The sequence below is a fragment of the Protopterus annectens genome, chromosome 1.part1 (genome assembly GCF_019279795.1).
Source record: "Protopterus annectens isolate FY-2018-M chromosome 1.part1, PAN1.0, whole genome shotgun sequence".
In the NCBI taxonomy this organism is placed as follows: Eukaryota; Metazoa; Chordata; order Ceratodontiformes; family Protopteridae; genus Protopterus; species Protopterus annectens.
In genome coordinates, this window is record NC_056726.1 from 822,683,445 (window position 1) to 822,755,533 (window position 72,089).

The following is a 72,089-nucleotide window of genomic DNA, read 5'->3' on the forward strand; positions in this document are numbered from 1 at the left end:
GTGGTTGCATAGAATGCTCTTTGAGCCAATGGGTAGATGTAAGAACAGTGGAGGCATTTGGAATTATAAGCACAGGGAAGCCTTCGTAATACTGGAAATGTGGATTTCAATGACAGGTAAAGATCATACAGTCCATATACACTATATGACATGCGTGAATGGGTGTACCTTCGTTGAAGGTTGTGCGTCAGGGCCGGCAACTCGGCACGTGAAAAATCTACTGCCAATCATTAGTGGACCAGAGTTCCGCTGTGGCGACCCCTAATCGGGTCAAAAAGCCAAAAGACACAACAACAACAACAACTCTTTTAGCATTTCTCATGGTTCCTTGTATTTGCAGGTATCCTTCATTTCCCTGGTTGTTCTCTTTTACCATGCAGCTTGTTATAGAACTCAAGTTCCTTTTTTTGTATTCCCTCTGCTTTGGTATACATTTAAGTATATTGAGTAGATCCACCCTGTGAGGTAACCTGCGATAATTGTCCTTGGTTAGATGCAGAAGTACAGGGAACCAGTGCAGTTATGGCCAAAAGGGAGTCGGCAACAAGATTTTGGGAGTACTCTGTTAAATCTTGAACAAGACTTTCGGAATGAAACAAAGGGGAGGGAATGCATAAAGCAACATCCCCTTCTAACAAAATGAGAGTGCGTCCACCTTCCATGCCAGAAGATCTGGGACTCTGGCACAAAGCAGAGAAAGTTGATTGTTCAAAGGAGGCAAAGAGATCTACTTGAGGAGTACTCCACTGTTCATGGGATTGAATTAAGGACCTGTTCAGACTGTATGCCACAATGTTCTGATCTGAAGGGATATAAACTGCCTGAAAAGTCACTTAATACTTGACAGCAAGATCCCATACCAGAAGTGTCAAGTAGCAAAGAAGGTAAGATCTCATTCCCCTTGTTTGTTGATATACCACATAACTGTGGCATTGTCTGAGAATACTTTGAGAGGCCCAGGAGAGAAAAGAAGATGAAAGGCCTGAAGAGCCAGCTTAAGAGCTCTCATCTCTTTAAAGGTGATGTGCTCCTTCTGATGATGAGGCAGCCACACTCTGTACTTTCAGGGAGCCAAAAGTTGCTCCCTATCCTATATCTGAAAAATCTGTAAACAGATTCTGAGAAGGAAGAGGGGGATGAAAAGGGAGCCCTGGATTCAGAGGCAACTGCTAAATCCACCAAAGAAGTTCCTTCTTGAGACAAGGAAGAAGAGGAACTGTAAAATCTAGAGAATGCGCATGTTGAAGCCACACCAACATCGGAAACCACTGGAACTTCCTCATGTGGAGTTTGGCCAAAGGGAGCATTGAATGATGGAAACCATGAAACCCAGAGCCCTCAGAAACTCCCTAGCTGTAATAGAGGCCAGGGGAAGAAGAGTTTCAGTGGCGGCTGGTGACTTCAAATTAAAGGGGGCTGTAGGAGATAGCTGAATGGGTGGGGCCAATGGGAAGGGGTGTGACCAACTAGAAAGGGGTGGGGCTATGCTCAAAAACACAACAACTGGAACTTTAATTAAATACACTGCTCTTGGAGCCAAACTGTCATTACAAGAGTCCAATCAAGACAAAATAAAGTTCAGAAGAAAAAAATATTTCAATGCATTGGCTACATGACAGCTTACTTAATATCTAGATGGAAACGAAAAGGTTGTGAGGCATGAAAAAATAAATTACTTTTTAAATATATTACTGGAATACTAGTCAAAATCAAGTATAAAAAAATAAGCTTCTCCTTGCACTGCAGTTCTAATTATAACTTATATTCAGCTTTATAAAAGTACCAAGTAACTTGCTGAAAGTAGAAATCACTGTGATAACCTCCACTTGTAAAAATGTTTCTTATCCAGAAACGACCTGCTGTCTGACAACAACTATTTACTTGTTTCATGGGGAAAACATGATCAAAGTAAAAAATGAACAGCAAACAAGAAACAAGCTCAAGATAAACTGGTTAGAGGATTACTGCACAGGTTATGGACTATACATGATAGATTGGCATTTTGTTTAGTTTACAGGTAAAGCCTGCAAAGATGCCTGCACATCTCCAACAAATGTAATGAACTTCTGAAAATACTGTAATCCTGTCCTTTATTACAAATACCGTCATATGCATTTCAATACCTAAGGCTTGTATATTATCTGGTTATGTAAATATTCTCTGCATGGCAACAACAAAAAGGTTTTCAGTGTTGGTAATTATTTAACAGTATGCTTATTAAAGGTTACTTGCCTCTTACAATCTCAGACAAGCTTACTCGATGGTCATTAAAGCATTGCTACTTAAACACAAAGCAACAGGGCACTGCGACAACATGCATTTTCTGAATAATAAGAAGCATAAATCAACAGTATAAAAATATGACAGAAAACCAGAACATTCTGCAAAATCAAGGATAGATGAAAAGCCACTGTCGTACTTGTGTCTACCTTGGATGGGGGAATACTCTGCACACTTACACTGCATAACTGCTCCTTGCCTTGCTTGGACACATCCAGAGTCACTACATGGGGGAGTGGGGTGCAACAGCCCAAAAACCAGAGACACATTTTAAACATTGCTCGTATAATGTTGGACAGTTGTTTCAATAAAATACTGTGTTACCGCCATACATTTTACTGCCAAGTCTTGAACCCAGGGAAACCCTGTGCAAAACAGTTAGAGCAACATACCACTATGCCAAATCAGCTGCTTTGTGAAAGAGAGGAAGACTGAAACTTAAATGACTGCCATTTAGTGAATTCAGTTCTCACCATAGCTGTCAACCTCTTAGCACAAAACACCTGAACAAAGCCAATAATGGGGGAATATGAGCCCTCAAATATATTAATTGAATTCAGTTCTCACCATACCTCTCAACCTCTTAGCAAAAAATACATGGACAAAGCCAGTAATGGGTTGATACAGCCCCCAAACATATTCAGTGAATTCAGTTCTCACCATAGCTCTCAACCTTAGCACAAAAAACCTGGACAAAGCCAATAATGGGGGAATACAGTCCCAAAAATAAGGACACATTTCAAATATCCATGTTATAAACTTAGAAAATTGCTAGAATAAAAGGTCATGTACTTTCTGAAGAATATGAAGTCTGAAATTCAAATGCTTGTTATTTTTATTTAACATTTGTTAACCAGGAAAGTCTGACTTGGAAGAAAAGCCAGTTTTCAGCAGAGCAAGGAGAAACACTCCAGAGACATGTCTTTGTAAGATGGGAAGATATGCAGACTTCACACAGAAAGCACCCCAGCCAAGAATCAAACCAGAGAACCTGTAGCTGTCAGCCAACAATGCTTCCAGTGCAATACTGCACTATTGACTTTGCCATGAACAACAAACATACAGAAACCACAGATGTTATGAGGTACAGAACAAATATGATGCAAAAACCTGCAAATTTTTTTACAAATGGTGGTGGGTAGGGAATTCAGGCCCTTACTACCTGCACCCAAGGTACAAGGTTCAAGCCTGAGTATTCTGTACCCACCACCATGTGTTCTCACTAGTCACCAGTATGTAGCAACTGGGGCATTACCCACACACACACACACACACACACACACACACACACACACACACACACACACACACACACACACACACACACACACACACACACACCTATACCTCCAACAGATCTAAGTCCTCATCCTCTGCAGCAGATTCGATCTTCCATGACAGCTAAGTCCTCATACTCCGTAGCAGCCTGAATCCTTCCTCTGCAGCATCCTGATCAACTGTCCTCCATAGCAGCCCGTGCAGGTTGTACTGTTGGTTTCCCCGCGAGATGTGAGTAAACTGGAGCCTCTAGCCTGCAGGCAATGCAGTCCAGTGTTCTTTGGTCTGTGGGGTCATCACCGCACAGACTTCTGAACTAGCAGGGCGGAGTTCCCTTCCTTCCCTATCCGGACTGCCTAACACAGCAATCTGGAGTTCAGGAACTAAGCACGCATGCGTGGAGTTCCAGACTGCCTAACACAGTAGTATGGAACTAAGCACGCATGCATGGAGTTCGAGGACTCACAAATTTTTTTTTTCTATTAAATTTCTACAGTGGGGGGGGCTCACAATTTATTTTTCTTTTTTCTTTCTACAGGTGGGGGGGCTGCAGTCCTATAGCACAAGCCACCCCTGAAGAGTTTGAAAGTAAGAAATGAGACATTAGGCCTTTGGATGAGGCAGGGATGCCAGCATTGGCACTATCTGAATCCTGCAACCCTTAAAGACATGATCCTGAGAAGGAGTCAGAGAAGACTTAGTTTATCAGGAACCTCAGGCTATGAAGAAGAGAAATTGCAAAATGAAGATTTTGTAAAAGGATCTCTGGAGAGGTTGCCTGAATTAGCAGGTCATCCAAGTAAGGAAATATTTGGATCCCTTGAAGCCTGCAAAAAGCAATTACAGGAGCGAGGCATTTGGTGACCACCCTTGGGGCAGTAGAAAGGCCAAAGGCAAAGCACGGAACTGAAAATGCCAGGAAGCAATAGAGAAATGCAAAAACTTCCTGAAAAGAGGCTAGATCGGAATATGGAAATAAGCATCCTTGAGATCCAGAGACACCAGAAAGGCCTGAGGGAGTAAGAGAGGAAACAAAGTCTGAAGGGACAATGTCCAAAAGGAAGGCACCTTCAGAAAAGTGTTTAGATGAGAGAGGTCTAAAAATGGTCTCCAAGTACCCTCTTTTCTGGGCACTAGAAACATTCTTGAATAAAACCTCTTCCCCCTTTCAGACACAGGCATCTCTTGAATAGTACCCTGAGACCATACCTCCCAACCATACCGAATTACTCGGATTTTCCCGAGTTTTGGGATCCAAATGAAGGGGTGCCACGATTCCCGAGTGGCACCCTTCATTTCCGATTTTTTTGCTTTATAATTTTAACTTTTTCAAAAATCGCGCTGTCGGAGCTGACGTCATCACATGCAAGATAATGTCAGCTCCGTCAGGGCTACCAGCCAGTCGGAATTGATTTCAAGGAGCTCACGTCATCATTTCTGACTGAAAATGCGGGAAAGGCAGCAGTGAGCAGAATGGATTGACGCAATGGGAGGCAGCTCGTTTTGTTCAGGGCAATACAAAAACTGAGCAGAATGGATTAACGGCAATAGGAAGCAGCTCATTTTGTTCGGGGGGACTCAAGTAATGAAGGGAGACAGACAGCTCATTTTGTTTGGGGGAATACAAAGACTCAAGTAAGGAAGTGTGTGTGTGCTTGTAACATGTTGTGTTGTTGTGTCTTTCGGCTTATCCCGGTTAGGGTAACATATTCTGTTATAATACTAAAGTTAAGCTCCACTCATTTTTATGTGCACATAAATTTCACTGACTGAACTAAGATGCATTTACCATAAGAAAATGTTGACTATAGCCTTGCTACTTATTTGCTAAAGCAATGCATAGTTTACTCATAAAAAATATACAAAATAACTTTGAATTACTATCATACTTCATCAGACAGAGCTGCCTTACTTCAAAATAATGTTTTCTGTTATGTACAGTATCGAAGAAAACTGCAGAAAAATGTTTTTAATACTAAACTGAAAGGATGACTCGGCAGACAAGCTACAAAATGAGCACAATTTGCAGTCATGTAAGCTTGGAAGCTGAAATCATTTTACCTTTTAAATATGTTATCGTTTATCTCATTTAGGCAGTACCTCATTCAAACATGTTTCATATTAAATATGCAGAGTAACTGAAAGTACCAGTAAGTAAAGCACCCAACAAATTAAAGTTAATTGTTAAGTTTGACAGACCAATTCTGTGACTTAAAATACATTGTAAATGACAGTACATGATACATAGTGAAGCTGCCTATTGAATAAATTGGAATTATGTATGGCAACAAGTGGGTTTAAAGATAAGCTGTGCAAAATGGAACAAGAAACCACCACGAGCTTTATGCATTCTCATACCATCTTACTAGAGTATGTAGATACAGTTAATTAACTACTGCTAAAGTACAAGATTTTCATGACTAAAAGTTTGGAAGGTGAGATATGATTTAACTGCAGTTTTAAATCAAATTATTCATAGTAATAAAGCTATGTTTCTCACCTAAAACTACCTCTAGCAGATGGTACTGTTTATAAATGTAACAAAAACAAAATCTGTTCCTGAATTTCTAATTTATGTGCAGTGTGACTTTTTTTTTTTTTTTGGATCAATGAAATGTTTCTTTCATGAAATTCTGCAACAGAAAGTACTGCTGTATTTTTGAGTACATTTCATGAAATTTTATTGCATTTTTCTTTTGTAAACAGTAATATATGTACCAGAGATGAGACATAATATGAATCTGCATTTCAAATTAATTAAAGCTGGTTTTCAAGAGAGGGCTTTAATTAGCAGGTATTGATACCATTGTAACGTCTTATGTCTGAACATTCCCTTTCTTGATCCATCTTATACTTCTTCTGAATCACTGTCAAAGGGATTGAAGTGGACTATAACAATATCCTCATGAAGGTGCGAGTTTCAAGGGGAGAGGTTTTAATGCCAAGTAGTCCATTTTCATTGTGAGACAGTATTGCTTTGTTTATCAGATGTCTGTTAGTTTGTGTATTGATGTGCTGCAAAATGTAAAAATAAAATCCAAATAATCATTGTAGACTGTAGAAGTAAAGCAGTATCCACACATTAGTGTTTATGGTAAATGGGGTGAAATAGCCAGGTAATGGGACATTGGAATGGCTGCAGGGGGGCTCTGGTGCCATATTTTGGTTGTCTGTCCTTCAGTTTGCGTTTGAAAGTTGGTATCCCACAATTCTATTGAAGTGGGTGGGGTTACGTAATTATGCATGCAAATTAGATGTTAATCAGCGTACAGATTTGTACCTATTTTTCATGGGCCTTGTCCAGATTTTTGATGTTTCCAGGTTGAGAGGTATGCCTGAGACAAGAATGTTGAAGAACCTCTGGGGAAAAAAGAAAGTTGTTCCAAGGAGGGTGAAGAATGTCCATAAAAGGAGGATGCGATATCCACACCATGAAGTACCCCTGAGAAATGACTGACAGAACCTAAGAATCCTGAGTGATTCAAAGCCAAATAGGAAGACAAAGAGAAAGATGAAGAGAAAGAGGAATATGGTTGGAAACAGGCAGATAGTCAGACAGCAGGAGGGCGAGATTGTCTACGAACAAAGGCTGGCTTAGAAGGGTAGTTTCTCTGAAATTTAGGCACAGGAGAAACAAACACATGTTTAAGCTCCTGTAAGGCCTTTCCCTTGTCCTGAAGAGACTTAATCAAACCAACAGCTGCTTCCTCAAAACAAAAGTTTATTATCCAGAGGAGCATCCATCAACTTAGTCTTAATATCATCAGGAAAAGGCTGAAGCCTAAGCCAAGAATACCTCCTCATTACTGAACCAAAAGCAGCAGCCCAATAAGAGGCATCTGCTGCATCATAACTTCATTTGATAGAATGGCGAATGACTTGAGACGAAGTCCCTAGCAAGGAAAGAGCAGAAGATTTACTCTCAGAGTCTGGAAGATCAGAAAAAAGCTGACCCTGGGAAAAATGAGCCAACACATACCTAGATATATGGGTCTGATAATTAATTGCCCTAAAAGCTAGAGTAGCAGAAGTATAAACCTTCTTACCCAGCCTGTCCATGATTCTGCTGTCCTTGTCAGAAGACAGTAACTTGGATGAAGGAAGCAACTGAGATGGCTTATCAGAGGATACAGACACCACAAAGGGATCGGCAGCAGGACATTTAAACAAAAAGGAACAATCCTCAGACACCCTATAAAATCTCTCAGCCTTCTTGGGAGCAGGGGGCAGAGAATCCGGCGCTTTAGAGGCTTTGGAAAAAAACATCCAGTAAAGCATCCAAAACAGGAGGAATAACCACAGGTTTCGGAGATTCCATGTGCAGTAACTCATGTTACCTCTTATGGATATCAGAGACTCAAACACAATCTCACTTAAGAAATTCCATCATCCTAGAGATTGTGCCCCCAAAGGAAATTTCATCAGAAGAAGTATCAGGACTATTAGATTTCTCCTCCTCTGACCCATAATCCAAAGGAGAATGAATCTGAGTAGCACTGTGGTGCAGCAGTAGTGTTGTCACCTCACAGCAAGAGGTTCTCCTGTTTGATTCTTGGCTGGAGTGCCTTCTGTGCGGAGTCTGCATGGCCTCCCTGCATTTGTGTGGGTTTCCTCCAAGTACTCTGGTTTTCTCCCACGTTTCAAAGACATGCATCTGGAGTGTTTCTCCCAGGGTCTCCACTGAAAATTGGCTTTGTTCTAAGTCAGACTTTCCCAGTAATCAAATGTTAAATAAAAATAAATAGATAAAAATAAAATAAGTAAGGGATTCTTCATCAGAATCCAACTCATCCTCAGAAGAATTCAGTTCTCTGGGCCTTTTAAGTGGAGAAGAGGACCAAGAAGAAGCAGGAACCAAAACCCCTTGAGGAGGCCTTAATGACAGTAAAGCATTAAATAGCCCCTGACTAAAGGCCTACATCCCCAGGAGCAGAAGAAACATGTTTATTTTTTTTTCTTTTTAAGGAAATGTCCACCCTAGAAAACTGAGAAGGCTCTGACTCAGGATGGCATTTGACAACTATAGTAGGAGCTTCTTCCCTAAGAAGAATCTGTGGAACCCACCTTGACCCCTCAGAAACAATCAACTGTGGTTCCCCCTGAATGCTCAAAATGGATTCCTACAAAGCATCATTTAATGAGTTGCCCGCTGGATCCTCGCCAGCCTCCAACACGGTTGTGGCAGAGGAATCTGACAACACAGCCAGGTGAGCCTCCCGGTTTGTAACAACCTCAGGAGAAACACTCGGCAGAGGCTGAACAATGGAAGATTCCAGTTTTACCTTCTTCACCTTCTTCTTCCCTGATGGCTGACCCTCAGGGCAGGAAGTTCCTTCCATTGTATCTTTAGCAAGAACCTTAAGACACTGGTTCTCAACATGCAATGAAAGGGAAGAAAGCCTACAATGAAGTGTTTTCAGAATGAATGCCTGAGAAATTGAATAAGACCTATGGTCGTGAGATGCTCCTAGGCAAAAAAGGCACTTATTCATAGGAACAAAGGATCATATGAGGTTACTAGGCTAATGGTCCTGGGGCCCTTACAAGCCTAGCCAAAAGTTTATCCTTAAAAAAGAAACCTCAGTCACCCCTGACAATGAGGGGCACAGGAGGAACCCCTGGGACAAATTTGTGGTTTCCCATCCACTCATCAAGGTTGCCCTTGAAGAGGGTCAGCAAGATACTCTGTTGGATATATATGGGAAGTCTATTCCAGAGATGGGGCAGCCTCTGGGAAACAAATCTGTCTCTCCAGTAGGTTTAATCGCATACTTGCATATTAGATTTAGGTCTTTCAAATGGGTAATGCATGAGGAGTTAGACTTATGGATATGGAGCATATATACTAGGGCAGGGACCAATATTGCCTTGTTGGTGAGACACAGATCACCTCTGAGAGATCTGTATGGTACCGAGTAGAGTGACAGTGATTTGAGCCTGTCCACATAGGACAGGTGTTGGAGGCCATGGATTCTCTTTGTGAGGTATTTCTGTAGTCTTTCCAGTTGGTGCAGGTGTTTGGAGAGGTACATATCAAATGGGGCATTATACTCAACTATTGGCCTAATGAGGGAGGAGTACAGAGAGATAATGATCTTCTTTTTTTTTGGATGCAATCCCTTCACTTATGAGATGAACCAAGTAAAAGGCTTTTCTGACCACTGCTGCTACATGATGGTCGAATGTGAGATTGATGTCAACCTGAATACCCAGGTTTCTCAACACAGGTTGCGTGCTTAGGGGGTTGTCATTGATGTGGTAATCAGTAGGGGCTATGTTTTTGCTGAGTGGTATGGTAATACATTTTTTTGCATTTAACTTAAGGCCATGACTTTGGCACCAGTCATTTGTTGCTGTGAGACCCTCTTGCAGTATTTGGGGAGTCAGTGACAGCACCCAACTTACAGTCATCTGCAAACTTGATCAGCTGCAGGCCTTTTGTCTTTGCCTGGACTTCTGAAAAATAGATGCCAAATAGTAGGGGTCCTTGGACAGATCCCTGGGAACACCACTAGTTTCAGGTCTGCTGTCAAAGGTACCTATTTTGACCATGTGGGTCCTATCAGTGAGCCAGTTGGCCACCCACCTGATGAGATGGGGATTTACACCAGGTTGTATTAAATTTTCGATGATGCCTGAGTAGGGGATTGTGTCAAAGGCCTTGGCCAAGTCAAGGTAAGTTGCATGCACTGACTTTCCCTCATCCAGGGCCTTGGTGACAGCCTCAAAGAAGTCAACCAGGTTCGATAGACAAGATCTGCCCTTGACGAATCCAAACTGGGTGGGGTCAAGTGTTTGGAGATTGCCTATGTCCTTATTTATGAGATCCATAATAATACACTCCATGGCTTTACAGATCAGACTTGTCAAACTAATGGGGGGATAGTTTCCAGGGTCAGTAGTGGCACTACCTTTGTGCAAGGGGATGACAATGGCAGTTCTCCACTCTACTGGAATGAAGCCTGTACTTAGGCTGTAGTTGAATAGGGTGTTCAATGACAAAGCTAGTTCTAGTTGGAAATGATATAGAATACAGCCTGGGATACCATCAGGTCCCATGGAAGCTGTGTTCTTTGACTTGGATAGGGCCTTTAACACTTGATCTATGGAGATGTGAGGTGCAGGACAAGTATTGGAGATGTCAAATGGGCCTTTGGGGGGGATAGGGGGTGCAGTTGCATTGAACCTATCTGCTAGCAGGTTGGCTAAGTCAACAGAATCAGTGTAAGTGGTACCATTAAGTATTAATTTGGAACAAACCTGGGCTTTGCCATGTAGATTCCGGACGTAACTGAAGAAGGCTTTGCAGATTCCCTTTGTTTCAGAGGCTAATTTCAATTCATAATTGGCTAAGGAGGTTTTCACTAGTGATCTAATATGCTTGTTGAGGCTGAGGAGGGAGTTTTTGCAGTTTGGAATTGTTCCTTTTTATGCTTGGACAACAGTTTCTTCCTTTTCTTGTAAAGCCCGTTAATAGAGGATGGCCACCAGACAGTGGTGGCCCTTATGGGAAATCTGTCTCCCACACTGGCATTTATCCTTTCTGGATGACATTAACCTCAAACCACAAAAAAATTCAAGGAAAAGAACAACCCCCCAACTGGGTACTTATCTGCAACAGTGAGGACTTCAGCAAACAGGACAAATCAGCAGAATACAAAAATGCAGTAAAAATGGCAGAAAACAGATGTAGGCAAAATGATCAGTGGTTAGGAACAGAGTTAGTACTGGCGACAAAGAAGTTCTGAGGATGATACGCCTGAATGTCACCTTTATGGCCTACACTATGCAAGGAGGATTTGGGTGATGTTCAGCATACCTTAAAGCAATGGGAGGCTTTGGTAGACTGGCCAAATGTCGGGCTTCCATGGCAGGGAATCCCATACGTGAGGAATACTGCAGAGGTGAATGTAAGGACATTGAGTGATCAGTATAGTGCAATATGGATTAGGGAGTCTGGAGTGAGAGAGTCTATTGGGAGAAATTGCAAAGGTTATAGTAGGTAATTTTATTATGGAATTTGGCAGCAAGAGGCAGGAAGGCACCTAGATGAAGTAGTCTGAAAAGAAGAGACCCTAGGAGTAGCTCAACACTCCAGGTGATTAGAAGCCATCTGGCTCTGGAGAAGGTGGAAAAGTGGTTTTCTTGACGGGGGAGTTGGAAATAACTTAATCAATTTTGTTTTCAATGGACTGTAGAGTGGATGGGTTTCTGTAGAGGCTGTGGTGAGCCCATATTCAAGTTAAGCAAGGAGGACTCCTTTGCAATTCCAGATTGTCTGGATAGAAAGAGAAATATTTTCCAGGACCACAATAAAAGAGAGTCAATCATTTTCCTAGTGTTTTCAACTAGGGGTGACTAGTCCAGCCACAGACCTAAGTATTTAAAAGAAGTTATTTCTATTAGGGTACTACTGAGATATGCAATGTTGAGATATTTAGGAGTATTTTTCAGCTTCTGTGAGGTCTAAATAGCATACCATTTGCTTGAGAGTATTTAAGAGTACCAAATCAAACACCAAAAACAAAAAAACTGAAGGGTAAACCACACTGGTTGTCAAGTAAAAACACTGCTTTAATACCCCAATGGTAGACTAAGCGCTTTCACCTGTCAATCTCAGGCTTCATCAGAGTCACCATAGTAAAACATCACTTCCTTTATATAGTAAAAATCCAATGACATCACAAATATTTGACTGCTGCCTGAAGTTAAAACTGATTAATAGACAAACATAATAAATGTATTTAAGAGTAGCTTATTTAGCCAAGAGTTAAGGGAGTGGACTGGATCAAAGGACAATTATATTATCAGTTTAAAGAGTAATAGGAAGGTTAGGGAGCTCAGAGGGTAGTTTTTCAATAAAAAGTGAAAACAGTGCAACAAGTATGGAGCTCTGGGATGCTCATTTGGTGTGGATGAGCTGATCTTAATGCTGAAATACTTATTTCTTAAGAAATCTTGGAAGCAGGTGACAATGTTGGAGCTAATTTTGATTTCTTGCAGGGAGTGAAGGAGGAGGGAGGTGGTCAATAAGATCAAATGTTTTAGAAAGGTCAATGAACAGTGAGTCTGGAAGGATTCCTTTATCCATTTTGAGAAGGATCTCATCTGTAGGTAACCATAGTGCAGTTATGGTGTTCTGGCCAGCCTAGAATCCACAATGTTTAAGACTGGTGAGCTGGTACTGTTGGATATAAGCTGTCAATTGTTTGTAGACTAATTCTTCAAGTATTTTCACAAGTATGGGGAGGGTGGATATAGGGCAGAAGTGGGAGGCATTCCTTGTTTAGAAAGGGGGTTGACAAGAGCAGTTTTTATCATATTTATGGCATTGTGTTTTGAATTAAGCAGAGGTTATACATGTGTGGAAGAGATGTAGTAAGGAAGTCCTTGCAAAGTGAGATGAATCAGGGGAGTAGGTTGTCTATATCACAGGGTGCATCCACAGGCATGTTTTCTAGTAGGGGCTCAAGGTCTTTGTGAGCGATTTTCTTCAAATAGAAGAGTTGAATAAAAGGTGGAGGGCTGGGTGAGTTGGGGTGAGGTAGAGGTTGTGGTACTAGGGGGGGTGATTAAATTCCATGAGAAAGACTGAAGTTGAAAGTCAGTCTTGAGAGGTTTGGATGATGAAAGCAGAGGAGGGAGGATCTGTGGATTACTGGCCTGTGAAAACATTTATTTCCTACCAGAAGTGTTTGGGTTTGCCTAACAGAGCAAATTGTTTGTGTTTGAAATAATTGTTTTTGTGCCTGCATATGGCAGTCTTATCTAGGTTACTTAGAGGTAAAGGCAGTATGATTTACTGGTAAGCAGTTTGTCTCCATGAAAACTGTGCATTATTTCTAAGTTTGAACAGAACTTTCAGTTCAGTGGTTAGCTAGGGGGTTTTGTTATATATGAACGAGCAATGTTTAAGAGGGGGAAATGTCTTAAACTTAAAGGAGGCTATGAATAAGAGCTGTGGCAGCTAAGTTGGAGGGTTCTGTAAGCTGGTAATGGGAAACCAGTCAATAGCTGAGATTAGTCAATAGTTGCTATGTGTTTTTTGAGGTTTGCAATATTGTTGGTGGATCTGGGTCAGAAGGAAACTAATCTGGAAGCAGTTTTAGTGACTACTGGATAATTTGAGAGGTTATTGGGAAGTGGTCAGTGAAAAGGGAAGGAAGAACCAATGTTTTGGAGATAATGGTAGGGCTGTTAGTAATTAGCATATCCAGGAGGGAAAGTTTGTTGATTAGTAGATTTTCATAGGTATTGTCATTAACTATGTGTTTAAGGTTGATATTACTAGAAAATCAGTAATGTCACTTCTCAGGGAACATGCAGCAGGTAGTTTAGGTTAAAACCATCAAGAATAATGATGTTTTGATTTCCAAGATGGCTGCACAATGATTAACAGTATAACTTCAGATCTCACAGTGTAAAAACAGAAACTGAGAAAAGGGACTGCATTAAATTTTTTTTTTTTTTTTTTTTTTTTGCAAAATTCAGTTACTGCTTAGTAAATATACTACCTGGATGCCAGCTAAGAAGAAATTTGGAAAACTCAAAAGAAAGTCAACAAGAAAAAGTGAAGAGAAAACACTGTCTGGGAAGGATTCTGCAGCTGTTCAGCAAAAACCAGTTCAAGCTTCAGATTTGGTTCAAGATATGGCTTCCAGTCATTTAAAGGAAAAAATAATTCAAATCTACACAGAGGTGATTAAAATAAATTAAACATTGAATGAATATATCAATTCAAACAATAACAGGCTGGAAAAATAGAAAATGTTTTAACTGGCCATTGAGATGTACTGATAAAATTGCAAAAATCAAAGGTTGACATGAAGAAAAAGCTGGCTGAATATGAAGTTTCTAAAGAATAACTGTTTAAAAAAATAGCAGATTTCAAAGACAGAGCATGCAGAGAAAACCTGAGATTTTCTACTATACCAGATAAGCTGGAAGACTTCTGCAGTAGCACTAAGGTCAGCATGCCAAACATTAGTATATGTATGTATCGTACATAAAAGCTGGAAATACGGCAACATATTTCCACTATCTTTCATGTAACTATGTTTACTCATATTTTATGACTGTGGCTTTTGCTGGCCTTGTTTACTTGCATTTATATCAATTTTATTAACTTTTTTATTATTAATTCTGTACTTAATTGTAACTTTGTGTGGAGCTTTTCTCCCTGGGCCTCCACTGAAAAAGGACCTGTGTCCAGTCAGATTTTCCAGGTAAACAAATGTAAATAAATAAATAAATATACATTCAAAAAGACTGTCATGTATAACAGGTGGAAACAATAGCTTTTTATCAAGATGGCTATGCTGTCCATAACATCCTGGACTGTGAATGGCCTTACAGGTATAAATAAAAGGGAAAACATATTGAATTGTGTTAAGAAATGCAGAGTGTAAATGGCAATTCTGCAGAAGACACAATGAGCATGTGAATTTGACAAAGTGAGGATTTCAGAATGAATATTCAGCAGAATATCAGGGACAGAAGAAAATAAGAGTGATTTATACTAATTGCTAGAGGGGCTCCAATTGTGATAGATGAGGGGGGGAAGACAAAAATGGCAAATTTGTGGTAGAAAGGGGTTATTGTCAAGGGAGAAGGATTATATTTGTATGTATTTATATTCTACTGAAAACTATAATGGAGCTTAAGAAAATTTGGGGAGAAATAATAAGCTTTCAGGGGGGGAATCTTATTTATAGGTAGGGACTATAATTTGATTTGCAGTAGTGAGAATGTATCAAGGGGACCTAGTTGGGACAATATAACAAAAGGGACAGAGTTCTGAAAAAAATATGAAAATATGTGTTATGGAAGATGTAAATTCAGTAGTAGGAACTTGGGCAGAATTTACAAAGTATTCCCAAAGTACGATGTTGTTGTTTGTCTTTTGGCTTTTCCCAGTTAGGGGTCGCCACAGAGAAACTCCAGTCTGCTAATGATTGGCAGTAGGTTTTTACGGTGCCAAGTTGCCAGCTCAATGCCCAACCTTCAACGAAGGCACACCTATTCACGCATGTCTTTCAGAATGCCACTCGACCATGAGGAGGACATGCAGACTCCACACAGAAGGCACTCCCCGCACTCCAGCAGAGAATCGAATGGGAGAACCTCTTGCTGTGAGCCAACAACGCTACCACTGCACCACTGTGTCTTATTATTCCCCAACGTATGATAACTGGGCTAAAATTGATAGAAATTATATTTCACAGGAACATGTGCATTTAATTGAAAGCTTCAACACATATCCAATAACTATTTCTGATCATACACCAATAAAGCTAAGGTATAAATGCAGGATAATGAAGTAAAAATAAGACACTGGTGCTTTCCCACCTATGTGTTAAAAAGAGAGGAATTTAAGGAATGTGTTGTGGAAATAACTGTAGAGTTATTAGGAAAGACAGAAATATATTTAGAAGTTATAGCTAGTAACTGGGATAAGGTGAAAATGGAGTTTAAAGATATGGACAAAATAAAGAGAAAGAAATATGATTAAGAAGTAATAGAAATTAATTAGAGGGACTGACAAAGGTTAGAGTATTGCAGAATAAGGGGAATCACACAGAACAAGAGGAGGAGCAAATGCAGAGTCCTAAAGAGAAAATAAGGGAGTATCTGGATAACATACATGAGTTCAGAAAGACTGCAGTTAAGCAATTTTTTTTATAACAACTGCAGAGCATAAATACTTTTAGCAGAATGACTTAGGCAACAGGACATTGAAAGGGTTGTTGCTAGACTTGGGGAAACCTGTAGCAAAAAAAAAAAAAACAGAGATCTGGGATAGGTTTTAGAGATATTCTGGAAATTTTATGAAAATTTGTATATAGCAGAGAAATGTGGAAATCGAGAAAGAGTACAAATGGAAATAATTATGGAAGACTTAATTACGCCAATGTTAGAAGTAGATGAGGCTCAACAACTAGCAGTAAAGATAGCAGATGATGAGATAAAAACAGTGATGTATAATCGGGAAAGTCTCCAAAAATAGATGGTAATCCTGTGGAAGTTTGGAAATTTGGAGCGAAGAAAGTGATAAAGATCTGGAAGATTTTAACAGTATTTTAAAAAGAGGAGAAGTACTGACATCTTAGAAAAAAGCTGTGGTGGCTTTGTTGCCTAAAAATGGCAAAGACCCTTCAGACCCAGCTTCATATAGAACCATTTCAATTTTAACCCATGATTATAAAATATAAAACAAACAAACAAAAAATAACGGAATAAAACACAGTCTAGATGGTAAGTGCTTTCACCATAGCTTCATCAGACCATTAACACAATAAGAGGAACTCAGGGTGAATTTATAAAAACATTAATTAACCCCCAACCAATCCAAAAACTACACAGAGCCCTTCCTTAAAAATGCATCTCAAAAACACAAATGAAACATTTTTACAAAATCATATGATTTTTATGAAATCATTTAATTTGTGTTTTTGAGTTGCATTTTTAAGGAGGGGCTCTGTGTTTTTTTTTTTTTTTGATTGGTTGGGGGTTAATTGATGTTTTTATAAATTCAACCTGTGTTCCTCTTATTTTGTTAATGGTTTGATGAAGCTGTGGTGAAAGCGCTTACCGTACATTAAAGGAGCACCTGGACTGTGTTTTATTCTGTTGTTTTTTTTTTGTTTGTTTGTTTTTTTGCTTTATATAGTGTATATTTTACCAATGGTTTATTCATCCCAGTCACTGTATTTTGATGTTTCTATTTTTTCCATGATTATAAAATGTTTATGTATATACAAGCAAAAAGAATGGTAAAGGTGATGCCAAAATTGATAAATAGAGGGCTATGTGAAGGGGAGACAGACATTTGGCAACATTAATAGAACAATGATGATCCAGAAGGAAGCAGAATGTAAGACAATACCTCTGTGGTTGGTGGGTCTTGACGTAGAGAAAGCACTTGACAGAGTAAGCTGGGATTTTATGAGTAGGTCACTGGAAGCATTTCCATTCCCTGATACAATAATAAGGTTAGTTAGAAGGCTATATGAAGGATCGGAGGCAAGAAGTAAAGTGTGAGGGTTCCTCTTATATAAGCTGTGTTTGAACAGAGGAACCATGCGGGGGTATCCTCTTTGTTATTTGCTTTAAATTTAGAGCCATTGACAAAGAAAATAAAGGATTCAGAAATACAAGGATATAACTGCTTAAATAATTAAGAAAAGTTGGGTTTATTTGCAGATAATATTATTTTGTACCTGATAAATCCAGAAAAGGACATCTCAGTGTTGTGGAGCACTTTGAGACAGTTTCAAGTCATTTCAGGATATAAAATGAATGAAGATAAAACAAAGGATATAGCTGTAAATTATGTATACACACATGAATTAGTTCAGCAATATCCATATTTACGGGGATATGGTAAAATGAAGTATTTAGGAATATGGGTTAAAAAGGCTTCTGTTACGGCAGTTAAGGATATGTGGGAAGAGACTAAATAAAAGATTATACAAAATGAAGAAACTGGAACTTTTATCTACCTGAGGAGAAGCTATTAACAATAATTAATAAAGAACTGAAGGAATTTATCCGGGAGGGATATAGTTAAATGAGATAAGTTGATCCTACCAATAGAACAATGTGGTTTATGTTTCTTGATTTGAAGTGATATTTTAGAGCTACACAATTAAGGGTCATTTTCAAAATATAAGCAGAAGGATATAATTAAGGAGGAAGTTCAAGAAATAGAGAAATAGTGAGATTTTATCTGCAGATCCTTAAAGAGAATAATAACAGCCATAAAGAATATGATGCTCATAAAGTAGCAGAAAGTATTCTAAGAACTAAGCCAATAAGAGAATGGAGAAAGGAAATTTTGTCAGTAGGGATGACTGCAAGTAGGGTACAGAAAATAGGCAGGGAGGTCTGGAAGTTAAAGAAAAAACCTTGCAAAGGAGCCAAGATATTGGGCACAAATAATTCAAGCAGGAAAGGTAATAGAGTGGGATGAAGCTAAGAAGACATTTGGATTACAGGCTAGAGACTGCCTTCCCTACCAGGGCTTGATCTCAGTACAGGAAAACAGAGATAGGGGAATTTTAAGTGAAAGACCTCCTCTGGTACAGTTTCTAGTTGACTCTAGAACAGATGCATCTGTTAAAAAACGTATAATTAGCAGGGTATATAAAATATTGCATGGTAGCTATAAGAATCAATCACAGGAGGTTATAAAAGACTGGGAAGAAAGACTGGAAAAGCAAGTTACAATAAAACAATGGGAAGTCATATTTACGGCTGCCAAGTATGCAACTGAGTCCAGAAGGTATAGGATCTTTGCTTGGAAGCATTTGCATATGTATTTTTATACCCCAAGCAGACTACAAAGAATTTTTCTACAGGTAGACAGCAAATGTTGGCGGTGCATGGAGAAGAAAGAAATAACTGGGCATATATGTTTTTGGAATGTAATGAGTTGGCAGATTTAAAAAATTCCTACAGAGTTTTCTATCAGAAATATTGAGTGAGCAAATTGCTGTAAGTAAGGAAATTAATTTTTAAGCAGGGATACAGAATCTGAATAGCCTAGACATCGTAAGGCCTTATTAAGTTTAATTCTGTTGCCTATCAAAAAAGCAATTACCAGAAACTGGAAATTAAAGTGTATACCAAACATATTTGAGGTACTGAATATTATAAAAGAGACAAAAGAACTGAAAGAGGGATCTTTAGAAAAGGGAAGGAAAATGGAAGAAAAGAAGTAAATGGAAATTGTGGAAACAATACATGCATAATAATATTCAGTAGGAGGAGTGAGGTTTAAGAGAAGGCAGGAATTCAGCAATTTTTGTAATGGTGGACTGATGATAGTAGCAAAGAAATGTGATTTATATTGTATTTAAATGGAGAAATGTTAAAATGGTTTGTTTTCTTTACTGTTAATGGATGTTTGCCTATGTCTTAAGTGATAATTTGATAAATAGATAAAAGTGTTTAAAAATAATATTTCATAGTTGTAAGAAGCTGAGGCAATACTAAGAATAAGGGATTTAAATCTATAAAGTGGGTCTGGAGGAGGAAGGTAAACAATGGCTTGTAGAAGGAGACTATTTTTCCAGGAGGTGAATTTTAGAAGGACCTAGCTGGCTCAAGGTCCAAGGAAGTGTTTACTTGAACAATGATATCTCGGTTAAGTTTTTTTTTTTTCACATAAAGAAAGAGAGTTCCCTTAGCTTACCTTTTGCCAGGTTTTGGGTCTTGGGTCTTGGAGGTAATAGTAAGAGGGAGTAGATGCTGAAAACTGGTGTTGGTATGTTTGAGCCATGTTTCAATGACTGCTGTGATATCAGAGGAGTAGGTTGTAAGGAAAGTTTATTAGAGATGCTTTATGTATTGATTAATGCATAGGAGAGGTGTGGAAATAAGTTGTGGGTGAGGAGAATCTTGAATTGGATTCGATCTTGGCTCTGAGGTGGAGTAAGAAGGGGGTGAACTTATAAAGGTGTTTAGGAAGTCTGAGATAGAAAACAAACTGCAGAAAGTTCAAGGACCAATAACAAATAACCAACAAACCAAGGACCGCTGGTATGGATAGTAGCTCAACCTATGGTACAAAGGGAGAAGAAACAATTCATTGATGTCATAAAACTATTTATTTACTACATGCAAACACCCTAGCTATAAGTGCTTTTGTCTGCTAACTTATAGACTTCATTAGAGTTGAGGCATTGGTAAGGGGTGGATGCCTTGAGACTTTATTAGAACAGAAAGAGTTGATATGGCAACTGCACCAAAATTCCACTCAAAATCAGGACTAAATGAACATATCTCCATTAAAGGTATTTTAAAAATTAAATCTGTGCAACTTTAGACTTATTAGGATCATAGGAGATTACTAGGCTATCAACCTGGAGGTCATTTTAAGCCTAGCTGTTTCAACCCAATGTAATACCATAGACGTACTAGTCAATACCGAAGACTGCATTTCTTGATGAAGGCCCATATATAGGAGGGTTATCATTGTAATCCCTGGTAAGAATGTATGGTACCCCATCCACTCATCCAGGTTCCTCTTGAACAGTGTCATAAAAGTGCTCTGCTTCACATGAATTGGTAGCCTGTTCCAAAGGCGTGGCAGTCACTGGGAGATAAATCTTTCTGTTCAGCAAGTCCTATTTAAGTCTCAGGCCATATTTAAATCCCTAGAATGGGTAGCCCTAGACCCATTTGATTTATTGATATACATTAAGTTCATTAGATTTGGGTCTTGGGTTGCTCTGTAGGCCAGGCATAAGTCTCCCCTAAGAAGTCTATATGACACGGAGTATAGTGACAGGGACTTTAGTCAGTCTGTGTAAGGCACATGCTGGAGGCCTTGATCTTCTTTGTTAGAAATCTCTGATGTCTCTTTAATTGCTGCAGGTGCTTAATACAGTACATACTGAATGGGGTGTTATACTCAATTATGGGCCAGATAAGTGCAGAGTATAGGGGGCTTATAACCTCTTTTGCTCTTGAGGTGATGCCTTTATCTAATCAAGTAAGATATGTGGAAAGCTTTCCTTACAATGGTAGACACATGGTTGAAGTTAAGGTCACAGTCAACCTTTGATTCCAGGTCCCTTACCACTTCATGGGTACTTAGAGTATTGTTGTTGATTTGATAGTGTGAAAGGGCATTGTTTGTGCTGAAGGGAATGATGACTCATTTCCTTGCATTCAGTTTGAGACCATGAATCAGTCGTTGGTCTGTGTGAGACCCTGCTGGAGTATACTGACATCATTTGTGGATTCAATGATTACATCTAGTTTGCAGTCGTCTGCAAACTTGGTCAGCTACAACCCTTTAGTTTTGACCTGAACTTCAGAGAAGTATATACCAAACAGTAGGGGGCCCAACACTGACCCTTGTAGCACCCTGCTGGTAACAGGCCTGCTGGTTGATATGGAGTCACCCACTTTGATAGTGTGTGTCCAGTTTGTGAGCCAGTTGGCAACCCATCTTACAACAAAGGGGGTTATATTCAGTTTGTTAAGTTGATGCCTGAATGTGGGATTGTGTTGAAATCCTTTGCCAAGTTGAGGTATGCTGTGTGCATAGATTTGTCCTCATCAATGGCTTTGGTCACACTTTCAAAGAAATCCACCAGCTTTAACAGGCAGGATCTGCCCTTCACAAAGCCAAATTGGGTAGGGCCCAGGGTTTGGAGGTCACCTACGTCTTTATTTATGATACATTCCATGGCCTTACAGATGAGGCTGGTCAGGCCACCTTTGTGGAGGGGATTAACTGTAGCTGTTCTCCATTCTGCAGGAACAAAGCCTGTGGTTAGGCTATGACTGAAAAGGGTACTTGGTGGTGATGCTAGTTCATGTTTTAGCCTGTTTAGAAGACAGCCTGGTATGCCATCTGGTCTCATAGAGGCCATGTTCTTTGCCTTGGACATGGCCTTGAGGACCTGCTCTTCAGATATGTAAGGTGGAGGGGGTTGGGGGAGGGTTTGTTGTAAGTTAGGAGAGGATACGGGAGTGAAATTTTCACTAAACCTCTCCACTGGCAGGTTCGCTAACTATGTGGGATCAGTGTGTGTGATACGGTTGGCCATCAGTTCTACACATGCTTGGGTCCTACCCTTTATTTATTTATTTATTTTACATTTGTTTACCAGGAGAGTCTGACTTAGCAAGTTGCCCATTTTCAGCGGAGGCCCAGGGAGAAAAGCTCCAGAACATTACAATATAAATGATTGAAACAGTACATGAATAGTAACAAACTTGCAAAAAAAAATTATACATAGGAGTGACAGTAGAGTAACATACAGTATAAGATTGGCAAAAAAGCATACATATACAAATTGTTTATAAGAAAAATACATTTCAAGTCTTTAAGAGAGAAAGTCTTTCCAGTAAGTCTGTCATTCTAAGGGGATCCAGTATCTGTCTGCTTGGGATGACATGGTCGACAGACCACGATGCTTTGCCACAAATGGCCTGCACCTGTCACCCTGGGATTCTGGATACTGGCTAAGGCTTTTGCTGCCCCTATAGTGCCTTTTTTAGGCAGAGTTCAAGTAACAAATTCACCACAACAGGAACAGGCAAGCAAAAACTGAGGGTAATGCTACTCAATGCTAGAAGTCTAAATTTCAAAATGCATTCACTCGAGGCACTCCTTAAAATGGAGAACATTGATATCTGTGCAGTGACTGAGACCTGGTTCAAGGCTCCAGAGAGCACCCCTGCACTGCCAGGCTATAACTCATACCACACTTTTCGGCCATGTAACCTGGACCGAAACAACAAAGGTGGGGGTGTGTCCATATTCATTAAGGATATCCACACCTCCAGGCATAATGCATCCGAGGTTATCCAAGTGCAACTAACTCTTGGCAAAACTGCAATCCAAATTGTAGCTTGCTACAGATCCCCCACCATGCCCCAGGATTCCCACTCCTCTTTTCTTGATGTACTGGAAAATATTAGGGTTCAACCAAACACCTTAATAATGGGTGACTTCAACTACCCCACCATTAACTGGGAAAACTACTCATGTACCAACTCCTTAGCGCAACACTTTCTGGAATTCATAAACTCCAATGCCCTAGATCAACTTATCCACACCCCCACCAGGGGCAACAATATCCTAGACCTAGTCATTACCAGCATGAGTGACCGGTGTTCCACACCTGAAGTCAACTCCTCGTTGGTCTGATCTGACCATAAGCTAATCACCCTTGATATCCACATCCCATCCCCACCCCCATTAAGGAAACCGCAGTAAAAAAATTCTCCAAAGCCAACTTCATGCTTCTCAAGACCAAAGTAGTGAACTTCATGACACCCATGCAGATGGACAATACAGTTACAACTGCTGAATCCCACACAAATGCACTCTATAAGCACTTGCATGAGTGCATGGATCGTGCTATCCCAAATAGAACCAAGACGCTGTCCTCCAAAAAGGGAAGCCAATCTGGTGGTCCCCTGCCATAAACAAACTGTACAACAGAAGGAAGAAATTGTTGCAAAAGAGAGTAAAATCCCATGAGTGGAGGAGCTCCCTGGTCAGCCTCAGTAAGAAGCTGAGATCCCTTATAAGATCCTCCATAGCTAGCTACGAAAATAAAATCACCACTAATTCCAAGGACAACCACAAAGCATTCTATAGCTATGTCAAGAATCTCAATGGCAACACCCAGATCTGCTCTGAGTTACAGCAGAAAGGCACGAAAATTACAGAACCAACTGATACTGCCAACATCCTGGCAGATAGGTTCAGTGCTAACTTTACCTCCCCCTCACCCCCTAAAGGGCCCATATCTATACAGGAAGAATGCAGAGTCCCTGTAATCACAACTACGCAGGTGAAAGCTGCACTCTCTAAAGCCAAAAACACAGCATCCATGGGACGGGACAACATCCCAGGCTGCGTTTTACACGAACTTCAGAATGAACTGGCTCCTCACTTAAGCACCATGTTCAATAATAGCCTCGCATCAGGCTTGTGCCCACTGAATGGCGCACAGCAACAGTTATCCCACTCCACAAAGGGGGAGCCACCACTGATCCTGGGAACTATAGACCTATTAGCCTGACAAGCCTGGTTTGCAAAGCCATGGAATGTATCATCATGGAACTCATAAAAAAAGACATCGGTAACCTCCAAACTCTGGATCCCACCCAGTTCGGGTTTGTGAAAGGCAGATCATGCCTCCTGAGCCTGATCGACTTCTTTGAGGCAGTCAACAAAGCCGTAGATGAGGGTAAGGTGGTTCACACAGCCTATCTTGACCTCGCCAAGGCTTTCAACACCATCCCCCATTCTGGAATTATAGCTAAACTCAATAAACTAGGCATAAATCCCTACGTCTGGCTCACCGACAGAACCCACACTGTAAAAGTTGCAGACTCCAAATCTGACCTCAAACCAGTGACAAGTGGAGTACCACAGGGTTCCGTCCTGGGACTGCTCCTGTTTGGTATCTACTTCTCTGAAGTACAGACTAACACAGAAGGCCTCTGGCTAACGAAGTTCGCAGATGACTGCAAACTAGGAGCCATAGTCATGTCCCCAAATGATGTGAACATCCTACAGAAGGGCCTCTCTGAGACAGATGCCTGGTGTCAGAGCCATGGCCTCAAGCTCAATGCCAAAAAGTGCAGTATTATCCCCTTTGGTAAAAACTCTGTACCCATGAACTACCACATAGGCAGCAATCTACTTAACACCGAATGTGTGATAAGAGACCTTGGGACCCAGGTGGACAGTAGTCTCTCCTTTGATAGTCACATCGCCACAGTAGTCAGGAAGTCCTTCTACGTGGCACACCTCATCATAAAAGGGTTCTCATCCAGGAAAAAAGAGGTCATCATTCCCCTCTACTCGACACTCATTAGACCCACTATAGAGTACAATGCCCCTTTTGGAATGTACCTCACAAGACATCTGCAGCAGTTGGAAAGGCCACAGAAGTACCTCACAAAGAGGATTACTGGACTCAAACAAATGCCCTATACTGACCGCCTCAAAAAACTCCAGCTTTACTCCATAGCATATCGCCTACTCAGAGGTGATCTCTGCCTAACATATAAAGCTATGTCAAACCCAGAACTGTTGGACATGCTACACCTAAAGAAATCCCAATCCCTCCGAGCTACATGCTCTAGGGACCTAAACCTTGTCACCACAATAAACAGGACATGCTGGAGGGATAGATTCCTATCCCAGAGACTTCCCATACTCTGGAACAGGCTACCCATCTATGTCAAGCAAAGTTCTTCATTAGCACTCTTCAAGAAAAATCTTGATGAGTGGATGGGAAATAGGAAATACACCCCGGGGATCACTTCTGTGTCTCTGCTCGACAGTGGCACAGGAAAATAACTTTCTTGGGTGGCGTAAGCCAGGGAACCTTGTTGACTAGGCTTGTGTAGGCCCTTGGGCCGATAGCCTAGTACCTACCTATGAACCTATGTAGATTTTTAGAGGATATGCTAGTTAGGTGGGGCAAAAAAGCATACATATGCAAATTGTTTATAAGAGAAATACACTTTAGGTTACATTCATAGCTGTAAAAGGCCTTATGGTTATCTTTGGCAGAACTTGCTAGGTTTCTCTCAAAGAGCTCTTGGAGGATTTGATAAGTTGTCTTATTTGCCTGTTAAGGCTGAGGAGGGTGTTTTCCATTGTTGGGTCTTTGTCTTTGTTTTCTTGGACAGCAAATGTTTTTGCATTTATTGTAGAGTTTGTTGATGCTGGAAGTCCATCATGGCAGCTTGATTTTACTTGGGGCTCTGGTTTGATTCTACCTGGTACAGCCGAGTTTATACACTTATGCAAATGATTGTACAGGGCTTTAGTGTAATGCATTTATACATTCACCTAGGAGGGTATAGTTTGCTTTGGTGAAGTTGTTTAGTCTGATTTCACCCCCTGTGAGTTCTGGTGTTAGTGTCAGTTCAAAGGTGACTGATTTCTGGTCAGTTTTAACTAATGAGAGTCCAGCAGTTGCAGAAGAGCACCTATTTAACATGTTAGTGAGGAACAGATCTAGAACCTTTGTTCCTCTTGTCAGGGTATGGACAATTTGCTCCAGGCCATTTTAATTCACAAAGTCAAGGAACTTTTGTGCTAGCGAGTTTGGGCTAGAGTAGGCTTCCCAGTTGATGATGGGATAATTGAAATCCCCCATAACCAGTGTATTCGGTAAAATATGGATTGTCTTCAGTTTGGTTAAGTAGGCTTCATGGGTGCTGTGACCATGGAGAGGGATCTATAACTAGCTAGGACTTGAATGGGGGTCTTACCCACCGTAACCTGGACCTGGAGTAACTCTATGGAGTTGCCCAGTTTAACTAGACAGGAGGTGAATTTATCACTAATATAGACTGAAATACCACCTCCTTTGGTTTTCACACTTTCATTTTGCTGTCTAAAGGTGTGGAAGGCATTGTAGCCTTGCAGGACCAGGGTACTCTCTGAGGCCTTAAACCAGGTTTCTGTGAGTGCACAGACATCTACATCTTCTAGTGATAGATGTGCTTCCAGGGAGCACAGTTTTTGGTTTAAGCTCCTAGCATTTAGCAGCATGACCCTTATTTTGTTCTGATTAGTTAATTTCACGTCAATAATGTTATTTTTGAAACCTTGCCTAAAAAAGGCACTATGGGAGAGGCATGAGCCTTTGCCAGCAGCTGAAAGCCTAGGGGTGCCAGGTCCAAACCATCTCTGCTAAAGCAGTGAGGTTTGTTGACCATGGCTTCCCAGGCAGACAGGAACAGGATCCCCTTGGAATGACACCAAAAACTAAGCCAATTATTGAAATCAGTCATTTTTTGTTTATACTGTGGCATCATTCTAGGTGAGGGTAGTATGCTGCTCAAGGCTAGGGACATACCTGCCTGGGGCACATACTTAGAGACCTTGACCATGTCTCTCTTCATATAGTCCAGTGAGGTATGTCTCAGGTCATTCACATCAGCATGAACTATGACAGAGTCATAACAGTACTTGCTGCTGAGAGACCTGAGTGCATGCTTGATTTGGCAAATCCTGGCACCAGACAAGCAGCTGACCATGACTTTCTCCTTGTCCAGCTTGGTGAGTGTGGCATCCATGTGTCTCACTACTGAGACTCCAATGACAAGAAGATTAGATTTAATAAGATATTGTAGAAATTGTATGACTGCATCATACTTAATGATTTTTAATTTTTCATTTTGGTTTGCATGTAGTAAATAAATAGTTTTCATGACATCCTTGGTTTGTTGGAAGTTTTAGATAACGCTGTTGGGGTTGGTAGGTTTGGAGGAGATGAGGTAAAGAGAGTGCACAGTTGGAGTTGTGTATGATTGATAAGTGGAGAATGGACTGTGCAAAACAGTCGGGTAGATCTTGGAGTTCAGGTGCGTGATTGCGAGGATTTGTGATAGGATGGTGAAGGAAATGCTGAGAAATGAGGAAAAGATGGAGTTACAGCAGGTATAGTGAGTTAGAGGAAGGAGAATTAAGATGGTGGAGAATCATTGTGGAATGTAGTGGTAAAGGAGGGATTTCTGAAAGTAAGTAGCAGGAGAATAAGATGTTGGGACAGGGCTGGAGTATGTATATTGGAAGGTGAAAGGTTTATCGGTGATAAGCAGTTTGCTTGTGTTTTACTTAAGCATGGTGGTAAAACTAGATGGGATTTCATGGTGAGAGCATGTCACATTAAGGTGGCTGAGGAAGTGGGTTTTAAGTATATAGTTTAATGGCCAGGGTGGGTGTGAGAAGGGTGGAGATAGGGATGTACAAACTGGAGAGCCTGGTGGCTAGCTGGATAATTGAGGATGGGAGAGGAGCAAAGCAGGCTACAGCTGCCCCCACCTGGACTCAGTCTGTGAAGGTGTGCATGGTGATTACAGGGGGTTACCTTTAGTACATCGACAGCCCACTACATCGAATTCCACTTCACCGACATGGCAGAACATTGACAAATGAAGAGCCAAAGTTTCCCACACGGTAGGTTACTGTTTGGCCATCCAGAACTGAAAAACTGCCATTAAACCGACTACATAAATGTAGGGGGGTACACCCTCCACACACCCCTAACTTAATATTCCAACCCCGAGAATGCACTACCATGGGGGGTACAGGGCAAAGTTCAGGTGGATGGCCAAACAGTAACTTACTGTGCGAGAAACTTCAGCTCTTCATTTGTCGATGTTCTGCTGTGTTGGTGAAGTGGAATTCAATGTAGTGGGCTGTCAACGTACTAAAGGTAACCTGATTGCAGGGCATGTAGAGGTCAAACAGCCCAAGCAGAGTGATCAAATAAAAAAGGAAAACTAAGTTCGCTACTTCATAATTCTTTTTCTTCCTGACCTTCCACTGAAAAAAGGAATATTTTTCTAGAGACAAGCAGAAATAGCAGATTGATGTTTTCCAGCTTATGTCATGCTTCCACTGTTGTAAAGGGAAATCAAACCTGCCCCTTCCAGTCATGTTTCTTCCCATGATTTATTGTGGAAGTTACTCAGTGACACTATAAAGTCTTCTATCAGGTTTCTGAGAAATCTGGGATGGCCTGAATCAGTGAAATGCATGTTTTAGTTCAATTTGTTTTAGGGTTCATTCCTTTCTGGAAAAAGAATCAAAGCCTTTATCATGTGTGCTCCTACTAATTGTTTAATGTTTTTGTTTCGTCAAATTTCATTTTGATGGGACTGAATATGATGAAATAATGTATACCTCTTAAAATACCATGTAAAAGACAAAGCAACTCACAGAACAAAAAAAAAAACAGAAATTAACTGTTCAGTTGGCTTGAAACTGCAAAATGCTAAATAAACTATAAACCTTGAAAAAACTTATTTTTAAACTGAAATGTAATTCAGAGTGTTAGTACTTGCTTTCATAAAACCTTTTACATGTATCAATAATCAAATGCAATAACAATCAGTTTAAGCAAAACCTTAGTCACATGATCATTGCACTTGGACCCAATGCCCTAACTAAAATCTTGATATTTATTACTTGCAAACCTGTTTATATAAAATGTATAACATCTCACACTGTGCATAACAAAAATTTAGCATTTGTATTTGAACACAATACAAATATTTCTTCAGATATCAAAAATTAATAACAGAGCAATCAATTTAAACAGGGACTTATTCACATGACTATTGTTAAAGTCATGAATGAAACATACATACCTGCCTGACATACAAGGCCATGTCCAACATAGAATTGATGGACATGCTCTACCTAAAGAAAACCTTATCCCCTCGAGCCACACGCTCTAGGGATCTAAACCTCACCACAACAATAAATAGGACATGCTGGAGGGATAGATTCCTGTCCCAGAGACTTCCCATTCTTTGGAACAAGATCCCAATCGACATAAGGCAGAGCTCCTCACTAACACTCTTCAAAAGAAACCTTGACGAGTGGATGGGAAACATAAAGTTTATCCCGGGGATCACTTCAGTGGCTCTGCTGGACAGAGGCACAGGGAACTAATCTAAGGGGGCGACGAAAGCCAACACATTCTGGCTAGGCTTGTAAATGCCTTCAGGCAGATAGCCTAGTACCTACCTATGAATCTATGAACCTAAACCCTAGCTGTAATCTTACTTTCAAACCCTTTTGTATCAAAATTACATATGAGCATTTCTGCATATAAATAAATATTCTACATTGCAGATGAAATTTAAAACTTAACCTAAAACTTTTTTATGTTGCTCTTTCTAAGCTATTGTTTTTCAGACATACAGCATGAAGTCGCTCATTTGTATTATTTTTTTAAACAAGAAACATCTTTATTAAATGATCACATATGACATAGGTAATCATACATTTCTATAAATGAAAACAAACCATACTGACATATTAGTTGCAAATATTATACATCACAAACCATGTTGCCATAATTGTAATTGCAAACATTTTTCATCACTGGTAATCTGTCAGTCAGACATTACATAGCTTATTCAAATCCTGCCTTCTTTAAAACCTCATTCCTCCTCTGCATGTATTGTTCCCACAATTCCCATTTTTTCTACATAATTTTCTCCTACCCTTTTCTAAAGATCCCAATTCCAGTTGATTTATCTCTCTTACTATATTCGCTACTTCTAGTAAACTTGGTTTAGACTTTGAGTTCCATTTTCTAGTAATTGCTTTTTTGGCAGCCACCATAGTTCAAAAAAATAATTTCCTTTGTTACACCAATTTGATCACCCAGTATCTCTGCCAGAGCACTGTGCAGGGAATCTTTAAAGTCCCCAGCTCATTACACCCTGAGAAAATATGTTCCCAGTTTCCTCTTTCTTCCCCATTACACCTCCAACATTTGCTGTCTACCTGGGGAAAATTCTTTGGAGTCTACTTTGGGTATGAAAATGCCTATGTAAACACTTCCAAACAATCTTCTAGACTTTATAGCATATTTGGGATACATAAATATACCCCCCATTGTTTCTTTGTGAACTGCTTACCCAATCTCTCTTCCCAAGCCTTTCTAACATCGTCTGATTGATCCTTATAGTTATCATGCAATATTTTGTATGCTCTACTAATTCCTTTTTTAACATCAGTTTCTGTTCTAGATTCTACTAAAAACTCTACCAGTGCTGTTTTTTCACTTATGATCCCCCAATTTTTTTTTCTTTTCCTGTACTCTGATATCAATCCTTGATAGGGAAGGCAATCTCTATCCTGTAGTCCAAAATAATTTTTGGCCTCTTCCCATTCTATTACAATTTCCTCTCTAATTATTTGCAATTATTTGCTCCCAGTACCTTGGTTCTTTTACCATTTTCAAATAAATTCCAGCCCCCCCTTGCCTATTGTCTGTATCCCTAATTGCAGTCATCCATATTGGCAGAATCTCCTTTCTCTATTCCCGTGTTGGCTTAGTTCTTAGAATACTTTCTGCTACTTTATAAACATAATATTCTGCATGGCTATTGTTACTCTCCTTAAGGATCTGCATCCAAAATTTCAGTCTCTCCTTGTTTCTTAAGCTTCCCTCCCAGTTTGATCATCATCCCTTTCTACTTTGAATTATAGGTTTCTGCTTGTGCTATGTATAGAAGCCTTAACTGTGTAGCTCTGAAATGCCCCTTTAAATCGCGTAATCCCAAACTGAGTTCCTATCAGATAGTCAAATTCTGCAAGTTCGAACCTCATATGGTCAAGACCATAAGTTTGAAAGTGCAGAAGTTCAAGCGTTTCAATGGAAATGTCCATAATAGGAGGTTTCCATTTTGTTCAATGTGGTGCGATCTCGAAGTTGGTATATTTAAAGTAGTGGGGGGGGGCACAGCCCCCCATATCGGGAGTGGAAGGGGGCTTCCCCCCTGATTACAACAGTTTATTTTGTTTTCTTTTTTTTTTGTTTTTTATTCATAGTCAAAGTTTTTTAACTTCGAACAGGATGGTTCGAACATTCCATGTTCTAAGTTATTAAACTTCGACTATGTAATATAGACCCATCCCAAACCATCTTGTTCAATTGGTAGAATCAGCTTATCCCACTTGAATCTTGCCATGTTCCCCTCCCAGATAAAATCCTTCAGCTCTTCATTAAGTGCTATCCACAACTTCTCCTCTAGTTGATAAAATTATGCTTGACCTGTGTATAAAACTAAAGGGAATAACAACATTTTAACTGCGTTTATCTTGTCTACCCATATCCATATAACAGAGTTTCCAGTTTTTCAGTTTTTGTATTATCTTTTATTTAATCTTTTCCCACATATCCTTAGCTGCCACACCAGAATCCTTTATAAGCCATACTCCTAAGTACTTAATTTTATCATGTCCCCCCATAAATATGGATATTGCTGAAACAATTTCTGTGTGGGTACAAAAGTTACAGCTATTGACTTGTTTTAGCTTCAGTAATCTTGTATCCCAAAAAGATTTGAAACTGCCTCAAAATATTGCACAACTCTGAAATGTCCTTTTTGGGTTTTATTAGATATAAAAAAATATCATCTGCAAATAGAACAAGCTTTTCTTGACTATTGTACCAACTATATCCTTGAATTTCTGAGTCTCTTATTTTCTTTGCTAATGGTTCTAAATGTAGTACAAATAAAGGGGAAAGATGGCACCCCTGCCTGGTTCCTTTGCTCAACCAGAAATTATCTGAGATGAACCCACCCACTTTAATTTTTGCCTCTGTTCCTCATATAGCCTCCTAATCAACCATATAATTTTATCAGGGAATGCAAATGCTTCCATTGTCCTACTCATAAATTCCAGCCTTACTCTGTTAAATGCTTTTTCTGCATCAAGACCCACCAACAACAGCAGTATTGTCTTATATTCAGCTTCCCTCTGGATTATCAGTGTTCTGCTCTGTTAAGGTTCTGTTGATGTTGTCAAATGTTTGCCTCCCCACCACAAAACTACATTGTTTCATATCTATCAGTTTTGACATCACCTTTGCCATTCTTTTAGCCATTATATACATAAACACTTTATAATCATGGTTTAGGATTGAAACGGGCCTGTATAAAGCTGGATCAGATGGGTCTTTACCCTCTTTAGGTACAGTCACCACTACTTTCTTCCAGGATATTGGTGCTTCTTCTTCTCTTAAAATAGTGTTAAACAAAACTTTCCAGATTTTTATCAGTTTCTTACCTCCCAGTGTCCAGACATCCACTGGGATACCATCTATTCCCGGGGACTCTCCTGTGGATTGGTTATACACCACCATTTTTATCTTATATGATGTTTGTTAGGTTGGACTTTTATGCAGTTGTTTCTTGTGATATCCATTTGAGACAATGTTACATCTTACAAAATGTTCTATTTTATTAAAGCCCTCAAACAAAAAAAAAATACCATATACATCCTCAATACATTACTAAAACCTATTAACTTAATACTAACACAAAACTCTCTATACATCTTCAAATATTGAAGTTTTACCCTCCTAACAGGAACAATTGTCTCAAACTGACAGCCACACTCACAAACTTGGGTTATCCTCAAAGAAAGGTTATCCATGCTAAGATGCATGGTACAGCCTGTGCTTCTACTAAGTGCTGTCTGGTTTTGTCTTGTGTTTATTGCTCTCCCAGAATGAGAAAATACTTGAATGCTTTCAGAAAACATTATCTCCTAGTCATTGAAAGAAACAAGTTGTGACACCCATGCACTGGCCCAGCAATCGAGGAACCTCAATCCTCACCAGTAACACCAATAAGGGGCATCTATATAGGGAAAGGATAATAAATACCCACACAGTAAAGTACAATTTCCCTTAAGAGCACACAGAGATCACAGTCAGTCTGGGACTGGTCTCTTCCTTTCTCTCACGGTCCCCCAAAAGACTCCCCACTGGCACAGCTATAGGGTCCAGGTCTCAGCCTAGTGATCAAGCTAAAACCTCCAGCACCCTCTCTGTCCAACCAGTGCTTTGTGTCCCTGCCCAAGTAGCTGACACACACACACTTTGAGATAAGAGTTTATACAACCACACAGACACGCTTGGGGAAGGCTGGCACATATTCTCCAACTGTGCCCCTTTCCTGCCCAGTCTAAAAGGTAGTACCAGCTGCCACCACCCACTAATATCAGCTATTCAAAGACCCTTCTGAAAGGGTGTCCAATTATTACTGTGCAATATTATTATCCAAATGGTAAGTGTGACTGAACAGTCAAGGCTTATTAGAGTGACTTGGTACAGTATCACTATATACATGCAATGTACTGTAGAGCTTAAATTAACTCTACATAAAACAGCCACAGTTGAAAGGCAATACTTCTTACTACACAGTGCTAGTCAAGAGTTCAGAGATCACAGAGAAATACTTAAAATAATACCATAGTAAAAAAGTTCTGACATCACAGAAAAACACTTAGTCTAATCTTCCTAATTACTAGCTATTTCTAAGAGAAAACACAGTTCTAAATAACATAAGTATAGAGCAAAGCAGTGCTGGTGATGTTGGATGTTCTCAAGACAAAATGCTCAGAGCTCTCTGATTCTCTCTCTTTAAATTGATAACACAGAGCTGCTTCACATGACATCATTCTTCACACTTCTCTGGTGTTCCCAGGCTAACAGAAACTACATTTACATTCTTTACACCTGGTCAGAAACCAGAGCAATAACAGACATTTATGCATGGAAATTCTAGCCATTAACTCTGGTCTTAAAACAATAGGCAGGATGCCTCCCTCTAGACATATCGGCTCTGAATTTTGACATCAAAGACAGTCATAAAATGCTTGACTTAGCTTTCTTACAGCAGAGTGCACTGTTGTTACATTTTTGCTGTTCAATATACAATGCAGTCTTTTCACATTTAAGAGAACAAGCGTGTGGCTTACATTAATATTTACAAATGACAGAATTATCTACAAAGTTCTATCTGGCTAGGCTGGCAGCCTTCACCTATCTTCACACATCCCCCCCCCAACCAGAGAACTCAAGCTAGTTCCAAGTGACCCTTGAGAAATGCTGCTTGAGAGGATTAGGTCTGTCTGAGTATACCTTACCCCATTCCCTGTCTTGAGAGCCCATCTGCTTTGGCATTGCTAATCCCACTGCGGTGCTGCACTGACACATCATATGCTTGCAACCCTAGGCTCCATCTTAGCAACTTGGCATTTTGCTGGCTAGCTTTGTGTAACCATGTTAGGGGGTTGTGATCTGTCACTACAGTGAATTTTCTTCCATACAGATAAGGCTGAAGTTTCTGCAGTGCCCATACTATGGCTATACATTCCATCCCTACAACTGCATAGCATTCCTCCCTGGATTGTTGCCTACAGCTGAGATAAATTACTTGGTGCTCTTCTCCCTCTGAAGAAATCTGGCTAAGTACAGCCCCCACCCCATGGTTCGAAGCCTCCACCTGCACAACAATTTTTTTGCTGTATTCTGGACTGGCTAACACAGGGGTCCTCCCAAAGCTTCTTTAAGCTCCTGGGATACCTGTTCACATGCTGGGGTCCACTCTACCTTATCTGGCCTGTTCTTCCTTGTCAGGTCTGTGAGGGGAGCAGCTATGGAACTATAACTGGGGACAAACTTTCTGTAGTACCCTGCTGACCCTAAGAATGCCCTCACCTGCTTTTTGGTAATAGGTGCAGGCCATGCCTGAATGGCTTCTACTTTGGCAGATACTGGCCTGATCTTATCACTCCCCATTCTATGTCCCAGGTAGGAGACTTCTGCCATACCCACCTGACATTTGTTCAGCTTAATGGTCAACCCTGCCCTCTGTAGTCTGCTCAGCACCTCCTTGATATGTTGAAGGTACTCTTTCCAGAAATGGCTGTAGATGGCAACACCATCTAGGTAAGCAAGGGCAAACCCTCCTGCTAGGATACGATCTACCAGCCTCTAGAAAGTTGCTGGGGCATTTTTCATCCCAAAGGGCATCTTTGTGAACTCATACAAGCCAAAAGGAGTCACAAAGGCTGACCTCTCTCTCTACCACTGGGTGTCAAGGGCACCTGCCAGTAACCCTTGGTAAAATAAATTGTTGTAAGATACTTAGCCCCACCCAGCTGCTCTAGGGCCTCATCTGTCCTAGGCATAGGGTAAGCGTCTGACTCTGTGTGACTATTTAATTTCCTGTAGTCCACACATAACCTGGTGCTGCCATCCTTCTTTGGCACCGGCACCACTGGGAAGGCCCAGAGACTGTTGGACTCTTGAATCACCCCTAGTTCCAACATCTCCTGTATCTCCTCCCTCAGAGTCTGTTTGACTCTCTCAGGCATCCTATAAGGGGCCTGCCTAATAGGCCTTTGGGGTCCTGTATCCACCTGGTGCTGCACCATGTGGGTGCACCCTGGTTTCCCAGTGAACATGTCCCCAAACTCCTGTAACATTGGTCGGATTTCTCGAACTTGGGTAGGAGATAGCTGCTGGGACACTGTTACCCCTTTCAGTGAGGTGTCAGTCCGAGCCTCACTGAGGAGATCAGTCAACAGATCTCCCTCAGACTCCTCCTACAATCCACTGCAAATGCTCAGCACAAGGGTCTCCCTATCATGGTAAGGTTTCATCATGTTAACATGGTACAACTTGTGCCCCTGCCTTCTGCCTAGCAGTTCCACCATGTAGTTAACATAACTTACCTTTCTTACCACCTTGTAGGGTCCCTTCCAAGCTGCTTGCAGCTTGTTGTGTCTGACAGGAATGAGAACCATTACCTGCTGCCCCACAGCATACTCTCTAGCTCGAGCATTCCTGTCATACCACACTTTTTTTCTGTTGTTGGGCTTCTACCAGGTTCTCCTGGGCCAAGCCCATGAGTTTTCTAAACCTTGCTCTGAGGTTTAGGACATATGCTACAACAGACTCCTTGTGTAGTTCACACTCACCTTCCCACTCATCACAAATTATCTAGAGGCCCTCTCACCATATGATCAAACAGCAACTCAAAGGGTGAAAAACCTGTGGATTCCTGGGGAACCTCTCTGTAAACAAACAACAGATGGGGCAAATATTTGTCCAACTCCTTCTTAAACTGGTCTGAAAATGTCCATAGCATGGACATGATTGTAGAGTTTAACCTCCCAACAAGACCATTAGTCTTGGGATGGTAGGGGGTGGTCTTCATGTGCTTCACCCCACAGTACTTCCACAGACAAGGCAGCAGGTCTGACATGAAATTAGCACCTCTGTCAGTCAGTATTTCTTTTGGGAAACCTACCCTGCTGAAAATCTCTAGCAAAGCACTTGCTACCTTTTCTGCCTCAATGGAGGACAGAGCCACTGCCTCAGAGTATCTTGTAGCATAATCTACTACCACTAGGATATACTTTTTCCCTGTGGAACTTGGGGTACTCAGAGGCCCCACAATATCCATAGCTACCCTTTGAAATGGCTCCTCAATCACAGGCAAAGGCATCAAGGAGCTCTCACCTTGTCTCTTGCCTTGCCTATCTTTTGGCACTGCTCACAGGTCCTGCAGTACCCTGTTACATCTCTGGAAATTCCATGCCAGTAGAAGTTCTGCATAGTACATATCTTTGTACATTTTATGCCCATATAACCTGCAAAGGGAATATCATGGGCTATGGCTAGAAGCATCAGACACTAGGCTCTAGGCACTACCAACTGCTGTACCCTCTCACTTTCTAGCCCTCACTCAGGGGTCCACCCTCTATACAGTAACCCTTTGTCCCAGTATACAGATTCCCCCTTTACTTAACAATAAGGTGCCTCACTAGCTACCTGCTTCAGGCCTTGCATTGTAGGGCCTGAGAGCTTAGCCTGTCTCAACTCTCTCTTTGTAACCCTTTGCAGCTCCCCTTCCACAGGAAGTCTGGCATCCTCCAACTGTGGTGCCTCACTGTCAGCTTGGGTACTACTACTCACCTCTACCTTTGCAGTCACTCTGTCCAAGGAAACATCAGTACCCACAAGGAGCTGTGGCTCACCTTAAGTCTCACTGCTACAGAGTAGCTCCCTCCCTGAAGTAACCACCTCACCAGTTCTGGCTGCAAGTATGCAGTTTGTCTGGGTCTCCCCAGGCTACCAGACCCCCATGCTTGTCTCCAAATCTGACTGCGTGTAACTGTATGAGTGCATGGTACTGCATTATCACATAGTACTGCCTCATCCAAATCCTTCGCTATTAAGACATCTGCAGAATGGTAGTTTGGTACCTCTGTTGTCTCAAGACAACCTACTATTGGCATTTTATCTTTCCCACTTACTGGCTCTCTCACCTTTTGTTCCTCACCTTGCCTCCATGGATATCTGTATGCCACATGGCCCCACTGGTTGCATTCAAAACATTTAACCTTAGGTCCTGGACGTGTACCTGGACTAGTGGCTTCCCCTGCTATTGGGAGATTCTGCTGGGGCAGTCTGTGCTGCCCACCATCGATTCCTTTAGACCTATGACTAGTACTGTGAGCCACTTTCTTGTGCAGGGTTGCCCTGCTTGCTAGGTATAGGTCTCCCTTCTTTCCCAGCTCATCTGAAGTAGCACATTGTCTGTCAGCTAACCAGATCCTCATGTCCTCAGGCAAAGTGCTAAGGGCTTGTTCCCTCACCAAAAGTTCTGCCAGCCCTTCAAAAGTGGTGACCTGACATCCACTCACCCACCTATGAAAATAAGTGCTCAGTTCAGCAACATATTCACACACACTATGCTCACAAAGCTTTTTCCTATACGTTTCAGGTGTTAGCTTAAAACATTCTAACAAGTGATTTTTACCAGCAGTATAATCAAAATGCCAAACACAAAGCAGCTTATACTCCAAAAAATTTCAACCAAGATGAAGACAAGGAAGCAACAGCTCAGGAAAACCAATAATTTAATAGCTCCAATGGTAAGCACTTTCGTCTCTCCACTTATTCTCCAAACAGAGACTTCTTCAGACAACCATATAAAATACTGTCACTTTTATACATAATCAGATGACATATCTACTCATATGACACATCTACACATTTAAAAACACCAAACATCAATTGATCATCACATCCTATTTTTTAAAACTGTTTAATATTAGAACTCCTTCTTTTTACATGTAAAAACTGCTAGTGTTTTAATCCCCTCTTTTTTAAATATATAAAAACTGTTAGTGCTTTAATACCCTCTTTTTTAAATAACTTATAAATTCCTCTCTGTTATTTAACACTGGTGGGAAACATGCATTCAATTTAACATGCCAACAATACTCTAACCAACCATGTTCTTCCTCAATATTCACAATGTTAGCAGTATTAACTAATTTTTCTAAAATCAAGAACTTAAAATTTATTTTACATTTTTTGTTTTTATAATGTGTACTCATGCATTCCTTTCATCTCCTATCTGTATTGCATATTTATGCTCATAAATCTGCTTATACAATTCACGCGTTGTCCTTCCCTTTTCTGAGATGCAGCTGTGAAGCTATGGAAAACCATGTAATAGCAGGAACGAGTTTTGCAACATTGCTGACAGGGTGCATATTGATTGATACGCCCACTGGCTCATTCATTACTATGAATAATGCAGAGGTAAATAGTCAACTCAGTAACGATACTGTATATCTAGCAAGTGATGATTTACCAAAGGGCTGTTTGGCAGTGCTGGTTAATCCGTTTGTGATAAATGGAGAACACTGTGAGCCTGCAGCTAAAAAAAGTGAACCATATGGAAATGTTTAATGAACTTGAGAGTGAGTTGGCAAAATTAAAGTGCCTACAATGGGATAATCTCTTTTTTGAGAACAGTCTACGTGAAAAGAGAGTCCCTAAGGGTTTAAGGGTTAACAATTTGCCTGCTGGTAGAGATTTACCAAAGGAGCTGGTTGATAGATGGTTAGTTGTCAACCAGAAGGTGGGCTTACAATATATGAAGATTTTACTAAGCTATAATAACAGTATCTTAGTACAAACAACAGAAAAAGTGCGAGTAACTTTTGGAAAACTTAAAGAAATGACCTCTGCTGATGTTTTTGATACTAAACTGTGCACTGTTCAAGAGAATTTAATAAAACAGAATGATATTTTGAGCCATCATAAAATAAAAACATGTTAAAGGGATAGAAAAGACTATGAAGGGGGAATGGCCTCAGCCTATGGACTGGAGCTGCAAAGAGAACCCCAAAGTATCGTGAGCACTGTTAGTGCAAATGCAGATAGCAATGGTAATGGAGCAGTACGTAGATCTGGGTGTTTAAACAAAAACATTACAGTCAGTACGGGATACTGGTAACAAAAAGAATAAAAACATTACTGGCTTGAGAACTGTGAACGATGTTTCAGTAATGTTAAGTAGTCCTATGAGCTATGTGAATTTACAAAATGCCGAATTCAGTGAGAATGGGGGCCAAACCAATGCAACAGTGCGAAATGAAGGGCAACAAGTAATAGAAGTGTATCAGAGAAAGAATGGTAATGAAAGAACCTGGGACCAGGTAACGGCAAATGGAAGAATGGAAAATAATGCGAATACAAAATGGCAACAACAAAAAAAACGGTTTTGGAAAGAGGGGACAATAGAAACAGAACTGGAACAGAAGGAAGCAGTCATGGAGGACTTAGGTACTGCCAATTTTAAAATAATTAACCTCTCTAATTATTGTTTGTCTCAATTAGAATGCTGTGTGATCGGAAAGGGCTGGAATTTTGCACCAGCCCAAAGAGCAAACAAGTTACCGACGATAAATGAATTGAGAAGTTATGTAAGGATGTTAAATTTTAATATAATGTTTGATAAACAAGAAAGTAATAAGTTGCACTGCTATAAACCAAGTTGTTTTAATCCACCTTTACACAAGGATTTAGAAATGTATTTGAATATATGTGAAGCTCAATTATTAGAATTATTTGAAAATAAAACTCAATTTAAATATTTTAACTTATCTAAAAATGAAAAGGATTGTTTTGATAATTTAATGAAAAATGATAATATACTATTTATGAAGGCAGACAAAGGGGGGGGGGGGTGATAGTGACACTGGACAGAAAAATGTATGAGCAGAAAATGGGTGAAATTTTGGCAGATGAGAACTATTATAAGAAAATAATGAAATAGGTCAAACAAGGGTATGGAATGATTGATTCATGTATTGAAGAGTGGTATTTAACTGGGAGAATAGATGACAAAACAAGAAGAAGTTTGATTAATAGTAACCCAAAAATAAGTAGGATGTTTGGTATTCCAAAGATCCACAAAAATATAGATAATCCGCCTTTAAGACCAATAGTGTCCAGTGCCAATAGCAAAACAGAAGCTTTGTCTGTCTCTGTAGATAGACATTTACAACAAGTAATTCCTAGTAATGTGACGTATATTAAGGATAGTTTTGATTTCTTATCTAAAATTGAAACATTAACAGTATATGAAACTGATTTATTAGTAACTTTAGATATAAAATCATTATATACTATGATTCCTAATTTGGAGGGGATGGATATTGTAAGACTTGAGTTGCTGAGAACTAAAAAGTATTCTTGTGGTACTATTAGTTTATTGATAGAAATGATTGATATTGTACTTAGTAACAACTATATGGGCTTTCAAAATGAAATCTATGTTCAAACAAATGGGGTAGCAATGGGTGCAGCATTGGCACCCAGCTATGCTAATCTTTTTATGCATGGATAGGAGCAGGTTTATATATTGAAAAGCAGTTTTAAAAAACATATTGTCACCATATTACGTTTTATTGAAATATTTTTTGTTATGGAGAGGAATAGTGATGAATTAGATTAATTTATAACTTATATTAATAATGTTTGTTCCTATTTAAAGTTTATACATGAAAGTAGTTATGAAAAAAATATGTCTTCAGATATTATGATTTATAAAGAAGAAAACAGATTACTTACTAAAATTTACAAGAAAGAAGTACAAAATAATATGTACCTACATTACTCCAGCATGCATCCCAAGAGAACTAAGTTGAACATAGTTAAAGGTCAATTAAAGAGAATAAGTAATCTGACTAAAAAAAATGTTGTGATTTTATATGAGGCTAAACATTTATGTATAAAAATGGAAAAGAGGGGATATCCGAAACAAGTAGAAAGACTTTATGAAGAACAGTTAAATGAAAGGAAGAGTGGACCAGCAACCAAAAGAAAAAAATGTGTCTTATAAATACAAGATGGCAATGGCTATTCATAACAGCACTGATTCAAATGTGATTAAGAATATTATTAGTAGAAATTGGATGCTGTTTAGAATCAATGAGGAGTTACTTAGCAAAATAGGAGAGAAACCTAATTTTATACAAAAAAGAGCTAAACGTTATAAAAATCATTTTCAGTCTAAATTAAATCCTATTCAAGTACAAGAAAAGAGATGTGGGATGATTAAATGTTTTAATTGTAACATGTGCAACTATTTATATATTGAGAGAAATTAAATAGAAGTGGGAAACACAAAAGTTAAAATACCTGGAACTTTTAATTGCAAAGTTTTTAATGTCATTTATTTGATTGTATGCTTAGAATCGAATTTGTTTTATGTCAGAAGGACAATGCGTAAATTGTATAAGTGGATTTATGAGCATAAATATGCAATACAGATAGGAGATGAAAGGAATGCAATGAGTAGACATTATAAAAACAAAAAGTGTAAAATAATTTTAAGTTCTTGGTTTTAGAAAAATTAGTTAATACTGCTAACATAGTGAATATTGAGGAAGAACTTGGTCGGTTAGAGTATTATTGGCAGGTTAAATTGAATGCATGTTTCCCACCAGGGTTAAATAATAGAGAGGAATTTATAAGTTATTTAAAAAAGAGGGGATTAAAACACTAACAGTTTTTACATATTTAAAAAAGAGGGGATTAAAACACTAACAGTTTTTACATGTATAAAGGAGGAGTTCTAATATTAAACAGTTAGGATTTAAGTGTAACAAAAAGTTTTTAAAAATAGGATGTGATGATCAATTGATGTTTGGTGTTTTTAAATGTGTAGATGTATCATGTGATTAGATATGTCATGTGATTGTTTATGTATAAAAGTGCACAGTATTTTTTATATGATTGTCTGAAAAAGTCTCTGTTCGGAGAATAAGTGGAGAGACGAAAGCGCTTACTGTTGGAGCTATTAAAGTATCGGTTTTCCTGAGCTGTTGCTTCCCTGGTTTTGTTTTAGTATAATCAAAATATTCAGAATCAGCAAGTTTAGACAACACAGTTACAGCTTTACCATGGAGTAAGGGGGTCAGGAACCGTACCCAAAGCCTTTGGTCAACATCATACTGTTTACATACCCTCTCAAACATATGAATGAAACTATCAAAATAATCCCCCTCTTTAAACTGTGGAAGAAATTTACTGATCTTTTGTGCTTCTGGGGTCCAGTTACTCCCTTCCCCATTACCTCCATGACTCTGGTGAAGAGTCAGCATCTCCCTCTCATACTGCCTCTGCCTGGCCTTTTCCTCAGTTTCCAGGCATAGCAGTTTCTCGTTCTTCTCAGCCTGTAGACATCTCAGTCTCTCAGCTGTTTCTATTTCCAAACACCTGGCCTCCAACTCAAGTCTCTTTAGCACCAGATGGATTTTTTAAGTCCTGTGCAGAAATGTTGAGCTGTCCATTCTTTGAGGGTGGTACATCTCCACTGCCAGTATGATCATCCTCCTGGTTGCGGTTTTATGATGCAGCTGTGACCAAAGCTGCAATCATGTCTGCCTTAGTCAGGTTTCCATGCAGCAGTCCCCTAGCCTGGCACATCTCAGCCAGCTGGCTCCTTGTGAGCTTTCCATACTCCTCTGCTGACATGCTGGCTGCTCTCTCTGACTAACTAAGCTAACAAAAAAAATAAAACAATTGTGATCTGAAATCTGAGTATTCACTGCATGGCTGATTTAGAAGACAAAACACCTTCAGTGATCACTGTACACAAGCTACAGGAATTTATTCTACCCACACCACTACAAGCCAATTAGTATTTGCCAACCAATTAATATGTGGTGTGGGTATCCCACCACTGCCAAACAATTACTATGTGACACCCGTGCACTGGCCCAGCAATCAAGGAGCCTCAATCCTCACCACTAACACCAGTGAGGGGCATCCATATAGGGAAAGGATAATAAATACCCACACAGTAAAGTACAATTTCCCTTAGGAGCACACAGAGATCACAGTCAGTCTGGGGCTGGTCTCTCCCTTTCTCTCCAGGTCCCCAATAACACTCCCCACTGGCACAGCTATAGGGTTTGGATCTCAGATTAGTGGGCAAGCTAAAACCTCCAGCATCATTTCTGTCCAATCAGTGCTTCATGTCCCTACCCAAGTAGCTGACACACACACACACACACACACACACACACACACACACACACTTTGAGATAAGAGTTTATACAACCACACAGACACTCCAGGGGAAGGCTGGCACAGGTTCTCCAGCTCTGCCCCTTTTCTGCCCAGTCAAAAAGTTAGTACCAGCTGCCACCATCCACTAATATCAGCTACTCAAAGCCCCTTCTGAAAGGGTGTCCAATTATTACTGTGCAATATTATTATCCAAATGGTAAGTGTGACTGAACAGTCAAGGCTTATTAGAGTGACTTGGTACAGTATCATTATATACATGCAATGTACTCTAGAGCTTAAATTAACTCTACATAAAACAGCCACAGTTGAAAGGCTTAAACATATTTAATAATAAATAATAAAAACACAAGACAATACCTATTACTGCATAGTGCTAGTCAAGAGTTCAGAGATCACAGAGAAATACTTAAAATAATACCGTTGTAAAAAAGTTCTGACATCACTGAAAAACACTTAGCCTAATCTTCCTAATTCCTAGCTATTTCTAAGAGAAAACACTGTTCTAAATAACTTGCGTATACAGCAAAGTAGTGCTGGTGATGTTGGATGTTCTGAAGATAAAATGCTCAGAGCTCTCTGATTCTCTCTCTTTAAACTGATAACACAGAGTTGCTTCAAATGCCATCATTCTTCACACTTTTCTGATGACACCAGGCTAACAGAAACTACATTTAAAGGACACTAAAGGACATCTATACACGCAAATTCTAGCCATTAACTCTGGTCTTAAAACAATAGGCAGGATGCCTCCCTCTAGACATATCGGCTCCGAATTTTGACATCAAAGACAGTCATAAAATATTTGACTTAGCTTTCTTACAGCAGAGTGCACTGTTGTTATATTTTTGCAGTTCAATATCCAATGCAGTCTTTTCCCATTTAAGAGAACAAGCCTGTGGCTTACATTAATCTTTATAAATGACAGAATTATCTACAAAATTCTGTCTGGCTAGGTTGGCAGCCTTCACCTATCTTCACACAAGTATTCAGTTTTATTACTTTTTATCAGATTGTCTCCATGGAGACATGAGAACCAGATACAGAGTTAGCTTCTACAAGCATTTATTTATTTGTTTATTTATTTATTTATTTATTTATTTATTTATTTGCTAGAGAAAAGCTTTATTATATTTAATGTTTTTTTTTATTTATTTGCTTTCCCTTAAAACCTGTTACTAGATCAAGCCAAGGGTTTAAATCCAGTCATTCCCCCATGCAAAAATGAGAAAACGCCCATCAATTTTTCTTGTATCATACTCTTTTGACCAGACTTTTCTTATTTTTTTTTTACAGAAGAAAGAAAAAACAGGGGTACCAGTTTACTTTAGCATTCCTATTACACTTGAAAATAACTGAGAAAATTTACATTATAGCATGTAGATTATCTCATGCACTATAAAGATATTACTGTTAAGAAAAAAATTGTTTTACTTACAGTTAACTCTTTCCTTCCTCTTCCTCTTTCCTAAGTTTTCCTCCAAACGTTAGTGACATGAAGTAGAGCACATGCTTTAGAGTCCCCTACAAGTTTAGCAAAGTTAAAAACATCTAGTATTTCCAGATTGTCTTGTTCTGTCATGTTTCACAAATATAATTGTTTTATAATTCCAGAATTTTTTGCCAGTTTCCAAGTTGTTGGGTTTATTCCTACTTATCGTCATTTCCCAAATCCAGTCTCTGCTTCTTTTCCAACTTACTGCCAGTTCTTCTAGTCAACTATTGTGCTTTTTTCTGTCTATCAAGCATTTTCTATTGAAACATTGGAAAAGGATTCACTGGCACAGTCTCTCTATGATCTTTATTACCAGAAGAACAAGAAGTAGAATAGCCTTCTGTTTCACAGCTCACTTTTTTTCGGACAAATTTTGTATTTCCTCCTTAGCATGGTCAGCATCAAAATTATATTGTCCTTCTAGGAAAGAATATTCTCAAGATAGCTGGCTACAGCAGTTTGAATCTCACACCTGCTTCTTAACATTCCCTGATTACTGGAATAAATTTACTCCTCTTCTGCCTGGTGTACAGTGAGTAATCATTTTCCACAAACACTCTACTGGCTCACATTTTTAGCAGTGTGTCCTTCTTACACAGCTTTGTCAGAATCATCTCCTTCTGCTTATGTGCTTTCATAAAATTAATACAGTCTGTTCCTTCCAGCTTCTCTGAGATTTTCCCTGTGTGCTCTGTCCTCTAATTCTATTATTTTTGAAACATGTCTTCTAGAGCAGTCTCATATTCAGCCAGCCTTTTCTTCATTTCTACTTCTGATTTTTTGCAGTTTTATTACCTCATCTGAATATCTGTTTAAAGCTTCTTCCATTTATCCAGCCTTTTGTTATCTGAGTTGATATACTCCATTAGCATTTCATTTATTTTAATAAGCTCTGAGTGCATTTGACTTTTTTTTGTTTCCTCTAAGTTACTGGAAGTCACATCTTGCACCAAGGCTAGAGCTTGCACTGTTTTTTGCTAAACAGCTGCAGAATTCTTCCCAGTCAGTGTTTTTCCTCACTTTTTGTCTTTGATTTTCTTTCGAGGATCTCTGAATTTCCTTTTACTAGCATCCAGGTATTGGACTTACTAGCCAGTTACTTAAATTTACCCCACAAAATGAGTTCACTGGATCTCTCTTCTGAGTTTCTGTTTTTACATTGGGAGAGCGGAAATTAAACTGTTACTCAATGTACAGCCATCTTAGAAGTCCATTCAGTTTTAAAGAAGTACCAGTTCATATGAATTATTTCTCCCATACCTCTATGGTGGGGCCCAAACTGCACTTCCTCTTACATATTCATTCTTCTTACATGTTTGATTCCCATCCCTCTTTTTATAATTTGATCCTTGAAGTAAATGTGGTTTAATTGCACCTTCCCTTTGGGAATATTTTACCTTTCTTTCTTCATTAGTTAGCAAGTCATCTGGACATTGCCTACTATTTAACCAAATTTTTTCGTTAGCCAATTTATTTATTTATTTATTTATTTGAAATTTCTTAACCAGGAAAGTCCGACTTTGTCAGGAACCCATTTTCAGCGGAGGCCCGGGGAGAAAAGGTCCACAAATTAATACGGACAAGTAAAAAGGTACAGAGATAATTACATTTACAAGAGGGAGTATAGCTTACAATTCTTTACAAGAAAGACCCATTGACATACCAACAGCTATTATACGTTTACACAGTAATCTTTGCAACAAGCAATACAGACATATAAGTTGATATGATAGGTTTATCTATTACAATCTTTTAGGTAGACTGTTGGAGTGCATTATAAAAGTTTATATAGTTGCATTATGAAAGTTTATGTAGTTCGTTATCAGCTGCAAAGATCGTTAGTTAGACTGTAGGTATAGTTTTGAAAAATAGGTTTAAGAAAAGTTAGAGTATAGTAATTGTAGTCATGTGTTAAGTTCATTCATATAACAATAAATCAATAAGTGTAGCTGCTATGTCCTTTGAAGGGGGAGAGGGAAGAAAGCAAGGAGGAGTAATGTAGAGTAAAAAACGGAGGGAAGGGTGGAGGCAGAGGAAGGGAGAGAGTATAGAAGTTTAGAAGTATAGGGAAAGGTAGGCAGGGGTAAGAGTAGGGTAGCTAGGTAGTTTTGGTGCACAGGCAAATGTTTTTAGGTAGGAGGTGCTTTTTAGTGTGAATTTAAAGATCTTGAGGTTTGTTATAGATCTGATGTTGGCTAGTAAGCCATTCTAGAGTTTTGCAACAGTATAGGAGCATAGACACTGTCCAGTTTTTTTGTTTGGTCTGTTTAGGGTTATTAGTTGCGTGTCTTCAGATCGGAAAGTCCTAGTCCCTATTTAGGTTTGGAGGAGTGGATTAAGTGCAGGACAGTTATATAGTTGATATAGAACTTCGTGTGCATATTAAATTGTAAGGAGTAGAAGTTTGAGCCAGTTAACAGCACTGAGAGCTGTGCAGTGGTGTGTGTTGTGGGGTGCATTTATAGCTAATTTAGCAGTTTTATTATAGCATGATTCAAGTTTGCTTTTTAGGGTAGTTTGTATGTTTGTCAGAATGGGAGAACCATAGAGTAGGAGGGGTAGTGGCCAGGGAGGTTTTGGTGGTTGAGTTCATGAAGTATTTCTGCAGGTAGAGCATTCCTAGTTTGCAGTGAGCTTTTTTGATTGCATTGTGGATATGTTGATCAAAGGAAGCCTTATTGTCTATGGTCACTTCTAGTAGTTTGGCTTGTGAAACAACTTATATTTGATTAATTGTTTGGAGAAAAGATCTTAAAGTTGGTTAGGAGATTTTTGGGTGTGACTGAGAGAGTTTTGGTTGTGAAAAGGAGGAGTTTGGTTTTGTTTGGATTCAATAGAAGTTCTGCATTGTTTAGCCAGGTCTCTAAGGAAGTGAATTATTTTTCTGCTAGTGACAACTTTGTAGTGTTTAACTATTCTCATGAATAGCCCTTTTGAATATTCTTTTTAATAAACTAAGGGTAAATACTCATGTAATAAACTATTCACAGTGACTGTTTTCTTATAAATTTTACTAGCTATACGTACTGATTCCTAACCATATACATATAAAGTAACATCCTGGAAGTTAATCATAAAGCTCTTGATATTAACATCTATTGCTAATGATGGGGGAAGAAAAGGGTAACTAGAAACATATGTTTTGGGAGAGTAATGAGTTGGCAAGTTTTAATAATTCCCTACAGAGTACTATGTCAGAAATATTGGGTAAGCAGAATAATGTACGGGAGAAGGAGAAATGAGGTTTAAGTGAAAGCAGGAATTCAGCTATTTAGGTAATGCTGGACTGATGAAAATTTTAAGGAAATAAAAGATAAGTGATGCAAATGGAAAAAAAATATGACTTATTTTCTTTTCTGTTAATGTATGTCTGCCTATATCAAGTGATAACTTAATAAAAGTTTTTCAAAAAGATGTCTACTTCCTCTAGTTGTCCCTTATTAATAATTAAAATATCAATAAAGTGTCCAAAAAATATCACAATACTGAAAACATGAATCTTTAACACGTTGTCTTCCTTATATGCTATGGTCCCATTGCAGTACCTCTAATCTGCAGATACTGTTCTTCACCTGACATTAACATATTGTTTGTTAATAAAAATTCTGCTAACACCATTCTCATTTATATAAAGAATTTTGGATAGGACGAAAACAAATATTGCTATGCAATGCATTTTTATCCGCTCTAATAAAATAACTACCGCTTTGGGTATCTACAGTGGTGCATAGTATCCTCAAGATTGGAGAACATGAATCACAGACTGCGTGCTGTGTAAAATATGGCTCTAGGTGATTTGATTGTGTTGATTAATGTTGCCAAATGGACATGGGTATTTGCCAGTGATAATTGGGTTGAAGAGGGGGTGTTTATGTCTGTATTGGTCAGTGTGCTTGCTATAAAGCCCAGCAGCCCTGGATCAATAAACTACTGGCAAAAGCTTGACATATAACCAATTAACTTGCCAACCATGAGCTAAGAATTGCTTTGTTCACTGACAGAATGCAGTGGCTGGACATCCTGTTTATCCAAAAGACAAGATGGAAGAGCAGTGCAGCAAAGCCACTTATGATGGAAGAACAGTGCAGCAAAGCCACTCACCTTCAGATCCAGAGTCTACAACTCAGGAGGAAGCAAGGCTAGTATGGGAATTGTGGTGATAGAAAAGTTGTGATAGTGAACAGAAGAGTGCATTCAGACAACAGCTGCAGGACCTACTAGATAAAGTAGGACAACAGGAATTGGTGTTGGCAGGAGCGGCCTTAGGTCATCTGGTACCCTAGGCAAAAGGGCTCCATGGTGACCCCACCACATCACCCGGTGCCCCCATCCTAGTCTACCTACACCAAATAAATACTGGAAAAGCTCCCCTACTAGAGCGGCGCCCTAGGCGGCTGCCTAGTTGGCCTATGCCTAAGGCCGGCCATGGGTGTTGGTAATGAGTTACCTGGATGCACATATTGGGACAGACAGAGCAGGATATCAGGACTGCCTGGGTACACATGGATGGGACAACAGAAATAAAGAAGTAGAGGTCATTCTAGACTTCTGTCTGACAAATGGCTTGAAAGTAGCCAACACATGGTTCAGAATGTGAGACAGTCACAAGATCACATACAAGAGTGGCCAACATGCCACTCAGGTAGACTTCCTCCTAGTAAGGAAAGGACACTGGGGTAGAATTAGTGATTTCAAAGTCATCCCCAGTGAAACAATCATCCAATAGCATAAACTACTGGTTGCCACAATCAGCTGCAAGCAGTGACCAGAGAAGGCCCTGAGGTCAAAAGAAACCAGGCTGATGATCTGGAATTTGACTGGAGAGAAGCATGACAGTTCAAGGAATTACTCAGGGCTCAAACACCCCAAGAAGAAGAGGAAATAGGTGAGTTGAAGAAGAATGGCAATGCCTCAAAATGACATATGTGAGGACTACAGAACAGATATGTGGCTGAGACAGGCATGGGAATAAGGTGCAAAAGAAAAGTTGGTGGTGGAATGCAGAAGTCCAGGAAGTCATCAAAAGAAAGAAGGAGTGCAGGAAAAAGTGGGAGACAGAGAAGATCAACCAGTCTAGGAAGGAATACTGGTTGGCTAACAAAGCTAAGAAAGGAGTTGCAATAGCAAAGAACAGACCATCAGAGGCAGCTTACAAGCTTCTGGAAAGTAACTCAGTAGGTAGCACAAAGAAACTATATCAGGTTGCAAAGCAAAGACAGAAAGATAAAGAAGATAGGTCAGACACCCTTCATAAGGGATGCCAGCAACAACCTGCTCACCAGTCCAGAGGATATCAAAGGCAGATGGAAGGAGTACTTCCAGCAAATTCTGAATGCAGAAATCCCAGCAGAAGCTGTACTGCCCCAGACACAGCCTACAATGAGAGAAAAGGAGGAGCACACCCTAGAAAAAGTAAGAATTAAGAACAGCACTAATGAGAATGAAGTCTGGGAAAGCAGCAGGTTCAGATGAGGTCCAAGCAGGTATGGTAAAGATGCTGGGAGAGATAGGGGAGAAATAGTTCCTGAGGGTACTCATGGCAGTGTGGAGAGAAAGGTGTATCCCAGATGACTAGAGAATAAGCATAATTGTGCCAGTGTACAAGAACAAAGGGGACATCCACAACTGTGGGCAGTACAGAGACATCAAACTCCTACCACATTACATGAAAGTTCTGGAGAAGGTGATTGATAAATGGATATGCATAGTAGTATAAAGTAAGATGGGAGATTAGCAGTTCGGATTCAGATCAGGATGCAGCACAACTGACCCAATGTTTGCAATCAGACAGATAACTGAGAAGAAGCTAGAGATGAGAAAAGAGTCCAACTGGGCATTCCTAGACTTGGAGAAAGCATATGACAAGGTCCCAAGAAAGCTGATTTGGGTAGCCCTCTGGTAGTTTGAAGTCCCAGAAACATTGGCAGAATTAGTGCAGGCTATGTCCAAGGACCCAATGACTCAAGTAGTGGGAGTAGGTGTGCATCAGGATTCACCTCTCAGCCCACTGCTGTTCATAAAGTTGATGGACTACATTAGTAAACAGGTCAGAGGAGGCAGCTCAACAAAGTTGCTGTATGCAGACCATGTGGCATTACAGGTAGACTTTGAGCAAGAACTTCAGCAAAGGATAGAGGAATGGAATACAAAACTGAAGGCACATGGAATGAAAGTGAGTACAGATAACACAGTGGTAATGGCAGCAAATGGGAAAATCAGAAGCTGAGAAATGAGATAGAAAGGGAGATAGCAGAACAGGTTAACAGCTTCAAGTGTTTGGGAGGGGTGGTTGAGGAGAAGGAAAGTCTGAATGAAGAGGTCAAAGCTAGAATCAAAGGAGCTGCAGCAAACTGGCACAGAATGTTAGGTACAGTGTAGGACAGAATAACGCCAAAGAAACTGAAAAGTAAGATGTACAATACAATGGTGCGACCAGTACTACTGCATGGCACAGAAACCTGGGCAGTAAAGGCAGAATTGATGAGGAAGCTAGAGGTGATGGAAATGAAGTACCTGAGATGAGTGGTAGGAAGCACACTGTGGCAGAGATGAAGAAATGAGGACATAAGATCAGAAGCCAAAGTAGCTCAAATTGCAGAAAAGATCAAAGAAAACAGATTATGGTGGTTCAGGCACATTTGCAGAAATGCAGAAGACAATCTGGTGAAGAAGATTTGGGTCAGACAAGAAGAAGGCAAGAGGAAACGAGGGCATCCAGCAAAGAGATGGATTTTATTGTGTGAGAGAAGATCTATGACAGTCAGGCATGAGTGTCAAAGAAGGCAGGAGTGCGGCACTGAATCAAGAGAGATGGTGACAGTTAACATGACATTCAACCCCATGTAGAAAATAGGAAAAAAGGGGGGGGTTGATGATGATGATGATGAAGAATGAAGCAAAGGAATTCTATTAAACCACTACCAATTTTGTTTAACTGAAATTACACCCTTAGACAATAAGCGCATGAAACAAGAAATGAAAACTGCTGTTTTAATGAAGGCCCCAAACAACTGTTAACCATTGCAAGACCGTTTTAACAACTGCAATCTAGTATTTACCACTGCTGAATGGTAAAATACCATTAAATGTCAAAATGGAAAAACTTTGGCAAGCATTAAGACAACAATAAAAAACACAAAAAGTCATAACGCATCTGTAGAACTGGAAACAAGAAACACATTCAGATGAATCAGCCACTATACTTTCATGTACAATAAGAAACCTAGACATTTCATACTGTCCATTTCCTTTCACCAAAATCTGCTAAATCATATGTCCAATAGCTCCCAAATCCCTATGCAATGCCCTTAGACAAGATTATTAACCTCTTACATTAGATATGGTGGTGCAGCGATAGCGTTGTTGCCTCACAGCAAGAGGTTCTCCCATTCGATTCTCGGCTGGAGCACCTTCTGTGTGGAGTCTGCATGTCCTCCCTGTGGTTGAGTGACGTTCAAAAGACATGTGTGAATGGGCATACCTTTGTTGAAGGTTGGGCGTCGAGCTGGCACCTCACCACCATAAAAATCTACTACCAATCATTAGCGGACCAGAGTTTTGCTGTGGCGACCCCTAACCGGGAAAAGCCGAAAGAAGAACATTAGACACTCAGACTCCCTTAAAAACTGGAATCCAGAATCATTTTGCAAAGTCTTAAGCCAGTAATTAGTCTCTTATTTTAGCTAGTTAGACTTGCTCTTACTAAAATGTACTGTTGTATTACTTTACAAGCTTTAAAGTAGTTATTCTTTTATGCATACAAATCATGTAAATATATAAATATCACCCAATAACGCTTCCCTAAAAATATAATTATTAACTAATGTTAGCTAGCATCTGTTATTACAATATTAGCTAATAGTACCCAATTACAAATTTAACCAACCATAATCTAGACATTCCATTCAAATGTATATTGCTTCTATTATTATGCTATCTAACCCCAGAATAACATTTTCACCTGTGAAATTTATAAAACAAATGTCAAGTGTTTCTTATCCTGCATAAAGCATGTGCACACCACTGTTATTTTATAGCACATATTACGTTTCTTATCTTGTGTAAAAACTAGTAATACATATATTGTATTTCTGTCTTGCACTGTTTCTTACATTGTCTAGAACATCTGATGCAGTCTACTGTTATTTTACAATGTATAATACATACTACAATATTTCTTATCTTGTGTAAAACTTACAAAGCACACTATTGTATTTCTGTCTTGCTTTTTTCTTCCAGGCAATGACTGAAGTGGGTTTTACAATTACATCTCAAAAAGGGATTTCTTAGAATAGGATCCAAAATTCCACCTGATGTGGCTTTCACAAAAAGAATACCAGAGAATCCCATCTTACATCCATTACTTTTCTATGTCATAGGTTCATAGAGTTCATAGATTAGTATTAGGCTAACTGCCCTTGTGGGTTATTTTAAGCCTAGCCAATTAACCCATGTGAGGATCAAACCCTGTACCTTGCATCTGCAAGGCAAATATCTTGACCATTATGCCAACCTCCCTCCCCTTCATTACCTTGAGGGTTCTTAATGATCTTCCTCATCTGATAATTATCATTTATGCAGATATGTTGATTTACAGATCCAGCCCTACACCCAGCAGAATCACGAAAAACTTAGAACAATGTTTAAAACTGCAATCTGTTTGGCTACAAAATGAAGGTACAGCTTAACATGGAGAAAACAAAAGACATACTCTTTGGTATATATCAAAATTAACAGCAGTGCCCCCAGACTGTCAAATTTTTCTCAAAAACCAAGAACCTATTGAAACAGTTGACACTTTCCATTATCTGTGTACCTAGCTAGACCAGCAATTAAATTTCCACCACCATATAGATATTATGAAAAACTAAAGTAAACAAATGTCTATCCTGGGCCAGAAAAATCTCTCACTTTCTGTCATCTGAAGGAACTGAAAATAGAAGTAGCATTCTCCTTGTCCAACTAATTACTGTACAAATCATTTGCAGCAATCATGAAAAGTCTTAACCCTCTCTCCAAAGACAGTGCACTGTGTTACACACTGGTGACTTCATGTGATGATGTAATTGGTATCTGTCTCATTTAAATTGGTGTGTGTGTGTGTGTGTGTGTGTGTGTGTGTGTGTGTGTGTATATATATATATATATATATATATATATATTTCTACACAGTTTTTAACCATTTGGATGAATCTTCAATATGTAGCTAGATGTATTTAACAACACCACTTTCTTCTGATACACCAATAATTATGAAAGAAGGCAGCTCAAGCTGATATAAAATTCATAAAAGAAACATGTCTGCTTACTGAGATATGGCATGAAATGAAAAGAAATAATAATTATATCCGCCTGTCAGCAGAGAGAGCCAAAGACACCAACACTTTGGAAGTGTGTAGATTATAGCTAGGTACTTCATTTGTACATAGCTTAGTTTAGATCATAGGATGTTCAGTTTAATTTACGCTTATATAAACCTTGCTTTATGTTTTCAGCCTGAGAAATTATCTGTTCAGTATAGCAGCTTGGTATAGAGGCACAATATTAAAGAAGCTTTATGAAAATGTAATATGCATCTAAGACATGTACCAGAGTCCCACAGTATTTAGTTCACACCATTGCCTTACTTTAAAACAAAAAATAACTCTTTTCTTCTTAGGTTTATTTATACGTATTTCCTTTCTTACCAGCAGGGGTGGCTCATCCTATCGGACTGCCGGACTGCAGCCGTCCCACCTAAAAAAAAACAAAAAAATATCTGTAAAACAAAAAATTCATGAGCCTCGATCCGCTCCTCCAGACTGCCTTACCAGCAGTCCAGATAGGGATAAACAGGTACCCAGCAATCATTGCTGTGAGATACCAGGATTCTGTGCGGTGACGACCGCACTGCACAGAGGAGCTCCGGACTGCTTCAGCTGCAGTCAGAACCAATGAGAGGACTGAGCTGCTCTCGCGGGACTTGCAAGACTTTCAGTGCATGGTGCACAGGCTTCATGGATGGAAACAGGTTGCTTTGGTCGCTGGGCTGGTAGGTGAAGGAGCAAAGGTGCAGGGGGTCGCTGATTGCTGGATTTCGTTCGGTGGATTACTTGGGCTGGTAGGAGGTTGCTGAAGGAGTTGATCACTGGATTTTAGTACCGGGCGGGTGTGTTCGTTCGATGGATTACCTGGGCTGGCTGGTAGGAGGTCGCTGATCGCTGGATTAATTGGGCTGGCTGGTAGGAGGTCGCTGATCGCTGGATTACATGGGCTGGTAGGAGGTCGCTGAAGGGAGATGTGTGTGTGTGTGTGTGTGTGTGTGTGTGTGTGTGTGTGTGTGTGTGTGTGTGTGTGTGTGTGTGTGTGTGTGTGTGTGTGTACTTCATCTTATATCCAGGAGGTGTGAGATGGGAGTTGGATGTTGTCTTGCTGCCATTTATAATTGGTCTGGATTTTGTTCCTTGCACACTACATCTTTTTGACAAACTAGCCCTGCATGCAGAACATACAGTGTCTGTAATGTCAAACCAAATGTTCCTATGTGGACATGTTGCTATGACCCATGCTGGCGAAAAATGTATCCACCTAGGATTAACTTCTTGGATTTCATTAGAGGCCCCTCTTCCCATTGGGAAATCCCATTTCTTCCTTCCTGCCAAAATAGGAGAGCCAGCATTCAGTTATTCACTCATACATTCAGGAGTGGCCTTAGGTCAACTGGTGCCCTAGGCAGAGGGCACAATGGCACCCCTCACCACACCAACCAGTGCCCCCATCCTGGTCTACCTACACCAAATAAATACTGGTAAAGTGCCCCCACTAAAGCGGCACCCTAGGCGGCTGCTTAGTTGGCCTATGCCTAAGGCCGGCTATGCATACATTATATGGCCACCCACTCTGGTGCAGGGTCCAGTACTCAGTCCTGGCTCATCTGTTCCATTCTCAAGGCTTAACCTCTGTGTCATTGGAACCAACTCACTGACACATTTAACAGACCCTTACCACACTCTGTTAGACAAAGTGCTCCAGAAGACAAACATCTGACCAAAATCCTTACTTTAAGTCCCAAAAAAAAAAAATAAATAATATGCTGAAAACAGTTCTCCTACCCACACCCAGCACTCACCTTGTACCAATAGAAATGTTCATATTCTGTTATTGCAACATATCCTGTTATCCTCCTTAGTTCTCTCAACATCTGACAATCACAATTAATTCCACAAGGGTGATGATCCAGAATGCAGACTCAGCACACCCCTGTGAATCACCGCTGGATAACTGGAATCACAGACTACACGCTTTTGACCCAACCTAGCCTGAACATTTTTGGCCTATGCTAATTGAAGCATCTAACCTTTCCAACAGTCCATTGGACCTTTGGCTCCCCTGTCCCACCCCTGTCTCACCTAGCTTAAAACCTCTCATCACCATAATCAAGGTTTCCCATTACAGTGTGTGTGTGTAATGCCTCAGTTACTATATACTGGTGGCTAGAGAGAACAAATGGTGGTTTTGGTAGAGATACCCAGGCTTGAACCCTGTACCTTGCATGCAGGTGTTAAGGACCTGAATTTCCTACCCACCACCATTTATAAAAAAAATTGCAGATTTTTGCCTCATATTTGATCTGATCTGTTCCTCATAACATCTGTGGTTTCTAAATGTGGCAATGCTTGATATTTGATGGTGCAGTGGTAGCATTGTTGCCTCACAGCTGAAGGTTCTCAGGTTTGATTCTTTGCTGGGGTGCCTTCTGTGTGGGGTCTGCATCTTCTCCCTGTGTTTGTGTGGGTTTGCTTTTGTGTCTTCCTATGTTACTTACAAAGACATGCCTGCATTATTTCTTCCTGGGCCTCTGCTGAAAATTGTTTTTTTGTTCCAAGTCAGATTGTCCAGAGTAACAAATGTTAAATAAAATTGACAGGCATTTGAATTTCAGACTTCAGGTTTCTGAATGTTTAATTCCTTACATATTTGATGGAGCAGTGGTAGCATTGTTGCCTTACAACTATAGGTTTTCTGGTTTGATTCTTGGCTGGGGTGCCTTCTGTGTGGAGTCTGCATCTCATGTTTGCGTGGATTTGCTCTGGTGTCCTGCCATTTTACAAAGACATGTGTCTGCAGTATTTCTCCCTGGGCCTCTGCTGAAAATTGTTTTTGTTCCATTCCGTCAGAAGTAAAATTGACAGGCATTTGAATTTCAGACTTCATATTCTTCAGAAAATACATAGTAACACAACCTTTTATTCTAGCAATTTTGTAAGTTTATAAGATGAATATTTTAAATTTGTCCTTATTTTTGGGACTGTATTACCCCATTATTGGCTTTGTCCAGGTTTTTTGTGCTAAGGTTGACAGCTATGGCAAGAACTGAATTCACTGAATATGTTTTGAGGGCTGTATTGCCTCATTACTGGGTTTGTCCAGGTGTTTTGTGCTAAGAGGTTGACAGCTATGGTGAGAACTGAATTCATTAAATGATAGCCATTTAAGTTTCAGTCTTCCTCTCTTTCACAAAGCAGCTGATTTGGCGTAGTGGTATGTTGCTCTGACTGTTTTGCACAGGGACATTGGTAGTAAAATGTATGGTGGTAACACAGCCTTTTTCTTTCACAAAGCAGCTGATTTGGCATAGTGGTATGTTGCTCTGACTCTTTTGCACAGGGACCTTGGCAGTGGTAACACAGCATTTTATTCTAGCAACTTTCCAAGATTATACAAGCAATGTTTAATGTGTCCCTAGTTTTTGGCCTTTTAACCCCCCCCCCCCAATAAATTTGTCTTTTTCCAGATTTCTTGTGCTGCGAAGTTGAGATGCAGTTGAGTATTGAGTAGATTTTACAAGGAGCTGAGAGCTGCAGGGGAAGAGAAGTTTAGTGTTGCTTATGCTATGTCAGCTTGCATTGTTAATAGCACAACAGGTTGTGTACTTGCTTTTGATGCAGAAGGTTGTTGGTTCTACTCCCACAAGGGGTGAATGCTGCTGTACTGAAAACGTTAAGATTTTAATTATGAGCCTGTTATCAGTTTGCCATCCATTTCCTACTGCAATATTACTAGCTTATCATTTTTAATGTAATAGATTTATTTAATGTGGAATTATTTAGATGACTTTTTTACTTCTTCAGAGATTGTGCATATTTACTGATAATGGTGTGCATATTTACTGATAATGGTGGACTGTAAAATTGTGCATATTTACTGATAATGGTGGACTGTAGAATTGTGCATACTTACTGATAATGGTGGACTGTAGAAATTTGAGTAGACTTATGATGGAAATGTTCTGAACTGGGCAGTTTAGTCATTATGGGTGCATGCATTTTGTTTCATTGTTTACTGGAAAGATGTTCTGAATTGGGCAGTTTTGTCATTATTGGTGCATACATTTTGTTTCATTGTTTACTGGAAAAATGTTCAAAACAATAGGAAGGTGTATCAAATAGCACATGTATGTTTCATTTGCAAGGGGCCTATGATTTGAAAACAGCCCAGAATTAATCTTTATCTGCCACTGGTAAAATGTATTATCTTTGAATGTGGGTTTCAATGCTGTTTCAATGAATGTGAGTTTCCAGGACAGAGAAGTTTTAATGCTAAGTTTGTTTAGCAGATGTCTTAGTGTTTGTGCTATAAAATGCAAAATAAAACTTTCAAATGAAGTCCAAATCATCATAGAAGTAAATCAGTATGCTCATTAGTGTTTATGGTAAATGGAGTGAAATAGCCAAGTAATGGATCATTGGAATGGCTGCATGGGGAGGCTCCATTCGACCATGATTTTGTGAGGGGGAAGGGCGGCAAACTTAAAGACAGCCCCAGCTGAACTATACCTCCCAACTGTCCAGATTTTCAAAGAATGAATTGATTTTTGCTTCTTATTTTTGGTTTGTTCCTCATAAAACTTGTGGTTTTCTGGAAAATCATTTAGGAATTAAGTCACTAAATAATGACACACTGAGTTTCAGACTTCATAACCTTCAGAAAAATGCATGCTAAAGTAAGACCTGTTGTTCTAGCAACTGTCTCAGTTTATACAAGAGCAATTTTTAGTACTGTTTATATGTTCCCCCAATATATTTGGCCTTGTCCATATTTATTGCATTAACAGGTTGAGAGGTACATGCAAATAAATTGCTTTATAGAATTAGGCATAGCCAAACCTCTCAACGGTCCCTGATTTTGGCTCAAAATGTTGCTCTTCCCCCTAATAATCCCTCCGCAAAATAGCAATTTTGGAAGAAAACATGGAGGGTTTACAATTAAGAAATAACTGTAATAATCAGAGTTATAGATTACTTTTATTTCAGAAATGTATGTAGATTCTTTTATTTTGTCATCTGCTCAAGTTAGCAGTACCAATATTAAAGTGTCCCTTCTTTGACAGGTTCCCAGCTGTATTATGTGGCTATTTTATATTTTTACATCACATTTTTGGTCCATTTTTCATAAAATTGTGGGGGGGGGGGAGGTTTGGCAAATTAGTGACAAATCATTAAAGACTAAAGTTAGAAAATAATGACAGACATTTGAGTTTCAGATTTCATACCATTCAAAAAATTCTAAGTTTATAAGAGCAATATTTTAAAAATTGCCCTTATTTTTGGGCCGTTGTCCCACTTCTTTGTATGGCTTTGTCCAGATTTCTTGCTCTGAGGTTGAGAGGTATGACAAATGTGTCAGGGCCATCACAGTCAGCCAGAAACATTTCAAATTGTGACATACTTGATGCACCCCACTCCCCCATGTAGTGACTCTGGATGTGTCGAAGCAAGGCAAGGAGTAGTTATGCAGTGTAAATGTGCAGAATATCCCCCCCATCCAAGGTAGACACAAGTACTAGAGTGGCTTTTCATCTGTCCTTGATTTTAGCAGAATGGTCTGGTTTCAGTCATATTTTTTGTACTGTTGATTTATTCTTATTAGTCAAAGTGGGTGTTCCTCTGTGTTTAAGTAGCAATACTTTAATGACCATCAGGTAAGCTTGGCTGAGATTGTAAGATAGCTAGGTACTTCATTTGTACATAGCTTAGTTTAGATCATAGGATGTTCAGTTTAATTTACACTTATATAAGCCTTGCTTTATGTTTTCAGCCTGAGAAATTATCTGTTCAGTATAACAGCTTGGTATAGAGGCACAATATTAAAGAAGCTTTATGAAAAAATAATATGCATCTAAGACATTTACCAGAGTCCACAGTATTTAGTTCACACCACTGCCTTACTTTAAAACAAAAAAGAGCTCTTTTCTTCTTAGGTTTATTTATACATATTTCCTTTCTTACCAGCAGACTCACTAACAGATCATCCAGCTTCCATCTTACTTCTTTCCATTCTTCAGCACTTTCCTTGCTAGTCCTAAAAATAAACTGCTGGAACGGTCCCCCTTGACCCGAGAAGGAGAGGCAGTTGTAGTTCTATTCTAAAGTTAGACATATTGTTAAAGATTCTTGGGATTTCTTAGGTAAACTCAACAACGAAGTATGGGATGAGAACCTCACATTCATTACTTTTGATGTACAAGACTTATTCTCTAGTATACCGGCCAATGTGGGGTTGGAGTATTTCAATAACAGTCTTGTCAATTATTCTGGACTTACTTGGGACAGAGTCAATTTAATAATGGACATGATGGGATTAGTCCTTGACCATAACTATATACTTCATGACGGTGAATATTATCGACAAACTAAGGGAGTTGCGATGGGGGCATCTTGTGCCCCCATATTTGCAAACTTAGTAATGTTAGAATGGGAAAATAACAACATATTTCCCAGTGATTATTATAGGTATATTAAGTTATATACGAGGTTTTTGGACGACATATTCATTATTTGGACTGGTCCCACTGATCAGATATCCAATTTTATTGATTATCTTAATCACACGACAGACTTCTTGAGGTTCACCTATAAATCTGATAGAAAAGAAATAGCTTACTTGGATACATTGATTACTAACACAGGGAGAGGTTTCGCCTCCCAAATTTATAGGAAACCTACATTATCCAACGATTACATACACTTCAGTAGTTGTCATCCCCCTCACATTTTTAAAAATGTCGTTAAGGGACAAAGTATACGCACAGCCAGGATGTCGTCCACTAGAGAGGTTATGATTAGTGGGATGAACACACTGCATGACCTGTTTTTGGACAGAGGATTTCCGAAGAAGATGCTGGATAATGTCATTACTTATGTCACAGAGCAATGGGGGAACAAATATGTACCATTGTTGGGGAAGAACTTGACATGTGAACCTATAGTATATAATGACCAAGAAAGGAAAGTATGTGTGTTAAGGTATACCCCATATACCAATCTCATAATAGAAATCTTGAAGAAGTATTGGGAGTTATTATCCTCTTCCACATCCATTGGACATATAGTTGGTAATCAAGTATGCACCATTTATAAGACTGGTAGTAATTTGAAAAGAATATTAGAGCAAAGAAGAAGTGGAAATAATAAGAGGAATTTGAAAGGTACATCAAGATGTGGCTCGTGTAACCAGTGCAAAAATATTAACACTAGAGTTACAGTTAGGGTTAACAACATTACTAGATCATTGGTGACGTGTAAAAAAGGCAATTGTAACACGCAAAGAATTGTGTATATAGCTATGTGTACAAAATGTTCCGCATACTATATAGGTAAGACTGAAAGAAAGCTCAAGACCAGGATATATGAGCACCTATATAGAATTAAGAAAGGAGACCCTAAAAATGCGTTGAGCAAACACACTATTGAGAATGGGCTAGAACATACATTTTTATTCTCTATTATAGACCAAGTTGAAGTGAGTGATAGAGGAGGTGATTGGAAGACTTATTTGGCATGGGTCGAAAGTAAATGGCAAATTTGCCTTGATGCAACTACACCTCCGGGAATAAATGAATTTATTAGTCTGAAACCTTTTTTAGCTATGCAGTAGTAACAATACATTATATAATATAAAATAAAGTGTTACCATGTCCCATAGAAACTGATTGGTACTGCCTAAGTGAAATTTTACAACATTTGTTGTGGTTATATAACACACTATTGTACCAGAATATATAACTGTAGGGAAGTTTGGATTTAAGTAAACAGGAGGATTTTTTATGAAACATATTATTAATCTACCATTTTACATGTATTAATTATAAAGGTATTGAGTTAAGGTATTTTAACTTATTTGTGATATCAATTACTGTTTTTAAATATTTACAAAAATATGTGTTATTTATAAAATAAGATAATATTATTATTCAACTTGTACTTATGTTTTTAATATACATATGTTAGGGTTAGTTAATATGTAGGAGTAATATGTAATGTTTAACAAAATGAGAGGTTTCGAGTTTGTATTCTAACTATTTGTTGTGGTCAATGAATCAATTTAAGGAAAAAGGCGCCTAAATGGGTATTTAAACTGTGATGTTACATCTGTTAGAGGTTCTGATGAAATCTGACTATACCAGATGAAAGCGCTTAACCTCAAAGTATTGAATTCTGTGCAGCAACTTGTGTAGCAACTACAACTGCCTCTCCTTCTCGGGTCAAGGGGGACCGTTCCAGCTGTATTGGTACTTTTGGCTGTTGAGTCTACATTTTTTCTGCTAAAAATAAACTGCACTGTACTGACCATAACCTCCTGTTCACTGCCTCTAAACTCTGGGAACTACTACCTGATAAATTAAAAAAAAAACTGTTCCTTCTTTGTATTTAGTGTTGCTCTTAAGAAAAACCTACTGGATAATGGAAAATGTGTCATTCAATAGGCATTTGAACCTAAAAACCAAAGAAAATTTCTCTATTTTATCTATATCTTTTAACTGCAGACTTCTGCACAACTACTGTAAAATGATCAATCTGCATTTTAAATGCCAGCCTTCTCCATCCCTGTTCCCTGTTATTTTTCATTTTATCCTATTTGTACATATACAATGTGTATAAAATGCAAACACTTACCCAGAAATACAAAAGTTTTGCTCCCATGATGTGTATTTTGCAATTCAGAAACACATTAGTCACAATGAGAAAAGTCTTCAGTATCAGCTAATTTTCATGTTTCTGAATCACAGTTACCACCGCAATGTGCAGATCATTGCTGATCTGCATGCCATGGTAGCAAACGCCTGCTCATGTAGACACTGGCATCCCTCCCAATCACTCTTCCACATGTACAAGTACACATTCAAACAGAAACGGACAGGCACACCACAGTCCCCATACCTGTCCCTGAGCTGTCCACATGATCCCCATATTAGTGTAAGTGCCACTAAGGCACAAGAGTTTACATTACTCCCTGGTGCCTAATGACTCCTCCCAATTCCTGATGGCTCTGCTCCTGTCAACTGGCAAAAAGGAAATAAATATAAGTGAACCTAGCAGAAAAAAAAGGAATATCCCCATACTAGTTTAAGCGCCATTAAGGCACAAGTGTAGCATCTGTGGTGGTTAGTGCCTCCCCCCACACCCAACCTCCAATCTTTGTAATAATTTAAGTGTCATTGAGGCACAAGTGCAATATCCCTGGTGGCTAGTACTTCCCCCCACTCCTGATCCCCATAATGCTATAGGTGCCAGTATAGCACAAGTGCAGTATATCTGGTGGCTAGCACTTCCCCCACCCACCAAGTCCCTGTACTGCTGTAAGTCTTGTTATGGCACAGGGGTAGTATCCCTGGTGGCTAGTACATGTCCTTGTGTTAGAGTACTGTGCAAGATGTTAGGGCCATCTCTGAATTTAAAAAGGTATACACATTGCAGTAAGCACTATGAATCCACCCCTTAGAAAAGTAACTAATCATGCTCATAGGTAAGTACTAGACTAGCTGCCCTTGCAGGCAGTAGATCCCCATTTTTGGTGAACTTGAGATACCAGTGGTGACTTTATGGATCCATTTGTGTGGAAGAAGCAGCCCCCTGATGTTTGGTCAGCTTAGCTTTGAGAAAAAACTGTCACCTCTATTAGTCTGGAGAGGTGCCAGCAGATGGAGTCACAACCCATCCTGAAGATGGTTACTCCAAAGACACTGCACTAGATCACTCCCATTTACCCTTAATTATTTTCCTGTACTTCAAGTAGTTTAAACATCCAGTCAGTAGAGGTTAAAGAAAGCCTAATCATTAGAGTTAACAAAGCATTTTAAGTGCTCCTGTAAAATCTTTACTTGAATAAAAGCAGGGAATTCTCACCATTCTCTGGAATTCTCACCATTCTCTGGAATTCTCAGCATTCTCTGGAATTCTCACCATTCTCTGGAATTCTCACCATTCTCTCAAGGTATTTCATTGTAAAAGCAGACCTAGCCTTGGAAGTGTGTAAGGAGGGCTATGAGACTAATAGACATGCCTGATGCAGTCAGCAATAAGGGCAAATGGTGAGGGAATTCCTCAGAGCAGAAGCCAAAACCCAGGTACAAGGTGAAAGCAAAGCTGAATGTCTTTGACTCAAGACAGAGCTAAGTCATAGGAAGTGGTGTAACTCCTCAGTGCTACCTCAAGTGAGCAGCTGCGTTATAGGAAGCAGTGTAACTCTTCAGTGCTACCTCAGGTAAGCAGCATGTTTTTAAGTTCTGCCTTTCCAACAGTTTTCATTAAGTTAAATGCCTGCCAACTAGTCGACCCAGCCAATTCATTTTAAACAGTAAAACATCATAAAATTCAAGTAATTTATTTGTCGGTTTCTATATGTGACGGCATAACAATAAGTTACAATATGAACTGGTGATCTGAAAGAGGGCATTACAATGGCATAGCAGTTAGCAGCATTAACTCAAAGTGTTTGGTTATCTAGTTTGCTTCTTATTTGAGTTGCCTTCTATTTGGAGTTTGTATATCTTCTGAGTGTCTACATGGGTTTTTACTAAGCACCGTGGTTTTCTCCCATACCCAAAGATGTGCTGTAGATGGTTCTTTAAAGTACCTGCATGTGTGCATGTTTTGTGTGTGTGTGTGTGTGTGTGTGTGTGTGTGTGTGTGTGTGTGTGTGTGTGTGTGTGTGTGTGTGTGTGTGTGTGTGTGTGTGTGTTCATGCTTACTTCTTGTCAAGGACTGGTATCCCCTTCAAACTAGACTCTATGCCTTTTGTGCACTGAGCTTTAGGATAGGTTCCATCATCCCCAAGACCCTACATTAGAATAAGTAGATAATTAAAAAAAGAATGAATGATCTGAAAGGATCAAATGAATTTTTCATGAAACCTACACAAGAATGTACATTCAGAGTAACAGACATACTTAGCTGAGATTTATATATCTACTTAAGGCATTGTTTGTATACATAGACTTCCAGTGCACAGTTTGTAATTTGGTAAAATATGGCACTATCATGAGTAGAGTTCCAGACAAAATTCAGGTGTGCAACCTGTCCAAATGCAGAACGGTCATGTATCATTCTGTGGCTGAGTTACTTCACATAGTAAGAAAATTAGACCGGTTAATTAATTGTTTTATAACTTGCCTTCTTCGTTCCGGTAACATACTATACACAATAAAACTGACTGATATTCACACATACTCAGGGTCAGAATAGCATAGACATTTATTGCTTAGGTGAACAAAGAAACAACAGTAAACAGGAATGAGGTAGTGCAGTATCTTGTGTACTCGTATGATATGTCACTGTTGGCTATAGCATGTATTAAAGCTTTTCATGACAAAATCATTATTCTCTAGGTCCTTCTTAAAGCAGGTCATACCAGTACTGTATCCTGTTTACTCCATCTGTATTATCCACACTCAGAAGCTGAATGCTGGTAATGAAGATTGGGCCCTCTGACATCTTACACCTGGGGCAGCTGTCCCCTATGCCCCTCCCTAGCTATGCCTCTGTTTTCATTATCGAGTGGACTGAGTTTTCTCAGCACATATACTAAAATTATATTATCTCATAACAGGTGGTTCTTCGGGAAGGAGAAGAATGAACCTACTCATCTCTCCTACGAGACAGTTGTGTGAGGCATGCTGCAAGGTGCATCTCCCACTAATCTATCCTTGGTGGAGACAGAAGGCCTAGTGCAAGCCATCTGCTCAGTGCAGGGAAGGGTAGCTGACGGGCTAAGCCACTCACAGAAGTGAGTGACAGTCCCAAACTGCACCAGTCTCATACAACCAATGTCCTGGAGCTCTTATGCAACACACACAAATGATGTGGTTAGTAAAAAATCCCTTGATGGCTGCCTGTGTGACAACCTTGCTGTGAGCATCTCTCACCTGGATAGGGAATGAATGAGCAGAGCTAGGGTAATCAGTCATATAATTGACAGTTGCAGGGGAAAAAGACAATAAAAACAATTGCATTACCTCATGACACAATCTGTTAGCAGGTTCTGTTTGTATGTATAGTCAAAATAGTGAGCATGTTATCAGAATTATGATCAATAATAGGGTAATCTATACAGTAAGGTATCAAATTAGTACAGCAAAAAGACAAACACCCGATCAAGTAATGCATCAGTAATAATACCCCAGTATAACCAGGGAGTAATTGCTCCCGGGCTGAGCCTGAAATTGATCAGTATTGATCAGTGTCCTAGTAAACAAATATAAATAAAATAAAAATAAGAAATCTGGAGAGAGAGTGCTAGGCTTTACTAAAGTTCCAAACACTGTGAGTAGAGTAGATTTAGGGGGTACATATTTCTCACGTTACTGCTAGGGAAATGTGAAAGGATGTTCATACATGTGAGTCTGTACACAGAGGGTCTATGACTAGTTAAATGACACCTGAACAGATAGTCAGGTTTGATCCTGAACTCTGGTTCTGAAAAACATCTTGTTTGTAAGATTCTTTAAGCCATCAATTAACATGTTCCAAACTAGTTACTAAGTTACAAAAAGATGGCATCTGAAAATGAAATTTTCACTTCACATGAAACACGTTTCTTGTGTAGGAACATCTTAACTCTCTACTCAGATGGAGCCATATAACAAGTTTGCTTCATTGCAGTCTGATCCAGTAGAATTAGTGAGAAGACAAAATGAAAGGTATTGTTGTCCATGATGTTACCATTCCTGAGATCCAGATAGTTCATTTTATTCAATGCAATCATTTGTGATCAGTACTCTACCCCGAGTAACAAATTCAAACAAATCAATGCAATATAATTATTTTTGAACAGCACATTTATGTGAATCTCATAGTTTTTTTGTAAACTGAGTTTGGTGCATAAAGGATTTGTTATATTAGTAAACAGGATGGCCTAAAAAGGGGCCTAACACAATGTTTTAGAGAATGCTTTAGAGAACGTCCTTAAGGAGGTGGCAGAGGTGAGTCAGAAAAGGCTATTTCCCATTTTAACATATAGGTTCTGCCTGCAAGTAATTACTAAACTAAATATAATGAGTATGTATAGGCATCCACGGGAATTTTTTTTTTTCTGGGGGGAGAGATCAAATGTTCCAAGAACCACAAACTTAAGGGACATTGAAACCAATGGGGTTAACAGGAAAAGGTACAAACTGGAAAAGCAAATAGATTTTACTGAAGATCTGAGTGCTTTGTCCAGAGGACATTAACGGCAGAGGAAAAGAATAGCTACAGCAACTTCTGAATGAAGAAAACCTCGCAGAAGATGTACTCTCCCATGTACAGACTATGATGAAAGAAGAAGAAGAAAAACCTACCTTAGAAAAAGTAAGAACAGAAAATGAAGTATCTTCAAATTGCAGCCAAAGTTATTGCTTACCCTATCTCAATCCTAATTAACAGAAGCATAAAAGAAGGTACCATTCCCATCCATCTGGAAAATCTCACATATTATCCCCCTTCATAAGGGTGGCAACTCTACAGAACTTTCCAACTTTCGTCCAATTGCCCTACTCTCTCCCATAGCTAAAATCATGGAAAAATGCATCCACCACCAACTACTTGACCACCTTCTCCTAAATGGCCTATTAGCTAGCTCTCAGCATGGCTTTCGACCCTTCCATAGCACTACTACTGCCCTCTTTTCATTTACTGACCACATCAACAAAAACCGTAACAATAACATCCTGTCCTCTGCTATCTTCATTGATCTTTCAAAAGCGTTTGACATGGTTAATCATCAGATACTTTTGAATCTTCTGAAACCCCTCTCGCTTGACACTCAAGCACTACAGTGGTTCAAGTCCTACTTAGATAATAGGCAACAGGCAGTGCTCTGGGAAAACACTCTAGCCACCCCTCTTCCTGTCTCCCTTGGTGTAACCCAAGGATCTATTTTAGGCCCTCTTCTATTCTCCAACTTTATCAATGATCTAGCTATTAGTATTCCCCAAGCTGTAACCATACAATACGCTGATGATTCCACTTTAATCTCCTCAGCTATAAGTCCATCTGAACTCCAGGCCCTCACCCAAAGTGTCTTTGAGCTTGTAGAAGACTGTTTTTTTACAGCGCTGTCTCCTCCTCAACCCTAAAAAGACTAAACTACTGCTATTTACTCCTACACAAAAGTCTACCCCATTTCACTTCTCTATAAAATCCAAAAAAAACACAGTCATATCTCCAGACACAACAACCAAATTCCTAGAGGTTACTATTGACCACAGCCTTAACTGTGATACTCATATCAATACCACAATAAAATCGGTAAACCGAAAGCTAGGCTCCCTCTACAAAATTAAGCCCTTCCTCACTCCCACAGCCAGAACTACTATTGCCCACACCCACCTCATCTCCACTCTCTTCTATGCCTCACCTATATACACAAATCTATCAAAAACTAACCTCAACAAGCTGTCAATCTCCTACAACAGTAAAGCCAGATTTGCTACCGGCTCCCCATTTAGAACCCACCACTGCCTAAATTTAAACCAACTCGGTTGGCTGGAACTACACAATCAGTTCTTATTTCAGCAACTAATTATTTCACATAAAATCCTTTATTATCCGGATAAAACACCAATTCTTACAAATCTTATCAGTCCATACAAAAATCTTTCTAATATACGCTCAGCTAGTAAACTACTAGTATCTACACATTTTATTTATTTTATTTACTTTACACATAAACCCAACAATAAAGCAGGAGTTTCCCTTTTCTCTAATACACAGGATAAAAGCTGGAACCTATTTCCTGGTAACCTCACTTGTATCTCCTCTACTTTACTTTTCAAAAAGAAACTTAAACTTTATCTTACTAGCATTGGCTCTGTCCCTGTACCAACCCTGACTAATACTTTCTCCTCCTGTTTTCATCATCATGCAATTTTTCCTAAGCTATTCCACCTTACATTATTGTCACTTCAAAGGTTACTGCCTCTAAGTGGGACTTAGCATACTCAAGATAGACTTAACAGACACCCTACCTGCTTCTGCTTGAGGGGTATCTTCCCCTTTACCACTCTTTCACATTCCTGATTTTCTTCTCTTCTATAACTAGTCTCTTTTCCGATTCCTTACTAATGACTTTGTTGTTCTGGGAATCTCCCTCTTCCTTCTTATACTTTTCCACAGTGAAAAAAACAAACATTAATTGTGAAAATAGGGGGAGGGGTATTTTATCTGTATTTTATCTTAACTGAACTTTAATGTATCTGTAACTGAACTTTAATGTTTTGTACTATATTTTATCTTAACTGAACTTTAATGTATCTGCAACTGAATTTTAATGTTTTGTAACTGTTATTGTATTTTTAATCTTAAAATTTTGTAATTGTAAATATTTTTAATGCTGTCTGATCCTCGTGGAGCTTTTCTCCCCGGATCTCTACTGAAAATGAACATATATCCAGCTAGACTAGCCCGGTCAACAAATGTAAAATAAATAATAAATAAATAAATAAAATTGAAAGGAAAATGGAGTCAAGGAAAGCAGCAGGCCAAGATAAATTCATGTCAGATATGGTCAAGATGTTGGGTGAGTTGGACTTCCAAGATGGCTGCACAATGATCAATAGCTTAACTTCAGCTCTCTTGATGTGAAAACAGAAACTGGGAAATGGAATGCCATTGAATCTGTTTTGGGGTAAAATTCAGTTACTGGCTAGTAAGGATCCTGCCTGGATGCCAGCAAAGAAGGAATTTGGAAAACCTGAAAAAAAATCAACCAGAAAAGGTGAAGAGAAAGCACACTGTCTGGGAAGGATCATGCAGCTGATCAGCAAAAAGCAGTTCAAGTATCAGCTTTGATACAATGGCTGGCTTTCAGTAGTTTGGAGGAAAAAATACATCAGATGTACTTAGAGATGAAACACTGAAGGATTATATCAACTCAAATAACAAAAGGCTGGAAAAATAGAAGTAGCTGCAAAAAATTAGAGGGTGAAATGAAGAAAAAGCTGTCTGAAGATGAGGTTTCTCAAGAAGAGCTGTTTAAAAAAATAGTAGAGTTATTAGACAGAATACATAGAAAAAAATGAGACTTTCTGCTGTATCAGAGAAATTGCAAGAGACAGACCATTATTTGTTTTATGAAAGCACAAATAAGCAATTGGACTGGTATTTCACAGAAGAATTTCTTCACTGAAAGGGCACATCAAGTGTATACTCCAAAACCTGACCGTGAGAAAGCAACCAAGACCTACATTAGTAAAGCTGCAATGATACCAGCAGAAAGAGTTGATCCAGACAAAACTGTGTCAGAAGAGCAAAGTGCTAAAAATTGGAGACCACAAAGTGTCTCTAGAAAATAATTATTCACTTTACACCAGGCAGAAAAGAAACAAATTTATCCCAGCAATAAGAGAATGTAGAAAGGCTGGTGTGAGATTTAAGTTGCTGTATCTAACTGCCTTCAGAGTATTTTTTTCTTGAAGATCAAAGTCATTTTTTGATACAGAACAGGCTAAGGAAGAAATAAAAAAGTTTATCCAACAGTGAGCCAGCAAGCAGAAGGGAGACGTCTTCTCATTCTTCTGTCTATAAGGTTCATAGAGAGACTTTGCCAGTTAAACCTTTTCTAATTTTCTAAAGGAAAATGCTTGAGAGACAGAAAGAAAGTGTAGAAGTTGACTAGAAGAATCAGGAGTACCTTGGACTTGAATTTCAAAGTCTGGTGTTGGGAGACAAAGATGAACAGGAAGAAGACCAACAACAGAAAAAAATAATGAATAAATGGAAGACTACAAAGCATCAATCACATTAGTGAAATATCACTTTGCGAGAAATAGTGACTGAAAAAGACTGGACTACTGTTGACTTTGTTATACTTGTGGGTGGACTGCAAAGCATTTACCCCATTTTATGTAATTAATCTTTAGATGGGCACTTAAAGGGGAAAAGTTAACTGCAAGTAAAACAATTTTCTTATTATTGGTATTTGTATAAAACAGTCAATGATATAAACTGCATGTTATATGTAGTAAAGCAGTTTTGTGCCATTTGCGGTCAGGGGTATTTTAAATGTGGAGGGAGTCTTTTCAGTGACTGTTGTATGCATTAAAGGTATTAAAGTAACAAATACTTTTTAGTTGTGGGAATATAGGCTTTACAGTTTAACAAAAGAACAAAGGTTGTACAAAAACAAGTTTAATGTTAAAATACTGTGATATGGGCTGTTCAGGTGGGGGTGGTATGCAAAAGTATACTGATTGTATTATATGTAGAATTAAGATATTTTCTCTTATTTTTGCAAGGGTGAATGTCTAGATTACTGCCTTTGGCACAAGCTATAAGCAAGTGTTTTTGTAATCAAGTAGGCTATAAAAATAAGGCAAAATGATGAAAGCCATGAAAAATACTAAGTTTCTTACAACTGCAAAGATATTAGTTTGTTTTCTTCTATTAGCAACTGCTCAGTGGGAGTCAAGAAGTCTGCAGCTGAAGGCAGCTGTGCATTCTGTTCTAAGCAAAATTTACAAAGATTCACCACTGAGTACTTTTTCATGGAGATAAGCTACCTTTGGGTACAAGAAATTAATC